We start from the raw sequence: 72,089 nt of genomic DNA on the forward strand, positions 1-72,089 counted from the left end.
TAGTTTCATGGAATATATATTTGGTATGGTAGATATTGATATTTTTTAATATATATTTGGTCAAACTTTGCAAAGTTTGACTTGACCCAAATTTAATATGCGGAGTAAAAAGGACCAGAAGGAGTACATTGTGTGCAATGAAATGAGGAGCCAATGGAAGAATGACCCGATGAAAAGTAGACTAACATTTTTTTTCCTCCATAGTGCTTCTATGCACCACTTCTTCCGGTTGTCATGTCTCATATCAAGATCTTTTCTTTTGTATAGCACACATGCACATGGGATAACTCATAATGCAATATCTCAATTACTTATGCAATTTGATTGAGCTTTCCGACAAGATTGCCAATGAAAAAAAAACAAGGTATAGAAAAAAAATTAATCATATTTTCAGTTGTTGGTCATGGAATCGGTCACAACGTTTAACCTAATGATTCTTCCGTCCTGTGTCGCACTACATATGTCTCGCATTAAATGCGGATAATTAATACACCTTTATGGGTGGATAACACCTACAATAGTGGAGGTCGGAATAAAACTTTGAAAATTGCAAACCAAATAATGTGTACATTTTGTAAAGATGGTCTGGCTGAAACTATAATTATTTTTCATGTTCTGAATAATTAACACGGGATGTAAATCAAATCATCGCACTTGTGTTTTAGGACATTCTTATTCGGTAGGGGCGTGCAATGATTTTTTTCTATACCAAACAAAAAAAACACAATAAAAATAATCTTTCCCTAATAATAAAGCACATGTTGAGTCTCTCGGGTTCAGCGTCACAATGCGCTTCTTCCCGTAAGTTTACGCTTTCACTTTGAATTTAAAACATATAGGCGATGTGGTACTAAAAAGCTGTTCATTGGTCGCGTACATCAATTCATATGAGTCGTTGTTTTTAGTCCCTCCGGCTCGCTCGACTAGGCCGTGTTGATCATTCCTGTCAACCGCGTGATGACTGAACTGGGCCTGGTCAAAAGGAAAAAAAACGATGCAAAAAATACTTCACATGAGTTTCCAACCCACGACCAAGGCCATCCGTCTGGAAGAACAACACCAACTCAGCTGGTCTGTTTTGTTTCAACTCAAAAAAAAAGTTTGTATGTTTTGTTCTGCAAAATTGTGTCCCTGTAGATATAATATTCCCACATCGCTTCTTTGCACCCTATCTTATCAATTTTCATACATCGGCGGACTTGTCTTAGCAAAAGTCAATAAACAGAAGATGGAAACCGAACGAAAAAATTAACCCCGGAAGTGGGAAGAGGGAGCAAGGAATAAAGAACGAACGCTGGAGGAATTTGGCCAGAAGAAAGAAGGTCGGCAAGGCAAGGGGGAGGCGTTTTGGCTCCCGGGTGCATTTGCACCCGGATGAATAGTATCCCAAAAAAACAAATTAAATGTTTTCAAAAAAATTTGAAAAAAATTGTAGATGATCGTGTTGGTGTCGCAAACATGCTTGACAAAATTCACGCGGAACGGAGCAGCGGTGTTTCGTCGGCGAAAAAAACAAATTTGGGGTGACATTTTAGATTGACATTTGGTATTTGATTTGTTTTTGCGCAAGCCAAAATGATTGACATTGTTGTCAAAATTTGCAGGTCGCATTTATATGTGACAAAGATGAGCAAAAAAATTTGTCTCAATTTTTTCAACATTTGAAAATATTAAAAGTGGGCCCGGATGCAAATGCACCCGGGAGCCGAATTGATTTTCCGGGCAAAGATGCAGATACCCCCAGTTAGTAAACAATGTTGTGGCAAACTCGACTAGCCCCTGTTGTGTGTAGGAATCAAAGTTGATTGTGTTGTTAAATTATCCCACCTCGCTCCCTTACATACAATATACCCAACTTATATACGTCTCTCAGTTCCCTCGGTATCAGGAAGAGGTATCGGGGATTATGACAGAGAAGAGACCTTGGAAGGAAGAGAGGCTAAGGAAGGAAATATGTATGTAGAGGCTAAGAAAGGAAAGAGGTGGCTAAGCTAAGGAAGGGAAAACAAGGAAGGAAAGAGATGATAAATATGGGCTGCTGGAAAGAGAGGATAATTAACTTTCTAAATACAATATGGACTGCTATTATGTGGGCTATTAAATGATTCATGAAGACGTGAATAATTTAAGGACGGCGGATATGCATGTTGATTCACGTTGCCTATTGTGATGCCCTGATCAATGGATGAAAAATAGCTGGAGGGAGTAAGAGAAGAGGATGTGAATAATTCAAACTCGCCAGGTTGAAAGGCTCAAGATAGAAAAACGTGAGTGGTGTTGATTTTTTTAGTTGACTTGGAAAATAACTCAACTCCATGCTTTAAAGTCTCAAGAAAAAAACATGAAGAGGTTTTGGTGCTGATCGTTGTTAACTGAAGTTGGATTTGGTATTTGTTTATGTTCTTCACAGAATGGTAGAGTGGTACTAACTATTACCCGACATAAAAAGCAGAAAGGAAACGAACACCATCCATAGTCCAAATTGGATACGGCATTTTTGGACTAACATATTTACATGTGTTAGCACACTCGCGGGAAGCATGATAATAACTACTACGACAAAAAGCTAGAAAAGAAATGAACACCATTCATAGTCCAAATAGGATTGCACATTGTTGGACTAACATTATGTACACAGGTTAGCACACACGCGGGAAGCATATATACCTAGATGGCCTGTGAAGTATACGGCGAAGATTTATACATGCAAGCAGAAAACAAGACAACTGTCTTTAGGTATATACAAAATAAATTATCTTCATAGAAGGTGCATGTCTTATATATCCCAAAAAAGTATGGAAGTGTTTTCCCGCTACTGATTGTTGTCAATCCTTATGAGGGACGATCCATGGACTAGGTGCGAGGAGTAGATTGCGCAGGGCGGCCCTTACGCCAACTTGATGTGATTATAGTTTTTAAAATTTTAAACATCCCCTTGCATTAGTACACTTCAATGACATGTGTGTCGTGCAGTGGCCGAGCTGATCGCCTCAGGATTGACAACTTTCGAATGTGTTATGATCAAGTGGACAATGCCGGAACTATCAACAAGGGCGGAAGAAGTATAAGAGGTGGCAGGGGTGTGGCGGCATGTTGAAATATATGACGTCGCCTGTGAAAGTCTTGAGATATGGTTATTGAGTTAATTAAGGGCATGCAATATTTTTTCTCCCGTTACAACGCACGGGCATATGTGCTAGTAATAATAAAGCACGGATTGAGTCTCCGGGTTCACCGTCACAATGCGCTTTCTTCTCATGTCATAATAAGCTTCTTCCTGTCCGCTTTTTCTTGATTTGATATTTTTCTTAATATCCAAGGTGGTACTATCTATATGCGTCCGTACGTGCACTAATCTATATATTTTCCGTCTGCGCTCTTGCTCGGGCCTTGCCTTGCGATCGTTCGTGGCTGATGCGTTGCCACTTGGGCCTTAGCCCGTCTGCGTGAGATGTTCCAGCGAGTGTTTCTGTAATAAAAAGTATAGAAGATTATAGTTAATAGATAGTCCCACATCGTTTACTTGTAGACTGTCCCACCAGTTTAAATGTGTTTGTGAGTTGACGACAACAAGTAGCAGCAAAGGAGTTGGTCAAAGATGGAATTAATCGAGCGGGAGATGCTACCTCAAGAATCAAAGGAAATAAACGAAGAAAAAGAATAGAAGGAACTCAGGTCATGTCATGGCTGGAGCAGAGGTAGCGGTCGACTGTGGGATGGCAAAAGAACGCCTGTTCGCTCCACGGACCCGCGATTTGTAGAGAGGGGCAGGGAGCCACGAGGCTGGTTCTCGGCGCGACCAAGTCCTACTTTGCCTCCTAGCTACCTTGCACACCGGCCCGACCCCCGTCCTTTGCCGGCCCCGGCGTCCTCGCCTGGCCCAGGCCAGAGCAGACGGCGGCTGGGGGGTGGCTGTCTTTGGCTGGAGCACCAGCGCGTAGGCGTTGGAAGGAACAGCGTTGTGGATAAGGGCCACGAAGGAGATAGCTCTGTCGGTGCTTTTTTGGATGTGAGAACGATGGAGCGAGATGGGAGATGGATGCAGATGCATCTCGGTGGAGATGAATGGATAAGCATAAGCTAGCTAGCGGTGGAGGTACACGTGATGGCCTCATGGGTGTTACGTGCCGGTGGGCTAGGCCCCAACATTGTTTTTTGTCAGCCGGTTATTAATATTTCTTGCGTTAGGGTCAACACTTAATAGTGTAAAAGATATTGGGAATGAAATATAATATTCCAAATCAAAAAAGCTACAAAATCAAAATCATTAGAATTCATTTCGCAAAAAATTATTAGAATTCATTTTTTTGATAATTTGATAAAATACTTTAAATGGATTATTAAACTCTTCAAGAGTATGTAAGGGCATCTCCAACGTCGACCCACAAAAAGCCTGCAATCATCCAGACCTCATGGTCTGGACGTGTTTTGTCATCAAATGACGGTCTGCGCCGGCCCGCCGACTGGTCCAAACTTAATTTCTCCCACAATCCAAAAACTATCTGGGGGCTTTACGGGCGTCCGGACATCTACCACCCTCGATTCTATCTGCCATGGCCCACCCAAACCCCAGCTCCCCTTTCCCACATCCTTCCCGTCCGAAGTGGTCAGCGCCGCTCCAGAGCACAACGCTGCATTTATGCCGGCTCAGAGCGACACGACCTCTCACTGGCACTCTCGCATTGAAAGTGGCGCCTCCCGAGAGCGCCGCTCGCGCTGTTTCCCGGTGCACGCGACAACTCCATGTTCAAATGACATGTCATCATTCCGCCTCCCTACATTAAACATGTGCGGTTGCCCAAGAACCTACTCCGACGCCACATGTTCGTTTGTCTATTGCCCACCATTAACCACCTCATCAGTTGCCCTGTCATCTGCCGACTATGTAAACTCCAGCCCCGGCCATAGCCGCATCCATCCTCCTCCTCGCTGCACAACGACTGTCATGGCCGTGGTGCGGCGATCAGAAGACTGAAATGCCACTATTGTTGTCGACCGGCAGGCAGACAAAGGCATCCGCTGCGGACATCCCAATGGAAGATGTTTGGAAAATTAAAAAATATTCATGTTTTATCAATAGTTCGTGTATTAAAAAGTTAATGAAATTGACCAAATTTTGCCAATTCAAATCATATGGAAAAATATCCTAAAAATTCAAAAAATGTTTTATTCATTCATAAAACATCCGCTGATTCAAAAAAGATCATGCATTACCAAAAATGTTTGTTAATTCGAAAAAAATGTTCGTGAACTTAAAAAAATTGTTCCACTAATTTCCAAACAATGTTCGTCCATTCTAGAAATGTTCTCCGATTCACGAAAATTGTTAAACAATGTTCAGAATTTTTAAATAACTTTACAAATAGTATAAAATGTTCACGAATTCAAAAAAGTTCTTGAGTTTAAAAAATGTTCAAAAATTTGTTAAAGTGTTCATGAATTTGAAATATGTTCACGAGTTTCAAAAAACGTTCATGATTTCACGAAATTGAGATTGATAAGGAATCTCGGTGATACAGCAAAATGTGATCATGCACATTGGAGATAATTTTTTTCTCCCGTTGCAACGCACGGGCCCTTTTGCTAGTAATAATAAAGCACGGGTTGACTTTGTCGGTTTCACCGTCACAATACGCTTCTTTCCGTAAATTTACGCTTTCAGTTTTTTCATCTATATTATTTTCTACATCCGAGGTGGTACTATCCGTTCTTTTCATGTTTCTGACGTTCGCTGGAGTTCCAAGCCTTTCTTCTATACGTCCTTTCTGCTAGATGGGCCTCAGTGCACCACATGGCCAACGAAACCGAGCTAGGCCTGGTGAAAAGTAAACGATAGTCTCCTCCCCACTCGATCGCTCCCCTGTTCTCAGGTGCACCAGCCGCCGGGGCCGACCTGGTCTCATAAACATCGCCGCAGGCATCTCTGACACGGACTCCATCGCCCGTTCTGAACTTATAAAAAGGCCTCGAGTCCCAAGTTTAGTGCGTCCAATCTCGCCGTTCCGCTCGACATTGCCGCACCCAAGCGTTCAATCTCATCCGCCGGCTGCTGGGTGCCCGTGCCGCTCCCAATATCTGGCGACCCACAGCTGCCCCTCCTAGACCGAGATCGGCTCCACACCGCCACTTGCGACCGCTGGCTTCGATGAATGACAACCCACGGTTGCTCCTTCCTGTCTCCGGCAACCCACTACTTCGGCCCTGCTTCGACGACCAACGAGCGTGACGACCACCCACAGATGCAACTCCCTTCTCTGTCGGTGCAGGAAGCGGCTCCTCCGTCCTTCAGATCCAGCAAGGTCCCAGCAATGCCAGGTCTAGAAACATTATAGCGATGAGAGCACCAGGGCCGCTGTCTCTGAATTCTGTTCGGAGTCAATACAAAGGAGAAGATGTTTCAGTTTTTCCTAATAAAGAGGCTTGCTGCTTGCCCCAATGTTTGGTCTAAACTGTCGATGCTACTTTATATTGAAGAGAGGTTTTGAGGCAGAAGGTCCCTTTGGAGTTTGGACAGTGGATTTTTTAGTCGCAGAGGATCTGATAGAGATTGGTTGTGGCCAATGGAGATGAGATTCTACGTGCATTAAGAACCTTTAAATTTCTTCAACCGTCACATATCCTTTTGTTTTTCTCTTGTAGCCCTGAAAAAGATTGTGAATTGTCAGCTTAATGTCCATGAAAGTTGCATATCACTTGTTCTCCTGTAAAACGCTCAGTAGTCACTATCTTAGTCCATCTGATTTTGAATTGTTAGCTTAGTGTCCATAAATGGTGCATATCACTTTGTCTTCACTAAAAGACTCTTAGTCAATATCTTAGTCCATTCATAATTACTGGATTCTTGCGTCTATGCATATGTCAGTTATGTCCATATATGCTAAACGTGGTTTTATTAACTGGCATGTAAAACCGTCTTTGGCTATGCCACCTGGTCCTGTCTTGGGGTGGAGGAGTTGCATTATTGCTGATCAAATTGGTTCTAGCAGGACATTGACATGTCTTCTCTCTATAGTTCAAAGAAAGAAGCTATGGGGATCCACAGGAACCCACGACTCATAAATTGACACCTACTGTGGAACTTCCATCTCAATTATTTCTTGTGATATTGTTAGTGGTTTATGATAATTTTTGTGACATTTAACTCGGGAATAACCTGTTGAGCTCATTTTTCTTAATACAGGTCCTTCAGAATTGCAACTCAAAATCAATGTTGGTTTTCAAAAGGGTTATAATATCTAAGAGGTAATTTGCTGAAATTTCCTTGCAGCTGCTCTCTACTTACATCTGTGAACAATGCATTTTTGTTTTTCATTTCCATGCAGATTATTGTACTAGCAAAATTTATCTATTAAGATTACACAATTTTTCTCGGTCAATATATTATTCGAGTTCTTCTGTCCGTGAATTATTGCATGCCAGATCGGTAAATGTATTTTTCTTGGTTGTTAGTATTGTCTCCTAGGTCCTAGCCCCTTTTAGAGGTCTACTAAACATTCTTTTGTGTAGTTTGAATCTTCCTGTTGCATCAATAAATATACGTTCATGCAACAGTAGTTTGCTTGACCTTGAAGTTTGAGCAGTTTATGCCGCATTAACCTGTGCGAACGGTTAAAATGGCTCAGCCATTAAAAGGAATAAACATAGAGTTTCAGAAAGAATGCTTATTGTTCTTGCATTTTCCATTAATAGGTATTTCAGCATACCATAATAGGAATAGAACTAATGTGTTTCCTTGTCCTTTGTTATCTTCACTTGAAGGATCTTCACAATGGTCCTTTTAGGGCCTAGCAAAACTTATAGCAAATTATACAACACTATGATAATTAGCTTTAGGTTGTCGCACCTATAATTTGTGCGTCATGTGGTTTTTATGTCATTGTAAATTTCAAATGTATACTCAGGTTTTAGTGGCTACGATAATGTAGTCAGTTTCTATCATAATTATTTGGGTTAATTATCCTTTTGCCCTCAGTGGTGTCCATGTGCTCAGTTTTGCCCTCAGATGCGAATTGTTCTCAGTTTTGCCCCTAGTCCGAGCACAACAACTATGACGAGGACAAACGGCCATATTTGAGTCCATTCCGTCCGCCGGCATTAGTGGTTGTGGGTCCGGAGCTTACACGTGGGACCGCGTGGACGTGGGTCCGGAGCTGACATGTAGGCACGTGCAACTAAATCCCCAAATCATTCTAGCTCACACCCATCCGCCCGATCGGCTGTCCTGCGCCGCCGCCGCCACCTGCGCCGCGGCCAGCACCTCCCCCGCCACTAGCTGCACGGCCTGCTCCGCCGCTACCTCCCTGCGCCTATGCTCCACGGCTACCTGTGACGCCCACCACCTTCCTGCGACGCCACGGGTGGGGCGCCCGCCACCTGCTCGATCCGCGGCGCGGCCTCCTTCCGTGCGCCCGGCCGGAGCGCTCAAAGGTGGGGGGGGTTGCTGGAGCTATTTAAACTAGGAGGAAGAACCCTAGGGCGAAATGGTGAGCAGCGGCGACCCCGGAGTATTTGGCGAGGCAGGCATCGGGCCGGAGATCCGCCGCGTCCACGACTGGGTTCCCGAGGGTAAGTCTCGCCTCATGTTTAGATTGAGCTTAGTTGTGCATTTGAACACTCGATTCGAGTAGGTTTGCCCAATTAGTGTGCTGATTGCGTCTCTGTTTTTTGCCGGTTAGGATGGAGTTGCGGTTTGCTTTCATGGTGCACATTAGAAGGGACCGATACATGTTCGATGCAAAGGATAAGAAGAAATACCAAGGAGGTTTTGATTATCGGTTGCCAATGGCTAGTAATTGGAGTTTCAGACAATTTGGGGAGGTAATTTGTAGCCAATATCCTTGGGGTTTGCTTGATGAAGCGGTATACAAATACTATGATGGGAAAAAGAATTGGGTGACAGTTAGTAATGATGAAGAGCTAGCTACCATGTTTGTTAGGCATAAAGAGAAAGATAATTTTCATGTGAGGCTGCAAGTTGATGTGCTTGAGCAGGCATTTGGACCTAGGATGGCGGGTGCAACATCTCGGGAAGAACCAAGTCGTCGTAATGGCATCTCTAGCCAGAACAGTTCAGTTGGTGCACGACGACGTGGTGGCTCGACAAGTGTGGGCAACAGCAGTAGGGTCCCCCTTGAAGTGGAGCCTGATGGCTACAATTCTGGGGTTGATAAAGAGAAGCTATATTCTGATGTTATTCGGAATTTACGACGGGCACCTCGGACTGAAAATCAAGATGAGGCTCACAATGCAGTCCGTGTGGATGATGACGCGATGGGTGAGGACGAAGACCTTGCAGCTGTTGAATGGGACCCTTTGAACCCTCATATGGAAGAAGGTACAATTTTTGCATCCATGAATGTGTGTAGAAATGCACTTGTGACATACTGCATCAAGGTAGAACGTACTTTCAAAGTTGACAAGAGTGATCAAGTACGTTACAGAGTGCACTGTCCGACTAAAGGTTGTCCATGGAGGTTGCTTGCATCTGAAATGCGGAATAGCACTAATGTTCAGGTCAAAGTGAACCCTTTTAAGCACACATGCCAGGAATCAACCCTTAGGAAGGATACAATCAGTAGAGCCAAGTCAAGATGGGTGGCAGAAGAAGTAAAGAAGTGGGTGAAAGAAAACCAGCAAGTGGGTCCAAAGGAATTGCAAAAGAACATCAAAGATAAGTTCAAGATAGATTTACCATACATGAGGTTGTTCAATGGTAAACAACATGCTATGGATTCTATTAAAGGTAACTGGCAGGAAAGTTTTCAATTGTTGTATTCATTCAAAGGTGAAGTGGAGAGGACAAGCCCAGGTAGTATTGTAGATATTGATCACCACACCATGGAGTACACATTCAGGGGAGTGACAAAGACCAAGGAATGCTTTAGGAGGGTTTTTGTCTGCTTTGAGGCTTGTCGCCGGGGTTTTTTGGCAGGCTGCAGGCCTTATTTGGCTATTGATGCCACTTTTCTCACAGGGAGGTTTAAAGGACAGTTAGTAGCAGCTTGTGCAGTTGATGCACATAGTTTTATATTTCCAGTTGCCTATAGTGTGCTGGAGACAGAGTCTGAGGAGAGCTGGACTTGGTTTTTGCATAATCTCCGCCGGGCTATTGCACATCCCAATGGGTTGGTCATTCATACAGATGCCTGCAAAGGTTTAGAAGTGGCCGTGGACAATGTGTTCCCTGGAGTAGAGCATAGGGAATGCATGCGTCACCTTGCTGCAAATTTCATGAAGAAATTCAAAGAAAAGGTGTATACCGATAATTTATGGCCAGCATCTTTGACATGCAGTGTGAAGAAGCACAACTACCACTTGAGGCAGTTATACATGAATCCCAAAGTGAAAGAATACTTGGAAACACACCACTCCATGTTATGGGCCAGAAGCCAATTCAGTGAAGTGAGCAAAGTTGACTATGTGCACAATAATCTAGCAGAGTCTTTCAACTCAATGATCTGGAAACTAAAGGGTCATTATATGGTGGATTTGCTTGACAGGATAAGGATAGAATACATGCAGAAATTTCATTATCGTGCAGGAATAGCCGAGGCAAAATTCATGGGCCACATTATCATCCCTGCCGTGATGAATGAACTGAAGCAGAAGACAACAGGCTTGGAAATGAACATGACTCTTTGCTCGGGTGCCACAGCAGAGATATCATATTTGGATAAAGAGAAGAGGGAATGGAGATATCCAGTGGATTTAAAAGCTAGAACTTGCAGTTGTAGGCAATGGCAGATAACTGGGATGCCATGCATTCATGCCTTGTTTTTCATTACTTCTCTCCCAGGTCCAGCAGGGAACATACAGCAGTATGTGCATGATTACTACTCTGTTGCAAGGTTCAAAGCCACATATGCTTATGCCTTGCCTGCTATGGAGGGAAAACAACAATGGGACATGGTGGACCCTGGATTCAAGCTTTGCGCTCCAATTCTGAAGAGAGCAGCAGGTAGACCAAGAAAGAGTCGAATCAGACCTCGCAGCGAAGGAGCTGGACTTGGAGTGAGGAAGCGTAAGTGCACAAGGTGTGGTGGGTCTGGTCATTTTGGTAAGTATTGTGATAACACAGTATATCCAGCGTTCGGAGAGAGTTTCGATGAAGGCTTCGATGAAAATATTGGTCAGCAGCCGGTTGCCTCAACAGATGATGAAAATGATGGTCAACAGCCGGTTGCATCAGATGAGGATTTTGACGAGGTTCCAAATGATGATGGTCAACAGCCGCATGATTTTGACGATGATCCAAAATATCCTCCAAATAATGATTCAAGTGAGGCTCCAAATGGTGATCCAAGTGAGGCTCTAAATGGTGATCATGGTGATCCAAGTGAGACTCCAAATGATGATCCAAGTGAGGCTTCAAATGGTGATCAACCTTCTGTTGTTGTGAGTTCTGCTAGGTATGTAAATCTTGCAAGGGTCAAATACTACTGTACATCTATCACTTGACATGATCTCATTACCGTTTATGTTTTGCACAGCTCTATGGTAGGTTTGAAGAAGACGCGCAAGGTACTGACAACCAAGAGAAGAAGAGAAGAAACAATGAGCACAAGGTGCACGAGGAGCAAAGTGATGGCAAGAAGCTCAAGGAACAGACAGAAGCCCCAACGCTATCTATGAATAATTATAAAACATTATGAACAAGGGATGATGTTGTATTATGAAACATTTATCACTTGACATGTTGTATTTCTGTTGGATGATGTTGGACCTATGTTAGAAGTATGTTTGACATGATGTTTAAATATCTGTTGGATGATGTTTGAATGAGCACATGGTTTTTCCTTTTTTTGATTTTTTTGAATTTTGTTTTGCTCATTTAAATTCTGATCAAACCTAACTTTGACCAAGATTTAAACAAGTCTAAAACATCAAAATGAAAAACTAAGCCTGGATACTTCTTAGTCAATCCAAAATGAAGTTGTGGTGAGCTTTTTGAAATTTTCATGAAAAATGTGCTAAAAAGAGGGGTCCAAAGGTAGGGTAAACGGCCTCATTTCTAAGCAAAGTTTTTTTCGATCTTGTCTAAATCAGCCAAATAACTTTCCTACACATATATTCTATATGTACAGACTATGTGCGCTGGTTTTTCCATTTTTTGATTTTTTTTAATTTGTTTTGCTCATTTGATTCTGGTCAAACTTAACTTTGACCAAGATTTAAACAAGTGTAAAACATCAAAATGAAAAACTAAGCCTGGATCCTTCTTAGTCATTCCAAAATGAAGCTGTGGTTAGTTTTTTGAAATTTTCATGTTCATTTCCCCAAAACACTTCTCTTCACTTCATACAAGAGAGTTTGAGATACTCGGGATATCATACAATACACATGAACTTATCATTTAAATGTATGTAAAGCTTGTTTATCAACTTAAATCGTTAGTATATGACATAAGAAGACTATGTGTGCAGGTTTTTTATTTTTCTAATTTTTATTTAATTTATTATGCTCATTTGAAATCTGGTCAAACATAGCTTTGACTGCTCCAAACCCCTCCCAAACCCTGCTAACCCTAGCGCTGAACAAGGACCGCTCATCTAACCCTAGCGGCGATCAAGGGCCGTCGATCTAACCCTTCTAGAAGGAATCTGCGGGGAGGAGGGGGGAGCGATCCGCGAGATGCAATCTGATTGGCTGGGAGATTGTTTTTTTAGCAAATACCGGGCGCGCTGGATGGACCGTTGGGCCGTCTCGTTGTCTGGGCCTGAGACCACAGTAAATAGCCCGTCTCAGCCTTTCCAGGCCTTGCATGCATGGAGGCGGCGACGTGGGTTTGCATGCGCGGAAGGCGGCGACGTGCATGCATGCGAGCGAGGTGAGCGAGGCGCGCTAGGCGAGCTAGGCTAGCGAGGCGAGCTAGGTGGTTCAGTGCAGTGGTTCAGGGCGGCGATTCACATGCACCGCCCGGTCAAAGAGCTATGCAGTGATTCAGATGCACGCACGCGCCCCATGCATCGTTTTCGTGCAAAAATTTAAGTGTGCAAAACGTAACGGATACACACACGCGTCCGGATTCACACACGCACCGTTCTCATCCTTTCTCTCTTCCTCTCCCACCCACAGGCCTATAAATGGGGTGTCTCTCTTCCTCTCCCACCCACAAGCCAGATCCGATCCTCTCCAACTTCAAACACCCAAGCGACCGAGCCCTCCCCAAGCGAGACCAAGTGAAGATGCAGTTCAACGGGCCGACCTTCAACCGTCCGCCTGTCGTGCCGGAGCTGCGCTACCCACCGGGCGTGCTTGTGGAGAGGGAGCTCCGTGTGTGGGCTATTTCAAGGTGGAGGGGTTCCGTTGAACTCACTCGCGCCTTCCTCAGAGCCGGCTATGCCCACCTCCCACGGGGCTCGCCGAGGATGTTCACCCTCAACGAGGTTCGTGACCGCGGCGGCATCCTCCTACTGCTCACGGTCACCTTCACCAACCCGTTTGACGCGCGCGAGCTCCTCGGCCAAGTCTTTTGGTGCGGCTGCGAGGCCATCTTCTTCACCGTCTACAACATCTACACCAACTACGAGCGCATCTTCCCCGCTCCAGGCCAGATGCACTCCCTTCCATAGGACGAGGAGGAGGAGGTGTGAAGATGAAGACGGTGTTGAAGGGGCGCGCGCGGCCAAGGTGGAAGAAGAAGGTCAAGATGAAGATGTTCAAGCCCGGAGTCAAGCTCGTCATGTTTCGTTTTTTATTTTGTTGCTTTTCTATGTCGTGTCGTGTCGTGTCATGTTTCGTCATGTGTCTGTGAACTGTCCGTGAACTTATCTAAGTTATTGCAATGGTACGGTGTGTTTCATCTTATCTAAGTTATTAGGGTTTATTATGTGTGTTAAAAAATGTCTGTGCCCAAACATATCATTTCTTCCCTAAACAAGTCATGAAGTTCGAGAACTTGTGGTTTTCATTAATGAAAATCGGAGGGGGTGAGAAGCCCTCTGTTTCATTCAAACAAAAAGTCATGAACTAACATGCAAATTTATTCCCTTTAAATCCTAAACCAAGTGCCACTCTAATCCTAAACCAAGTGCCACTCTGACCAAAATCATGTGGTAGTGCAACATACATTTTCAACCTTCCAACCCTCCAAAATTTAAGTGCAAAACAATGGAAAACCACTCTCACGCATGTGCAAACATTCACGGTCTCACTATTTTTTTAAAAAAAATTCACAGTCTCACTATGTATACCTTCCTTCCCTACCCATGTCAAAGTCTTGTCATCTGTCCTAGTGGTTACCAGCGCAGCCCTAAACACCACAAACCCATGCGGTCTTGGGTTCGAGTCCCCAGCCGCACCAATTTTTTGTGCATTTTCCACCCTTCATTTTTTTAGACAAATTATGTTTTTCTCAATGTAATGCCCTTAAAAAATGTTCATTTATTTTGGCACCTGGCGTAAACCTCTACCAGAGCTGAGGCACATTTTCCATGACATTTTGGTCTTTGATTTAAATCACGGTGTATTTGAATTGGATTAATTAACAGCTCCAAAAAATTTCTAACCTTAATTGTTTGGCTCCGGAATAATTCAATTAGCTCCCACAAAAAGTTTCAGCATTATGGTTTACTGCCTAAATTAAATCAGAATAGAAAATAGAAAAATACGCAAGAGAACCCCAGAATGGGCCTAATTGGATGCAGTTGGCACATTAGTCTAGCCTGCACTTGGCTCTACACTCTGAATTTGGCCCAAGAGCAACCTTTTTTTGGATAGAAAGGCAGAGCAGAGAGCTGCATTTCATTGATCAAAAGTTTCTGAATTCCTAATTTCTTCTCTTTTTTCCAACATATTTAAATGTTGGTCACTTCTTCTCTTTTTGTTTCAACATTTAAACAACTTTAACCGACATTTAAACTAGGTGAATTTCTCAAACAATTTCAAGATTACAAGTTCCTCCATAATTCATGTCTTTCCATACATTTTCAACATTACAACCAGTGCGATTACCATACCTACAAATGCCCAAAAGTATTTGCAAGTGGGTATTGGTAGTGCTTGATCTTCAAGCTTCCTAACCTTCTTCTTCAACATCCTAAGCTCAACAGCTAGCTCTTTGTCAGTGCGTGCTTTGCCCTCCATCTCTTCTTCCGGAGCTCGTGGTGCGGCCACTGCCGTTCGTGGCAGCATGCACAACCATACTTCATGCTCTTCTTGCAGTTCATTCATCGGAGTCTTGGCCAGAGCATCGACCCAAAGAAAGAAGCCTGTCACCTGCATGAACACCAAACAGATTAACCCATTGCTCAAAGATCCCGACCACTAAAATGGTGCAATTGCCCCGATTCTTACCCCATTCTCGTCGCACACGTAGAACGGACGATTCTGGTTCCTCGGTGTCTGAGAAACCCTCCGATCAACGCCCGCCCGGCACCGCGGATAGACGAAGACAGGCATGTCCACATGCGCCCGGCTCTGCATCCGCGAGGTGGCGCGGGAGCTTGAGGAAGACATGGAGCTCGGAGCCGAAGGGGATCTCAACGCCGCCGCGCCCTCCACTGCTAGCTTCCCACCGCCGCGCCCTCCACAGCTAGCTTCCCGCCGTCGTGCTCTCTCTCTCGCCGTGGTCATCGTCGTGCTCTCTGTCGCTGTGGTCACCGCCGCTGTCGCCCGCTTATATAGCACACCCGCCAACGGCTCTCTGCTGGGTCCCACAAGCCACGCGTGCAACGGTCTGAATAAAATTGGCCGTCTCTGTCGCCTGGTCCCACCTGTAAGGGCCGAGTCAAAAGGTTGACCTGACGGAAACGGCAGAGTTCACGGAACGAGTCGGTGCGCACGAACTAGGGGCAAAACTGAGCAGAATTCGCATCTGAGGGCAAAACTGAATACATGGACACCACTGAGGGCAAAAGGATAATTAACCCTAATTATTTTGGCAGGGAAGTTTCTATCATGATCATATTATATATTTCTTTGTGACCGAGTTCGCATGCATCCATAGTATAATTTTTTGTTGAGTCGGCCTTGCAATTAAGAAGGGTTTCTTTTTAGTCATGCACGTAGATACCTCAAGATTTTCTTTAAGATGTTGTGGCCGCCGTCGGCGTTGTCCAGGTTTGTAAGAAGGCTACCAAAACTAATCATAAATTATTCTATAGGTTTGTAAGAAAATATTTATTTATTTTATACCCATTGCAGCGCCCAATGTCTTATCTACATATTTAATCTACATGCAATTGATGTCATGTTTTATCACAAAATGAAATATTTGGATTAATGCTTATTCAATGCATTTTCATGTATTATTGAATATTGAACATTGTTTTAAATGAACTTATTGAGCTTGGTACATGAAAAAGATTGTTTTCTCTCAGTTGCAATCTCATGGGCACAATATCAAACCATATTGTATCCTAGCTGTCGGGCAACAAAGAATCACAGCACTCATGCATACAAGAGGAATCATACCACATACAGGTGTCATACGGGTGGGAAGGTGTAGTACAATCAAAGTCTCTCACATACACTCACTTCTACGAACGCACGCACACACACTACCCCTATGAGCACCTCCGAGAGACTGAACCAGCACATTATCTTGAGATTGATGAAGTCACCACAAACGCCTTCGTAGTTGACGGGAACATCTACTCTCACTACACGCACATCTTTGCAAGGCATGAAATAAATCCAGGAAAATGCAAGCACCAATGTCAAGTCTAGGACTTGAACTCTTGTGGGCTGGGGACCACTGGTTGGTTCGCACATGTGCGGGTCTTGAGCCATGCTTATTAGGCTATGGAGATGCTATTTTTATCTCCCGTTGCAACGCACGGGCATGTGTGCTAGTAGAAGAAAAAGAACCTCCGAGCCCTGCTAATGGGCCTGGACCAGACGGACCACGTTGAGGCAAGCGTTGGATATATAGCCTTCGGGGCTCGTTTTCTGCGGACACCTATTGCGTGGCGATAGCTTGCCGCGCCTCAAGTTCTCGTATGTTACCTGAAAGTACCTTTCTACACCTGGGCTCTAATGCTCTTGGTGTGAGCAGTAAATTGAAAAAAAAACAAGATTTTTTTAGAAAATTGTGAATTTTTGGCATACTTTAAGAAATATTTATTGTGCATGCAAAATTTGGTCAAGAAATTACTTGGGTGGAAGTCGTGGCGAAAAAATAAGAGCTCCAAAAGCATTAATTTTGTTTTTTTACCAAGCCATCCACCAGTGTGATTTCGTGATAAATTTTTGCATACACTCCAAACTCCTTAAATTTTCCACAATTTTCCTAATTTATTTTCTATTTTTTTCAAATTTACTGTTCACCCAGGAGCATTTTGAGCCCGGGTGTAGAAGCTCCATGTCCTATCTTACCTTTCTATTTTAGTTATATCTATTTGTTATTCATTTCATTCGTATTTTTCATTTTTTTCTACTTTTTTATATATTTGAAATATTTTAAATATATATGTTCCAACAATTAAGTTACATAAATTTTCAAAAGCGTTCATCGGGCATTTCAAAATGTTCAAGCAGTGTAAGAAAAAACTCGAACAACTTTCAGAAAATGTTCATATCATTAAAAAAATTGTTCTTGACATTTTTAAAAAATCTCCGTCCATTTCTAAACTATATGCATGACATTTTGTAAATGTTTATACAATACAAAAGAAATATTGGCACATTTTAGAAAGAAAATAAATTCATATCACTCAAGAAGCAGGCGGACTTCGCGACGAGAGGGAGCGCGCACATTCGACATGAACATGGTAAAATTAACTGAGATAGATCAAGCCCTATTGACCTTTGCCCCACTTGAAAAAGTTATCCCTGACATCGACAACGACGAGCAGGAACGGGATGAAGATGAGGCCGCCGGACCGTCAAACTGCCGTGCATAGACGACAAGTGGACTCGACACATATGCATATGCCCCGTACACTTTATTCACCATTGCCATGGTGGGGAGCAGCTAGTGCTTCTCCAAAGACGTAAAATGTCATCAGTGTATTAGTATGAAAATGTCATTGATCGATTTTTTCACCCCTATGTATGAACTTTGTAATGCAATATTATCTTGAATTAGTGTTCTGATCATTCAAATTGAGTGTGTGGATTTTTGAGTTGATGCAACAAAGAACAGAACAGAAAATAAAAGACATGAAAAACGCATTATGGTGACTCTGTGTTTGCGCACACTCACTGCAGTCTCCATATACATATGAAGCATGCTCCATACGATGGATGGCGATCGCAAAGACTCTACTATAGTTGTTCTAACTCTAGAGTTTGTCGAAGGATCGATGTCAGCGAGGGGTGGCACTGCCATGTTCATGCTGTCTGTGGTGGTGCAAGAGTAGGAGTAGACGATGCGTCTTTCTTGCTCTTTTAGTGGTAGAAAGCTAAATCTATATATCTTTGAAAAGTCCAGTTGTACGTTTTTTAAAAGCACAAGCGCAGACACTTACATATGCTCATGTATACTCACCTCACGAACTCATGCACGCACGCACCACCCAATTAGTACGATAATATACTCTCTTTTTTTGAGAGCACGCCAAAAACATGCCTTAATTTTATAAAAGAGAGCAGAAAAATAATGTACAAGAAACCTGGGGATAAATGCTAACAAACATCCCAGGCACACACCCACACATCCCCTAAATTCAGCCTAAACCTACTCTCTCATAGAAACCACAGAAACCTCCTCCCCCTAAGCCTGCCGCCTTCCACTCCTTCAACTCACCAATAATGGCGTTAGCCAGATCTGTCGCGTTCAACTGCTGGTTGGTTCCGTGGAAGACTCTCGCATTGCGTTGCTTCCATAACGCCCAAATGACCGCAATGACAACCGTATCAAAACCCCTCTTGGAACCCCTACTCCGGCTAGCTCTCTGTGTCAACCACCAACCCAAGAGATGATCCTGCGCGTCTGGGATGTTTGCCTGCAGGCTCAAAGCATCAAATATGGTATGCCACACTTCCCTAGTGTACACGCACTGGATCAAGATGTGCTCCGCATTATCCTCCTCTTGGAGGCACGTATAGCATGCTGAAGGCCGGTCCTGCAACCCATGCCTCGCTCGCCTATCCGAGGTCCAAATACGATGTTTGCAATACATCATGATGTAACCGAGATCCAATGAAGCAGTACCAAAGTTTTGCTTAGGGATTTCCAATCAAGTACTTCATTCCAAATTCTCAGTAGAACTTTTTAAGATAATATATCAACCAAGCAACCTCCTTTGGCTAAGTTCCAGCATACAAAAGCAACAACGACTGTGTCTAATTGAACTCCCATGAAAGAAACAGAATACACTAAGAAGTTACAGAAGGGGAGACCATATTTTACTTGCCAGCAAACAAATATTGTTTTCTAGCTTCTCATTTATACCAAAGGGAAAACTTTTAGAAAACATAACTGATAAATTTGAAGATGCTCCAGAGTTAATACGAGCCAATAATTAATTAATTATCCATGACCCAATTACCCATACCTAATATTACCACTTCATTGGTAAAGGCCCATAAATGACTATATCATTATGCAAATGAGAAAGTAAATGCCAATAATACTAAAGCATAGTGGTACGTAAGGAAAAAATATATAGCATGCCTATTTTCTTAGAAAAGCACCATATCAGTACTTATCCAATGAATTTCTCAAATTTGTTGTTTCTGATTTGAAACTGATCGAGCAAATTGTCCCAGTCTTCGCGTCATCATAGCACGGGAGGCCAACTTTGCTTTCATCAAGGCACTGCAAAGACATAGGTTGGGATAAATGTTATTCTTATTGGAATTGAATATGTACAATCTTGCGACATCCCTAAATATCAAATGGATGCAACTTGGCAGCATCTATTTCTTTTTCAATCAGTTTTGGGTGCTTTTTTAGACAACTAGTAAATCTCTAGGCGACAGAAATATTTTGTGTACTATTGGCTTATGCATACCTTTTCGACAGAGAAATTGCAACAGTGTAGTGTGATTTTTGGGTCAACAAATATATTTCCCTTTACACATCTGAGATAAACCATGGCTCTTGCCATGAAATTTCTTACCCCGTCAACTATTAAAAATCATGAAATGGAGAACCTGCGACTGCATGACTGGGAAGACAGAAGCGATATATAAAAACTTAAGCTCAATGAATGTGAAGTTTGGAACTCCAAGACACATACGAGAACTCTTCAACCAATTATTCAGAAGCTTCATATCATGCTATGTGAGATACCCAACAGAAGGAAACTACATATCAGAATTATGATATTATTCGATAAATCTACACATACAAAAAGATTTCACATTATATAGATCATTAGAAGTGTTTTTTATTCAGTACTTTGTGTCACCAACTTATCTTTATTGTTCTCTGTCAGGAAACAAGATTCACCTTGTACCACAGATGCATATTAGATAGATATGTAGCCTGCTATTTCAATACAATGTTTAGTTGATCTATAGTACAAATACTTATTGTCCCAGCATCAGGTTTATTCTTATTTCATCTCACCACCATCAGCCAACACAAAGGGGTCAGCAATCAAATACATCAATCGGCTAACCTGCAGGACAGTAAGAGAAACTTCACAAACATCCAATCCTATAACTGAAAAAATCTACACACAAACGAATTCACATCAGCCTCTCAATTTCATCTCTTGCAATATATGAAACACGAATCCTGCCACTACAGAGCGTAGCAATCTAGAACAACCTCCTAAATGTTCGAGATCCAAAATCCAAACAGATGCCAGATCGACGCAGGCAGAGTGGAACCGTCGAACCAGGCAACCAAAATAGAGCCTTGATCGGACCCAACGGCAAGCAAGCAACGAAACGAACCTGAGATAGCAATGGAGGTGATGGAACTCATCGAAGCTAATGCTGCTGTCGCGGCCGTCCACCTCCTTCTGCTGCAGCTCCGACTCCACCTCCACGGCGCCCGCGTCGGAGCGGCAGCCGCAACCACCCTTTGTGTGTGCACCGGCTTGCCCACCTCATCGAGGCACAGAAGAATAAGAGAGGGAAGTAGGAGAAGACAATGGGTTGGATGCCGCCAGAGGAAGAGGCGGAGCCGCAGAGGAGAGCCGAAAGGAGAGGTTGCGTGCGGGGATGAGGCGGCGATCGCGCTAACCCTTGGCATAGCCCTTCGTGCGCCCTTGTAGCGACTGTTAATAGGTTTTATTCCAAGGGGTACCACAATGGATTCGATGCAAAGAAAATGGTCTGGGTCTGACCAGGTAGGTGAGCACATTAAATGCGTAGTGATGTGTTATCGTCTTCTATCTTTTGGGAACGAACCCCAGTCTTTCAACACCGACTATGGTGACACCTGCGGAGGCATGACATGTCTCAGCATAGGTGTGTACCATGCGGCGGCATGGGTGAGTAATTCACCCATTGCGTCTTGTCCATATTGTCTGGTGTGTCTGCCCACCGGCCGCGTGGCGCAAGGGTTCTGCGAGCGCAGAACGGCCACGCCACGCGTAGGTGAGGCGATAGCTTGTTGTCGAAGGCTGGCTGAGTGCGCGCCAGCTAAGGACAGCCGTTGTCGGGCGATGTCGTTAACGGATCTTGGCCGGAGTTAGTCGTTACTAGACGGCTTGATCTGGGTTCATAGCTTATGACAAGTGGGGTCCAAATATATATAAAAAGCAATTGAGTCCTTGTAATTTAAAAAAAGAGCAATCAGGTCCTGTAATTTTCTAAAAAAAGTGATCGGGTTCCTTGTAAAGAAAAGAAAAAGCAATCGGGTCCCTAGACTGATCCCGCTCGACCTTTCTGCCACAACCGACTGCCGACCTCTCCCTAGAATCGCTGCCCACTCCCCTCTATCTCCTGCCGGTGACCCGAGGAGGCTGAGCTCCAGGACATTGACTAGGGGTGCGCGGGCGGTGGCTCCCCATGGCACAGCAAGCAGCGGGGCCTCAGGCCACTCGTGTCCAGCAGCACGTGATGGCTCCCCATTGGCGCGGCCACTAGCACGCGGCCTCGGGCGGTTCACGACAAGCAACGCGCGGCGGCTCCCTGCAAAGCTTCATATTCGCATGGCAGGGGCGGCGAGCGGCCACACCAGGGGTGGCAAGGAGCCGAGGGCAGCAGAGGTGGCAGCGTACGAGCACCGGCATGCGCAGCCCTGTGTGCACTTTTCCCCTGGCCCTGTTCGTCTATAGCAGCCAGCGAAGGTCACCTAACTCAGACAAGATGCTTCCCCAGATAGGGTCAGTTTGCGGGGAAGGGGGAAGGCGGCTTCCTCCCGTCGGCCGACCATGGTGGCAAGCGTGCACGTCGAGCACGAGATCCTCCATGGCTGCATCAGGGGTGCGGTTATACCTCACTTATAGCGAACCTTCCGACTCGCTGAAGTCACACGAGCGTATGGGCCGGCACAGGCCACTGCCTCTTTTATTTCTTTTTTCATGTTTTTCATTTTTTTAAATTCATTTATACTTACAAGTATTCTAAATAAATATATTACAAAATATTTTACATAAAAATTTAAAAAATGCTAACGGGTGTGAAAAAAGTTGATCATATGCTTAAAAAATGTTAATCCAAGCATTTGATTTTTTTAAACAAGTATTTTAAAAAAGTTAATCAAGCATTTAGAAATTGTTAAATATGTATAGAAAAATGTTTTTTAACACTAGAAAAATGTTGACCATGTATTTAAAAAATGTTAATTCAAGCATTTGTATTTGCAAAATGTTAATCAAGCATTTGAAAATTGTTAAATATGTACATAACTTTTTTTACCATATATTCAAAAATTATTAATCAAGCATTTGAAAAAATATTAAAAGTTTATAGAAAACAAGTCTTGAAAAAATGTGTTAAACTTATATTTCAAAATTATAATCAAGGATTTAAAAAATGTAAAATGTGTACAGAAAAAATGTTGACCCTCTAGTAAAAAATATTAATCGGGTATTTGAAAAATGTTAACTGTATATTGAAAAAATGTTGACCATGTATACTTGAAAAATATTAAACATGTATATTATAAAATGTATTAGATATATACCAAAAAATGTGTACAGAAAAACAATAAGAACCCGAGAGAAAACAAAAGAAACCAATGACAAATGAGAAAAAGAAACAAAGTGAAGAAGAGAAAGAAGCTAGTGAAAAACCAAAAAGGGAACAAAGAAAACCAAAGAAAATAAAAAAACCAGTAAATTAGAGAAAATAAATGGAGAAAAATGGTGAAAAAAAGAAAAAGAAAAAGAAAAAACCCAAAAAACCAGTGAAAACCCAACGCTTTTTCTTTAACAATGTCGTGACCTTCTAATTAAACACGAACCTGATGGTGGACAAGTGGCTAGCAGTGCAACGCTACAACCAGGACGTCGTGGGATTGATTCTGCGTGACCCTTTTTCTCTAGTGTATTTATTTTAGCGTGAATGGGCCGACCCTTAACTAAACTATAGACGCTTCAGGCGAGACCGAATGAAGGCTTGAGAGCGTAGGAAGAGAAGGAAAGCAAGCGCTTGCTCGCCTGGGTGGTTGGGCTGCAAGCCCATGAGGATGGAAGGGAAGCAGGAAAAAAATAGAAATAGAAAGTGGTTGGGCTGCGGCCTGGGAAAGAAAATAAATAATTAAGAAAGAAAATCGCAAAAACCGAACTCTTCACAGCCCCAAAAAAATTGCAAAAATTGAACGCGCCAATGCCCATGGCTCTATTGCGGCCGTGGCCACGATGCTCGCCACACCCTATCGCTGCTTTCGCCACGACGCTCGCCGCACTTAATCCCACGCGGACTACGACCCTTCCAACTCCCAACATCTTGGGAACCCCTCGCTGACACAGCAAATGACCACCGCGATGACTGCAATTGCGACGCCGTGTTAGACAAACCAAAATTGTTTGTCGTCGCCATGTCAACTGCTCAACAGCCATCGGACCTCACGGTGGAATGTACCCTATAGAAAACAAAAGAGAGGGGTGGCAGAGCAGTGTACGCCTTACCCAATGCTAGAGCCGATGAAGAACTTAGACTCCCAGCGGTCGAAGACGCTCGAATCACCAACGAAGGCAAAGAAACCATGAACCACATGCGGAGTGGAGCGCGAGACGGTGTAGGAAAAGGTGGGGGAGTGGCGTTAGTGGAGCGAGGAAGGGGGATATAGGTAGCGTTCGCTCCACCAACAGTTAGCACAAACAATTTCTACGCCTCACATGGCGATCGTTGCGCCAAGATCCATGCGATGCATCCGAGGGCGCAGAGCGCGTTCACGCAACATCAATATAGAACTGACACAAGTTGAGCGCGTTTTGCCTAGCTAGCAGCGCCCAGTTACTTGGGACAAACAACCTGGAACGTTTTTACTTGACAAATACATCCACACTGACAAGATTTAAAACCAGTAAGATTAATTTAGGAGACGAGACAAATCCAAACAGATAGCACTGCAGCAACATCTAGTGCGCAAAGGCTGTCGGTGTCCCTAAGCAAAATGAACAAGGGCATACTGCATTTTATTTTCTAGGGAAGCCATACACCACCCAGAACAATCGAACATTCGCTTTCCTTTGGTATTATCGTAAGTAAACACTACTGATCTCATACAGCTTGAGAAAGGAATCAGGAAGTTCCTGGCATTTCAAAGCTTGAATCACATGCTATCACATTATGTAACCACAAAGAAGGTAATGTAAACTGCGTGTAATGCAAACAATACAAAGAAGGTAATTGCAGCTCCCTCCACATTTTCACATCCGGGCTTGAGACCGGCAAAGGCAGTGTTACACCACAAACACCAATCATTCAGCAAAGCATACAAGACACGCAAAGCATACAAGACACACAAAGCATACAAGACACACCATCAAGCAAATGCAATATTCACACACACATAGTCACAGTCACACAAAGAGTCAGCCAACACAGAGTCACAGTCACACACAGAGTCAGCCAACACATAGAGTGACAGTCACACGCAGAGTCAGCCAACACACATAGTCACAGTCACACACACAGTCAGTCAGTCACACACACACAAGACACAAGAACAGTCAGTCACACACACAAGACATAGAACACACACACAGTCAGTCACACACACAAAACATACACAGCCACAGACACACACAGTCAGTCAGTCACACACACAGAGTTAGATGATTATGCCACCTAAGATGTTTTGTATGAATTCAAAAATCAGCTTCATATTAAGAACTGCATCACCTGGATCAAATGTGTCTCCCCCAATAGCGGTCATAACTTGATTGAAGAATAGAGCAACCGTCTGCAGAAAGAAGAACAAAATAGTTAGCATGGATTGCGAATAGAGAAAGAGACTCCAAGAAATAACAAGTTACTCAAGGTAATTACCTGTTCATTAGCGATTGGAGGAAGTCCACCGAGGTAAACACGCCGAGCATGCCGAGTAGCCTAAGAAAAGAGTGGTCAGACATATGCATTACAGAACAAGAAAAATCTCAAGCACAAAGAAAAAGATCAAGCATACCTGCTGTGTCATGGCAGTGGCTGCATAGCAAGTGGATCGATGCAAAGAGAAGAAAGAATTAGGAAGTAATAACAAAACATTTTGAATAATAAAGAAGTGTGATAGATCAGGTGGGTTCATGCTGCCATCACCAAATAAACTGCAAATCTGGTTGCTTTGTGATGACAGAATGGACTATACACGATTTGACTACTAGCTACACTGAATCATAAAAGGAGCACAGTAGTCACCTGTCCTAGGGCGGATAAATTGAACATGTTTGGGAGCATGTTCAGAAACATCCCAGGATCAGCTGCAAGAAGTTCTGGTAGCTGACCTATAATGCATCAACAGAGGGACAAAATGCATTTCAGCAAACCATATAAAAATAAAACAATCAAAAGTATACCTCTCCCGACATTGCTTGCCTACCTTGCAATGAGATCATTCTGGTGGTCCATAGTTGTTTACAAGGTCAATAATTTTGTCATCTTCCTGTAGAAAAATATCATCAATATAACTATAAAATGTGCAAAAGCTTTTTTTTCTCGAGCAAAGTCAGAGTGCAATTAAAAACCTCTTGAGTCCAAGGACGTTTGATGCACTGTTAAAGAACCTTCTGCCATGGATGTAAACACTGCATCTCTGTCCTACCCGGAAATAATTCAGCTGCGAAGGTAGATACTGACACAATATGTGAGCTCACCACATTTGCATATACAGAACAACGTCCAAAGAAGTATGGCATTACTATATAACTAGCTAAAATGTTCATAAGGTATTACCAGTGTGAGATAAATATTGTGTACAAAATTGGAAGGAGTTAAATTCGAGAGGGATTACCATACACTGTTAAATAACCTTGTGCCATGGATGTAAACACTGCACCTCTGTCCTATCCGGAAATAATTCAGCTGCGAAGGTAGATACTGACACAATATATGAGCTCACCACACTTGCATATACAGAACAATGTCCAAAGAAGTATGGTGTTACTATATAACTAGCTAAAATGCATTCATAATGTATTACCAGCCATGAGATAAATATTGTTACAAAACTAGAAGGGGTTAAATTCGAGAGGGATTACCATACAAACACAGACCAAGTTGATAGGAAATCTACGGCTTCAGTTCAAACACCAGAAGCACACCATCAGAACAACCATACAACAAAACAAATTAGCCATCATGAAAACCTCCATCCACCCCTGGATTCTACACATTCTAAGCACAATCATCATACTTGATGCAGGAAAATATAGAGCAATGCATTGAAGAATGTCCAAAGGGCAATGGTACTACCAACTACAAGGTATGTAGGTCAAAAAATGACATGCCCATGACCTTATTATACAGAAATATCCATGCATTATGAGGTGCCAATAGGTAATTATGGAGCGCTTGCACAATGACACAGTCACAGTCACAGTCACAGTCAACACACAAACACACACACACAGTCAGTCATAAAATGACACACAGTCACAGTCAACACAGACACACACACACACAGACACAATGGAGCGCTTGCACACAAGAAACAGACAAAGAAATACATACACATACAGTCAGTCACACACACAAACAGTCAGTCACACACGCAGAGTCATGGTCACACACAGTCAGACACAATGGAGTGCTTGCACACAAGAAACAGACAAAGATAGGATGAAACTAATCGAAGACATGAGAAAAAGTAAACTGATTGTTCAAGCTTCCCGTTCAAAACCTTCAACTCTGCATTATTTTAGTTTATATAGCTTCAATTCCAAATCTCTCTCTGCATTACCCAACTACAAGCCAGGAGGTCACTACTGTTATATAAACAAAGACAAGTGTAAGAGAGACAGAGCAAATTAGGAGGTACCTTTTCTTTATCACCAAATTTCAGAGTCTGCACGTACCAATATTGTATTTTGTGTCACAAGATGAACCTAAAGAGCCCGCTAGGAAAATAATAAAATCAACAAATCAAATGAATCATGGAGAACATCATGTAGAATAGTAGTAGTCCAACAAATCCAAAGAAATTCAAGTATATATGTAGATAATCAGAGTTCATGTACATGCAAACCTTTCCCTCCCATAAGGTTATAAATTTGCAAGCTGAAGATCAAATTTGATTACCTCGGTTGGTAAAACAGAAAGCGAAAGGAACCCTGAGCAGTCCTCGGCATGCCAGTTTGTATGACTGTAGAGGTGAGCTAAAATTAGAATAATGAGCTGTTCAGATCAAGATGGCCCTCAGAATCAGCTGTCTTCTATTTATGCTTGAAGTCATCATGACCAATTAGTCTTGGAATTGCCAAAATATTGCTGGTGCCATAGACATCTAACTTCTTTCTCAAAGAAATATTCCAATAGAATTATCTGTCCTGGAAAGACATACTATCAACATGAATACTTGTGAAGTGAACAAGGAAAACATGGCTAAATAAGCGTTTTGAGACTACAGACATCAGCATCGCAAAATGTAAAAAACATATTCCAATGATTCTTTGTAGAATTATCAGTCCTGGAAAGAGTACCATACTATCAACATGAATACATAATCTTGTGAAGTGAACAAGGAAAACATGGCTAAATAAGCATTTTGGGACTACAGACATCAGCATCAGAAAATGTAAAAAACATAAATATACCCGCGCTGTAAGCAAACCCAACCCATCAGTGTCCTTAGCAACACAAGGAAGAGCAAATGTGACATTTGTCTATATCCTACCTGAAATACTTAGAAAAAGCATTATTCCAATGACTGGACATCAATAATACAAAAAAAGAATATGATATCCACATAAGACATAACGAAACATAGATATCACAAAAACTGTATTGTCAAACACCACGGTAAACATGATTATTATGATAAGAAAAATAAGGAACAAAAACAGGGAAACGGGTGTTGTGATGAGTGAGTGAGATAAATAAGATAGGCATGGGATGCATTGGATGCCAAATCGGCCACACAAAGGAGTGGAAGCCAAGCAAGTGAGTGTTACAAGAGTCAAACTTTCCTGCTTAGCCTATCATCATCTATCAACAGGAGAGAAGCCTGACCAGTGCACGTCTCTGGATCCCTGCCTGCTCGAAACGGCCTACATGGTTTGCATCCCATATAATGGGGAGACGACATTGGAACACAAGCAAAGCATGAAGAAGAAACCAATTGGACAGACCATATAAGCAGTAACACAATCAGAATCACCCCATCTAAGCACAACAGTCAACCACACAGTCACACACAGCCAATGGAGCGCTTGCACATATGAAGAGGACAAAGAAACATACATATATAGGGGCACATCACACATACACAAACAAACATAGATAGGGGTACAAACAGAAAGCTACATGCAAGACCGAAGTATAAATTCAGAAAGCTATAAAGAAGTTCCAGAAAGTGAAACCGATTTGAACTAGCACGACAAACTGACATTGGTCCCTCCAATTTCGAAACTAGACCCGATCGTTCTTACAACCCTCACGCCGACGCGAACACAGAACACATGATCTGGAATGTCTCAGATAACAGAAACAGACGTAGAAATTTCTCAAAGAGAAATTTTAGTTCACAAACCAGACAGATCCCGAGACGAGACGACCCAAGAACATGCGAGCGCATCAGGGCAACAGCGAGGACGATAAAAATCTAATCAAAAGCGACTCTATCCAAACGGACAACAGCAAGGAAAAGCAGAATCAAAGGGCAAAGATACTGCCAACCACAAAGGTATGTAGGTCACAACATGACATGCCAATGACCTTATATAGAAAGATCCATGCAAATATCAGAATAGGCAGTTATGGCTACAACACATCTAAAAACAAAGTTCTCAGAAGTAGCAAAATTTGGCTAAATAAATGTTTACTTGCGTTGAACATAAATTAAATTAAAAAATTAGCAGATTTACAGTATATTAGATCACAACCAGGTTATAAACAAACATAGCATAAAATCTATATGCAATCCAAATCCTAATCACGCCCAGGCTTCACAAGTGCATGGCTTACATAGCGACAAATACAGAAGTCAGCATTCTCGATATTTTAACCAGTGAGTAAAAAAATTTGCTCCAAGTTGATGCCATAAAATTTAACAGGACAAACAAAAGGGACATGACAAAAGTGAGCAGCATTGATAAAAAACATGTGATGAACGTGCTTTCACAGATAAATAAATTCCGCTCACAACAGAATTATATGCCCAGGTGTCAATGAAATAATTCTGGAGTTATGCTATGCAATCTAGAACGAAGTGTAGGGGGGACTAACTAGCAGCACCTCATCTAGTACTCGTATGAAAATGGAAATAGCAACAGGAGGAAACCTTGTCCAACAGTAGCAGCAGCAGGTGTTCAATTAGTCAGGCAGCAGGCCACATGGTTTGCACTCTGCTCTGCCTGCCTGCAAGAAATGGCACCCACGGCCTACATGATTTGCACCCTTGAACACACATCACCATATATGGGAACATAAGCAAAGCATGATTGGAAGTAATAACGGATTGAAAAGAGCAGAAGCAGTAACACCCATCAGAAGAACCGTAAGGAATCACCCCTGCATCTGGGATGAGAGCACACACGCCTGCCCAAAGTGAAACAAGCTAGCCGGCACAATCACAGAATCGACAGAGGAACCAGATTATCAAAGGGCACATCTCTGACGGACGAACACGAACAAGCATAGTCGTTTGAGATCTGAAAAAACTGATGAACAAGGCAAAAGGTGACATGGACTAGGAACCGAGCTGAACTAGCACGACAAAATAATAATTGCTCCCTGTCTCCCCATCTCCGCCCATAATCCAATTTCAAAACCAAGACCCGACCGTTCCTGTAACACTCGCGCTGACACGAACACGAAACGCATGACCCAAAGGCAAAGTGTCTCTCAGATAACAGAAGCGCACACAGAAACTTTTCAGTCGCAAACCAGACGGAGACCCTCGACGAGACGGACCAAGAACACGCGAGCGCATCGGGGCGACGATGAGGACGGGCAGAATCAAATCAGACGCGACTCTAAACTGACGACGGCGAGGACGAACGGAATCATATCAGAAGCGATTCTAAACTGACGAATCGAGCACGAGCAAAGTGAAATCAGACGCGACTCTACACGGACGAACGGCGGCGAGAACGAGCAAAATCAAATCAGGTGGGATTCTCTATCTAATCTGGCGACGGCGAGGACGAGCAAAACCAAATCCAGCGATTCTAAACGGTCGAATCGATCGAGCGAGGACGAGCAAGATAAAATGCGACTCGAGGAGGACGAGGCAGGCAAACCCGGACGAAGAGAGGAGGAGGAGGAGGAGCAAACCGGGCAGAGGGCAGAGCGTGGCGAGGAGGAGAACGGCACGACCCGGACGAAGAGTGGAGGAGCAGCAGACCGGCCCGAGCGCGGCGAGGAGGAGAAAGGCTCGGCCCGGACGAAGAGTGGAGGAGGCGCAGTCGCGCAGACCGGTCAGAGCGCGGCGAGGAGGGCGAAGGCGTGGCCCGGTCGAAGAGAGGAGGAGGAGCGGACCAGGCATAGCGCGGCGAGGAGGCGAGAGGCGCGGCGCGCACGAAGAGAGGAGGAGGAGCGGGCCGGCCAAAGGGCGCGCCTTTATAGCCGGGGCAGAGGCGGTGCCGGACACGGCTTCGACGAGCAGGCCTCGCATGGAGGCGGAAGTAAAGAAGGAAAGTGGAGCGTGAAGGGCGTGGGTTCGGGCCGGATTTGGATCGGGTGGGCAGCCGAGGGCGGCGGCGGTGCTTCCCGTTGGGATTTGGGGGTGGACAGGGGAATTTCCTTTTTCTAGGATGGACACTTATCTTTTTCATTTTAGGCGCCTCCTGAGGCACGCCTATGCACACTTATCTTGTCCGTACACTTAGCTGTTATATTTAGTCCTTGATTTCACTCATGTACATTAATATGGGTGTATGTTATAACATTAGGGTCTCTTGCTCTCTTGGATGTAGCCATTTAGTATATTCACTACAATCATTCCTTGATGCATCAATAAGAAAGAGAAAAAAATGTAGATAAGCTTTCAACAGAATCAATTTCATTCTGTGTATTGTGTGTATGATAGGTTGCTCTCAATTTCATTGTGTATGTATGATAGGTTGCTCTACCATCTACAAAACAGAGAAATGGAAAACGGAGAGAGCTTCCATTAGATGGAAACAAATTTGCACTTTACACCAAGACTGTTTTTTGAAACATGTTCATAACATTCTAGTCAAAAAAAACATGTTCATAACATACATGGCATGGATCAATAAGACGACAAATGTCAAACTACTTTCTTTGCAGTCTTTGTTGATTGGTCACATCTACAGATCTAAATTCACTCAACAAGTTCGTTATTTCCAGAGCCATTAATCCATAAACCATGAAGGACCTACAATCAATCAAACATACCAAGACCGATAGCATAATTAATCCATCCAGATTGTCAAACACGCCAGGATGCAAAACCATAACTAAAACGCACCGAGGACAATAAAAAACAGGCACTAAGTGACCTAAGTATTTGATGCACTTCAGATTTGAGCACTTGCTTTCCACTATAGATGCATACTTTGTGATTTACTTGCTGAATGCATTACGTAAATATAACACAATATAAAATAGGCCAGCACATACGAAAATCTGGTGTTGTTCAGTGAAGAAATACGTCAAAGCATATGTTCAGCTTACACAAAAGTAGAATGGCTACGAGAGTGGAGACTGGAGAGGGAACAGACGAGCTCGCATGCTCCCGTTAGCTAGACCAATGGTACAGTGACACAGTGCATGAGCAGTTATGGATGACAGAAAAATACTGAAGCCCACATGCAAGGAGAACAGAGAAAATACAGAGATGGGCCCGTATGACGGGTGGATGGAGAACGGCACTTCCGTGACGGGAGTTCCGTGTAACCGTCTTTAACGAACAGCCTATGAGGTAAAAAGAAAAAAAAATAAATACTCCCTCCGTTTCAAATTACTTGTCGTAGAAATAGATGTATCTAGAACTAAAATACATCTAGATACATCCATACCTGCGACAAGTAATTCGGAATGGTGGGAGTAACTGTCAGACCGGCTCGACCGTGAGCTGCTTCTCTGGTCTCGGACTCTCGATGCGCGAGCGGAGGCAGTAGGCGATGGATTCAAAGTTCTTAGCAGATCCAGTCGATAGATACGCTTGTTTTCCTAGCGTAAATTACATTTTTGCTGCCTCCATGATCCTGTCCATTATGTCCTCCATCTAGTTAGTACATAGAGATCTTTGATGGTTCTCCGTCAAGGCAATACAAATCATCACCCCGCGCAAATCAGCCACAAAACAAAATAGGAAAAACTGGATGGAACAGCTAGGCAACTGAAAGTAGTTCATTTCAGACAAAAACACACAAGCGTTCAAATTAGTCATACCAAAGCCATGTATTTTGAACACACAACAGGTTCATTACTGACCAGACAAAGTCTTTTGCCAATGGAATGACACACACTCATACAGTCATACGTACGTACATAGGACCAGGAAGTGATCCGAGAGGAACCTTTTCAGCTTTTTTCATCCTTTCAGCTTTGCAAACCAAAAGGACCCCTTTCTCCTGTCCTGACCGACTTCTAAGCACTTTTCCAAACCAATGGAAGACCCACGAATTTTTTCATCCAATTCCAAACTGATATCCACTCAGAATTCCCTCGTACATGTGGTTCAGCAATTTTCCATGGTTGGCCCTCAGGCCTCAGGACAACTACTCTACTCCATACGACATTTGCCCCCGGATGTGCGAAATCGAACCCTGCAGGCAGTACACGGGTCACACTCGACACGAGGAGGAGCAGTCAATTGGTTCTTTGCTTAATTTGTATACGACATGCAGATGTTAGAGTAGTCCTGAGCGTCACACCATCAAACTCTTGCATGTAGTGGATCACAACATCACATAGAACCCGCTTTCAGCACTGCATTTTTCATGGTATGCGTCATTCATCAAAGTCAGAACCAGCACCATAGTGACCAACAATATGAACATGAGCATACCTGCTGCAGTTTTTATGCATCTCAGAGTTGTACTTATAGGTCCATGGGTAAGTAGCAGAATGCCAGTACCGGAAGAATTCTAGGTTGTGCAGAAGCAGAATAAACTTGCTGATCCGTGTGTGCTTCTTCATTATATACCTTATCGACGACAATGCCTCCATTGGGTCGATGACATAAAGAGTTCTCGCAGCAATATCGATCTCACAGAGGCACCAACCCTCACCACTATCAGTGGGACCACAAACTGCAGAAGAAACAAGAAGCACAAAATAAGGAAAATGGGCACAACCTTAACCGTTGACCACATGCAACACACCAGTGTATGCCGGATACACACTGTCATGTGCCTAGGGTTCTTCGCTCGATTGGGGAAATCTTTTACCAGAACTGCCTAGAAAAACGAATGAGCCTGTTGACCAGCTTAACCCTCCCCGCTTAGTGTCCATGTCGCGTGATGTTGGTATATGACCTCACGGAACGTGCACTGTCGACGTGGGTCAGCCCCTCGACCATACGGGCCCGATACTTTTCTTCTGGACAGAGTACATGCCCGACAATATGTTCAACAACCCGTATCCCAGCGCCCCAACGGTTCGTACTACGCCGAGACCCGGTCCGGCGACGTCCGGCTCGGCCTCGGCACGTTCCGGACTGCGCACGAGGCCGCCCGCGCGTACGACGCAGGGGCGTGGCGCCTAGACAGGCCGCGCGCGTAGATGAATTTTCAGGACGTCCACACGCGACAGCAGGGGCAGGACGTCGCCCCTCCGCCTCGTCTTATCACGGATCAGGACCGTGCGGAGCATGCTCGGCTACAGCGCCACCTCCTCATCGCCGAGGAGGACGAGCGGGCCATGGCGGAGTGGCACCGGCGCCACCCGGAGGACGTCGCCGACGAGCAAGCCTACTGGGCGAAGCAGACGGCAAAGCGCCACGAGGAACGGTTGGACAGGCGCCGGCGGAAGGCCCTGGCGTTATCGCAGTGCGTTATCGTTGAAAATGGTGGGCAGTAAATCTTTAAGGATAATGATCCTCGTTGGGACGACATGTGGCTCGATACCTCGGACTAGACCAGCGAGGATGACGATGATGACGACTGGGAGTAGGTTGTAGTTTTTATCTAGTTGCACTATCTAGTATTTTTTTTATGTCGTTGCACCGTAGTTATCTATCTATGCTTTGGAACTATGTAAAATATCTATGTATCATTTTATCTATCAATGTAAAATATCTATTGAAAAAGGCACGGGGATTTTTTCTATGTGCGTGCGATAGCGCGCGCTGCATTTTAGCGCGACTGCTGGAGCCAGCGCTGTCGGCCGCGCAAAACCAGACGAAAGGCGCGCGGTAAAGTAGTTTTTAGCGCGCAGCGCGTAGCATGGCTGTTGGAGATGCTCTTATGTCATGCCCAATCTCCGCTCGGTTATTTTTCTCCCATATTTTTTTACTCTGACTAGCACATTAAAAAGTGATAAGGTGAATGCAGCGAGGGAGCGCCCTTTGCGCCACCGCTAATGGGTTTAATTAATTAATTCACCTTCACAGGAATAAAATCTTGGCGCACGGACTTTTGCTCCACATCTTCTTCCACACTTTTGCTCTTGCCACAGCGTGACGAATGCAATGTCGCCTTTGAAGAGCTTGCCGTTGGAAGAAACTGAAGGAGCAAAGGGCCCACCAAAATACTTGTGTCCTCGAGTTTATAATTGATATGTTTACAACTTATTAATATTATTATTCTATACCTATTATTAAAGGGATAGATATTCTTGATTTGATTCCGCTTTGTTTTGTCCCGTTTTGAGTATTTTTACATGCACTATTTTTTAAATTTTCTCTGTTTGACAAACATACATGCAAACAAATAAAACCGGAACAATACAAACGAAACCAGGACGTACCTATAAAGAAAACTTAATTGAAACAAAAGCAAAATGGCTGGCCACACGTTGTAACCTCTGACCCAAAAAAATATACATGGAAGTCCGAACTAGCTACGAGCTGCCAGGTGCCGGCTAGCTTGATTCTTTCCCAGCCAAACACATGAGTACATGTTTAAGCAGGCTGGTGGATCCCGCGGCGACTACATGGATTAATTAATTGCTTCATGAGAACTTGCACATGATTCAACTAGCAGGTGCACAACCGTAGCTTTAATGAGTCAAGTTAGTCTTTTATTAATAGATGCTTCTTTTTTTCTTTTCTTCTCTTCCTAGCCGAGCATCCATGTATCAGGTCTTTATAGCTAAACTGACTACACAATAAGTAACTGTTCTACAAAGAAGAGAAAATAAGGTATTTTCATATTCCAACAATTCTGTTTTTTCGCTGGCTCATCTATTTCTATCTGACATGATATGGATTTTGCATAACTCGAAACATGCTAGACAAATATTTTGCAAGGATTGGGATCCTCTGAATGCAATGCAGATTAGCATGCATGTTACCTTTCTTTGTTCATCTTCAAGGAGAATTGGTTTTTTTGTTCATCTTCAAGGCCAAAATCATATTATTATTTTCATCGTGCTTTCAGGAAATACTTACTTATGCTAATTTGCATATCTTGGTATATACAAAGGAGTAACTGAACAACTACCTGTGCAAGCTCATATTGATCAATCAAGGTTAGCTTTTCTATAGCATTGATTGTTGAATAGTCATGCAGAGTAGCCTTTTGCAAAGATGATGAAAGCACCAAATTTTTATTCATCTAGGAATAATCGATGTGTATCATAAATCAAATCACCGCTTATGGTTTAGGTTGTGTTTAGGCTCAAATCATCACTTGCTTACTGGGATAGGAGAGTGAGGTAAATTTTTTTCTCTCGTTGCAACGCGCAGGTGGCACTTTTGGATGTTATTATGCCATGATGATGGTCGTTTCGATGGACAGTGGGCATAATAATTTCTCTCCTGTTGCAACGCACGGGCATATGTACTAGTCTTATATAAAAGTGTATAACTTTTCAGCCCTCTAAACTTGGTATTCGTTCGTCTCTTATTTCCTAGGCATACATGATGAGGTAATCAATCTGGTCCACATTTGAAAACTCACGATCGAAGACACTCCGAGATGACAACGTTGCACTCTACTCAGTCCTGTGACTCTAGTGCTGCTTCTCGTGGGCTTCCCTCCTTTGCTGGGCGATGAACTCGAACAAGCTACCATCGAAGCAGCGGCGAACAGCTTCTCTGGAGACGAAGCCCTCCTCGTCCTTGGCAAGCACGTACAGCAGTATCCACTCTCCCTTGCTCACCAACCTGAACACTCATCAGTTCAGGCCAAACATGAGTGAAACAACGTCTTCAGTAGAGGAATCTTTTGCCTCCGTTTTATTTAAATAATAATAATTCGATGATGAAGCAGAAATGAGAGTTCCTAAGTGCTCACCACCCAAAGAAGTCATACTGCAGCCTGTTGCCTTCGGTCATCCTCCAGATGTCGCCAAAGCTGAGCTTGTCCGGCGCCGTGCGGGCGTACTTACTGAAGATGCTCTCGAAATTTACCGGCATGAACCTATATTTTGTTTCACAGTTGTAGTTAACCGTTAACGTACCTCCTTTAGAACTGAGAGATGGTGTAGATAGTAGTAGTAAGCGAGTTTGGAGTGTGGATTTTAGTTACCTTCCCTCCGTGTCGTACGTCGAGGAGTCGCTGCCATGCTTATCCTTGTGGATGTTCTTGATGTGTATGGGGAACAAGGGAGATGGTATCCAGCTCTGTATATACCCATCATGAAAAGCAAAGGTGAATAAGAGCTAGCTTTGGTGAAGCTTTTAAACAACAAAAATGTCGAGTATAGAATAATATTTTTTTTTGCGGGGGATAGAATAATAATATATTTTTTTAACAAGTTTCGGCTCCTTTTGTACTTACAGGTAGAGTTGGGAAGCTTAGACCAATATTTATGGCAATTGCCGCTATAAAACACAAGATCACGTTGAAGCCCAGCGACCGCATTCCTAGAATTCGTGCAACATAAGTTACATAACCAATCAAACCATCAACGGATAAGTGCACAGGGTACGCATTCCCAGAACCCTACGGATCACCATGCGTTACCTCGGTAAGTCTCCCAGGGATAGACGATGCCGTCGCCGTCCAGGTCGAAGAAGGACACATGCTGCTGCAGCACGCTCTTCTGGCCGTGCTCGTGCCCCTCCCCGCTCTCTCCTTCAGGATGGTACACATCGGGCACGGCCAGAGCTCGAGCCAAGTCTGCATGATACGGATGCATGTGTGTTGGTTATGTTTGCTTTGCTGATGAAAGTTGAAACCAACGCCCTCTGTGTGGCCGAAAGCACGTACAGTAAGAATTATCCGAAGGAACGGGGCAGGCACTCACATGGCTTGGGAAGGCGCGGCTCCAGGTCTGCCCGGACCGGCCGCTCGGCCGTCACCGGCGCCGCCTCCGCCACCGTCGACGTTGCGTCGCTGGGCGCCTTATCTTCCTCCGCCATAACCCGAGCTCTCTCTCTCTCTCTCTCTCTCTCTCTCTGCGCGCGCACCGGAATCGAAAGCAATAATCTCCGACCGGCGGTGACAAAGTCTACCGCGCGTCCTGCTCTTCTTATACTGTACACGCGAGGAAGGAAAAGGGTGCACGATTGTTTTTACTGCACGCGAGGAAGTGAGCAGTGAGGTGTCACGTCGTGATTTGGCGCCGACAACCTTCTCCGTGGCGGCTTGTGCGGCGAGGTCGCTCGCTGGATCCGTTTGTCCGTCCATGTCAGTATGTCACGCCCATTGTCCATTAAACCGCACGCTCCCGTCTACGTCGCGCTGCGCTGTGCCACGTATATTTTGCGGATAATCTGCTTGATCGGAACGTTAAGGGCCTCTGGTTTTCGCCGCGTGCGCATTGTGATTTTTTCTAAAAAAAATAAAAATCGGAATGTTTTTCTGGTTCTTTGTTGATGTCTATCTATGTACACGTACGTAGATGATGATAAAACCACAAAGATGGTCGGTTTGTCAACTAGCCAATACAAAAAGGGCCACGGCACGTGTCGGCAAGGTGAAAATTGAAAAGAAAACCGGCCGGTCGTCTCTTGAGCCGTACAATCCACAGGGGTCGAATGGCTCAGATCATTATTCACCTGGAGTGCTAAAGCACATCAGGTTTTTCATATGTCACGTGGGAGTCCGGTTCCATAGGACGAAATCACTATTCTGACCTTTTAAACGAACTTTGTCACAAAATGAACTCGATGTTTAAGTATTTCACGATCTGACCCTTTTAGCAACGCCACAGCCAGCGGCGTTTCTGTCCAACATAAAAACGCCGAGGTAGCTAGCGTTTCTGACCAAAGAAGAAACATCGAGGTAGCTAGCGTTGCGGACCAGATAAGAAACGCCAATGACCATGGCGTTGCTGCCCTTTTTCATGTGCATGTAGAACGTGGATGAACAACCTAATTAATAAGGCTAATTAATTATGACCAAAGAGGGCAGCAACGCCGTAGTTCCTTGGCGTTTCTATGATGGCCAGAAACACCAGCACCTTCGGCGTTTCTTACCTGGCCCGCAACGCTAGCTACCTCGGCGTTTCTTCTTTGATCAGAAATGCTAGCTACCTCGGCGTTTTTTTAGCAGAAACGCCGCGGGCTATGGCGTTGCTAAAAGGGTCAAATCGTGAAATATTTTCACGTCGAGTTCATTTTGTAACAAAGTTCGTTCAAAGGGTCAGAATAGTGATTTCGTCCGGTTCCATATGGCTAAGTTAGGATCATGGTTAACAAAGCTGCCAGTTGCTAACTATAGACATATGCCATCTCATTTCAAGTCTTCATGAAAAAACACATATAATAGACTGGTTGTTAGATTAACTATTAGGTTAGCTCTAAGAATGTAATGCTTGCATGCCTGAGGTATATGATCGGGAGGAAGCTACACGCAGGCTATATTCTCTCGGTCGATGTGTTGCATCTGGGCTGTGCATTGACGGGTTGTAAATTGATCATCTTCGTCGTGGTTTGCCACATATAATTGCGGTTGATGTGATTGATAAGAAAATGTTTAGTACCTCTCGTTTTTAGCCCCCGCGTGCAAACATGAATTGCGTTTGGCACCGAGAACCTTCCATTTGGCGGCTTGTACAGTGAGTCGCTCTTCGGATTCATTGTCCGTCCATGTCACATCATTGCCCATTGAACCGTACGGTCCCATCTCCCTTGTGCTGTGCCACATACATTTGGTGGATAATTTGCTTGATACGGAAACGTTAGGCGCCTCTGGTTTTGGCCCGCGTGCGCATTGTGAGACTTTGTGTTTTTTTTAAGAATTGCATGCGCTATTTTAAATGAAAGTTTTTCTGGTTCTCTGTTACTCTCTATCCATCTACTGATACAACCATAAGGGTGTCAGCCAATAGGAAAAGGGCCATGCTATGTACCGGTCATCTCATTTTACATAAATATTCACCCCACATTGAAAAAAAAAATCTCATCGCATTTTTGTTTAGTGTTCCTCGTAAATATTTCATCACGCATTTCATAAAAGATTCACCACATATTGAAAAAAGGTTCATCGCGTATCTAGTACACCCATTTCGAATATTGGTTTGTTGCGTATTTAAAAAATGTTTATCATATTGAAAGAACGCGGGTCACATATTCAAGAAGTATTTTTGTATTAAAACATTCATGCATTATTTATAAAATTAAAAATTATAAAAAGATTGACAAAGGGGGAAAGTATACATCTTAAGTAGTAAACTTGGAATGAAAATGATAGCGGTAAAAGAAAAAGGGGAAACCAAAGAACAAATCAACTCCCTAGAAAATACAAAACCAAAGAAGAAAAACAAATTCTTAAGAAACCCACACACTTAAATACAAAATCGGCTCGCCCCGTACAAAACCATGGGAGCTCCTTGTCGGCGCCGCCAGAAGGCTAGATGGTGCCCACATAGAATGCTCGCTGGCTGTGGCCCATTAGCATGCTCATGTGCAGCTCGCCCAAGGTTGACCAGTTGACTGGTCAACCATTGAATTTTGGAAAAAAAAGAAAAATACAAAAATACCTGGGAATTTATAAAGTGCATGGATTAAAAAATCATGATTTTGAAAAATAGCCACGGATTTGAAAAAAATAATAATTAACTTTTCAAAACAGATCACGAATTTGATATATTTTTTATTAATTTTGAAAAGTCACAAATTTGGAAAACAAATCATGATTTTTGAAAAAAGATGAATTAAAATATAACGAATTTGAAAAAAGTCATACATTAGAAAAAAGTGAAAAAAGAAAAGGAAAGCAAAAAAGGGCAACAACATGAAAACCAGAAAGTGAAAACACATAAAAAACCGGTAGAAGCCGCTCCCTGCGGCAGGTTGTCGCCCGCACGCACAGTGAGGATAAGACTGGGCCAGCTCATGAAGGTAGCGGCAGGCTGCGATAGCGAACTATAGCTACTAAAAAATGCTAATAAGAAAAGCGTGCTAGCAGGGGATGGAACCCAACATCTTTTTTTTTAATATCAGTACAGACACAAGTGCTCATATAAACGTGCATACCCTCACCTCTATAAACGCACACATGCATACCTTACCCCTATGAGCATCTCCGAGAGCCTGAGCCAGCATATAATCTTGAGATTTTATTAAGTCACTGTAGGCGTCACGTAGTTGACGGAACGTCTCCTCCCACTAAAAGCGCATCACCGAAAAATCTGAAATAAATCCAGGATAAATACGAGCACCAGGACTTGAACCCTGATAGGCTGGGATACAAATGTCCACCTAACCATCCAATCACAAGTTGGTTCGCATGGAACTCAGCATCTCATCCTATTGACGATGCCCAACAACCGGAAGAATTAGCAAGCTGTAATGGTTCTAAGACAGCGAAAATCATCGAGAACCAAAAGCCCAATGAAGTTCCCAATATTTTTGAAAAAAAATGAACATAATTTAAGAAAAAAATGAATGTTTTACTGACTGAAATACTTTTCAAAATTGTGATGAATTGTTAAAAAATATTTTTTTTCCAAAATCACGAACAATTTTGTGAAATTCCAGAACAAAATTCGAAACATTAACATTTTTCAAAAATTCTGAACAAAATTTGAAAACAAGAACATTTATTTAAATTTCGACCAATCTTTAATCTCCCAAAAAGTGGAAATGTGTTAAAAAATGTGAACATTTTTAGAAAAATTGGGAGCATTTTTCGAATTTCCAAAAAATTTCTGAAAAGTTGTGAATAATTTGAACAAAAACTTTTGTATTTTTTGTAAAAACAGGAATAAACTTTTAAAAACACGAACAATTTTGTGAAATTCGAAAACAAAATTTGGAAACGGAAACATTTTATTAAACTCCCGAACAAAATTTGGAAAAAAAATATATTTTCTGAAATATTTGAACAATTTTAGAAACTGCTGAAAAAGTGAAAACATGAACATTGTTTTAAAAATGGAAATATTTTGGAAATTCCGAACATTTTCTGGAAACTTGTGAAAAAATTGAGCAAAAACAATCCGAATAATTTTTGAAAAACAGGAACAAAATTTTAAAACATGAACAGTTTTAAAATTTGAACAATTTTTGAAAACGAATACTTTTTGAAATTCTGAACATTTTTTTTGAAAATTTTGAACCCAAACATCGCAAACAATTTTTGGAAAACACTTTTTTTTCCAAATCCCAAATATTTTTGAAAATTGGAATATTTTCTGAATTTCCAATGATTTTACTAATACGTGAATATTTTGTTTTCAAAAAGAAGCCTGAACAGAAAAATAAATAAGAAAAAGAACAGAAAAGCAAAAAAATAAAATTTAAAACGGATAAACAAAAATAAAAAAGGAAAACCGGTATAAGAAACAAAAACCCGGATGCCTAACATTGGATTATTGAATCTAAGATAGTTAAATAGAAGGGATGAGCAAAAGGATTCATTCTGCCTATTCATTGCGTTGTTCTTATTTTTGCCACAACCGACATCATCATCAGATGCTACAACCCGCACGGGGATTTGCTGCGACCAGTCGCGGCATCGTGTCGTGCGGCCATGGCGGCGATGTGTTTTTGGTTGGGACCGACATATAAGGCTGGTAACAATGGGCAAGAACATAGTCTAGTAACTTACACACTTCCTAGACTATGTTACTACCTCCACAATAGGTAGGAACATCTATGTAGTGTCATGCAACAATGTATTTATTAGGTTATAGACTCATTGTTTTTTGGAGTGTGTAATGTTCCGGTAACTTAGCTAGTTACCACAAGCACCTCTCTTTTCATTAAATATGTGACACATAAGCAAAGTTGTATTAAAGTGTGTGATGTTACTTCTAAGTTCTTCCTCATTGTGACCAGCCTAAGAGTGCTACAGTCGGCACGTGCCAGTGCTGGAACCAGGACTTTGCGCAGGTTACGACTTTCTACGACAATGGCCGTGGTGACAACTGTTGCTACAACGGGCCAGTCCATTTGCTGGAACCGGCCATGGCAGCTACTTTTTTTTGGGTGAAACGAGTATATATATTAATCAGTGATACTAGCTACACTCGTTTTCACAAATCTTGCAAAGATCATCAGGCCATGGCAGCTACTACAACCGGACATGGCCGTGTTGCCACGGCATGGACATTTACCGGGTTGCTACAACATATCGAAGAAAAAAGGATAGCGGCTCTGTTTAAAAATTCGTTCGATTAACCAGTTAATTTACAGATTAATCCCTACTTGTACAGTAATCGAATAGCCGATAAACTGATAAATCAGACAATTAACTGATTAACTTGCAATTTAGCCTATTAATCTCTTACTCGCTAGCTAACCGAGCAACTACCAATTAGCGATTTCCTCAACAATGAATAGCGGAGAGCGAAGAACAGGGGGAGAATGATGATGCGGTTTTCTGCTATTTTGAGGGACCAGATCCAACAAACCAAAACTGCTGAATCGGACGGTTGGGGAGGCGATCGTCCGAAATTTCGACCGTCTGTCTGATGATCTGTTTTTTTTTTTGAACCAACTCGATCACCGGTCACTCGGATAAGAGGTCGAAGAATAAACCCAGCCCAATAACCAACTCGTCAATACCATGTTCATGTCATATTGAAGGAACACAACTCCTTTGAACTGACCCTCAGAAACAATCCTTTGAACTGTTTTATTTTATACCCTAAAAGTTTAACAATTGAACCAACGAACCGGTGGCGTGGCCATTAAAAACCTGAATCGACAATCTTGTTCGGTTTTTTAAACTATGGTTTTAATCCTTTTCATCAATATGTCTATGGAAAGATTAGTTGTGGGTTCTCGTTCACCGTCTATGAAAAGTGCTTGATACTCCCTTCGTCTCAAAATAAGTGTTTCAAACTTAGTACAACTTTATATTAAAGTTAGTACAAAGTTAAGACATTTATTTTGAGACGGAGGAAGTAAGTTGGAGTGGCCGCCGTATGCTAATTAAGTAATCTATTCACACGATTTGATTCAAAAAAGAAAGAAAAGCACACGACTACAAAACCAATCTCAGTAAATTAGGATGCTTTGTTGGACTCGAAAACGTGTTCAAAGGCTCGTCTCCAAGACGGAGTCGATTTAGCGTCGAACAGCCGGCCTAGCTAGCTATATAATGATGCATACGAACGTACCATGCATACGTGTGTAACTCTCATAGGCATCAGCCGAAGCCGCCTAACGAACAGCGCGCCGGCCGGCCGGTTCCAAGCAGCGACGTTCCGTGTTTGCTCCTCGCCTGGCAACGCCGGCCATGGCGCTGCTGAAACGCAGCTTCAACGCAGCGCTGCTAGACAAGGACGACGACTCGTACCCGTCCAAGATGCCGGGCAGCCTCGCGCGGACCACCGCGCCGGTGGCCAAGATGATGCGGCTGCGGAACTACAAGGAAGGCGCGGGTCTTGGCGCGCACGGCCAAGGCATCGTCGTCCCTGTAAAGACCGAAAAGCGTTCTTCAAACGCCGGCGTCGGCCACTCCGAGAAGCCCTACGACAACGGCCTGCCGGGCGCGCCGGCGCCGCCGCCAGCGGAAGACAGGAGGGGCGAGTGGGCGGCTGCCTCACGAGCCCTCGGCCTTGAACGGGACTGCTACGAGAAGATCCTCGCGCTGCTGCGCGACGTGAAGCTTGAAGGCGACGACAGCGCGGAGACGGCGGACGCGCTGGCGGCGATCGTCAAGTCCGAGGAGGTGCTCCAGGGGAAGCGCGCTCTGGGGGCGTGGAGGACCGCGCTGCCTCCCTCCGCCGTGCAGCACATCGTCGAGCAGGTTCTCGCGCCCAGGATGGCCATGAAAGCGCGAGAGTGGGAGCCGGTGTGGAACCCGGGCTGCGACCATTGGCTACGCCCGTGGATTCCCTTGATCGGACACCTGCCGGAGAGCCTCTACGGCATCGTGGAGAGCAAGATCAGCGGCGGCAGCCACGACACCATCTCCCATGGAAGTGATAAGAAAATAGACAGTTTTTCGATTAAATTAATTCATGAATAAATCATGAGCATGACAATGACGGCATTGACAACACACTGGTTGCGATCTAACAGAGCATGTACTATGCATATAGTAGAAATATCTACGCATATCGCTAGTACTGCTACAACAGAAAGAAACATGAGAGGAATAAACGATGTATACCCTCCAATCGGCCATGCGGCGGCGGTGGCGGTGGCAGTAGCCACGGCATTCTCGGCGGCCTTCTTGTCGGCTTCGGCCTTCTCAGCGGTGGCACGGTCGGCGTCGGTCGACATGGTGATGACGAAGATGATGTGGACGTAGATGAACAGAAGCGAGCAGTCGCGTAGTCGCTACCCAAAAGCCTAATCGCCCCTCTCCCGTATAGGATCCGGAGAGGCGGGGTTTCGGAGGCCTGCTCTCCCGTCAACCGTGTACGCGGTGAACGGGACGGAGTCGCCGGCGGCAACAGCAGCAGAGGAACGACGTGGGCGTGGAGGCGAAGATGCGTTCTGTTTCGTGGCGGCTAGGGTTGGCAGCGCCCCACATATATATGTGCGGTTGCGCGTGGAGAGACGTGGGCTGAACCCACGTCCAAGTCGGTAGCCCACGATCCGACGTATCAGATCGTGGCCCCCACCTGTCAAAGACTCTCCGTTCCTGACCGGCAAAAAGAAGCACATAGGAGCTCGGCTCGGCTCGGCTCAATCCCGCAACCCGCGGCGCGTCGTGACGAGGCGTGGCGTGGCGAGCGGAGGAGGAGGAGTGCGCGAGGGCTTCATCTCTTCTCAAGCTCCAATGGCATGAGGAAGCACATTACTAGAAAAAACCTTATACACATAAGTTTATCAGCAGCGCGGTTAGCAGTAGCGAGGGATATAAAAACCACGCTACTACTAAGTTGATAGTAGTAGCGAGGGGTATAAACCCGCGCTGCTACTAAATAGTCTCCAACAATGCCCCGAGATAGGCCATAGTAGTAGCGAGGGTATAAAACCAGTAGCGCAGGTAAGACACCCACGCTACTACTAAGCGTGTCCACCCCGGCCCGATCCACACTCCCACCCCACCAATCGTCCCACACCACCCACTCCTGTCTGTATAAAAAAAAAGCAGCCCGATCCAGATCCCCAACCCACTCGCCGCCGGCCTCCCTTCCACCTCCTCTCCTCCCTCCGTCCGCCCCCACGCCCCTCGTCGCGTGCGCCACGCCGGCGGCCGCTCGCCCCCCCCCCCCCCCCCCCCCCCCCCCCCCCCCCCCCCCCCCCCCCCCCCGCCGCCCCCCCCCCCCGTCTCGCGCCGCTGCGCGCCCCCGCCCCCCTCCGCCACGCACGTGCCCGCCCGCCGCGGCGCCAGCTCCTCCTCCGCTACGGCATGCCGCTGCACCGCGGCCTCCTCCCCCGCGGCATCGGCGTCGGCGTGGGACTGGATCCGCTGGAGCCGGCACTTCGCCGAGGTGGACCAGGCCGAGAGCTACGCGTCCGTGCTGCGCTTCCAGCTGGAGGAGGCCGAGGACTTCGCCGAGGCCGCCGCCCTCAAGCGCGCCCTCCTCGATGCCACCGCCGCCGACGCCGTCTCCCGTGTCATGGCCGAGCTCAAGGTCCGCTCACTCGCCGCCTCCTCACCGATTCCAGCCCTGATTGTTAGTACCTAGGTTATGTATCAGTTTTTCAATCTAATTTTTCAATTGAATCACTTCTCGTGCATGACTGCATGACCGCAGGTTGATAGACCACTTCTATCTTATTACTCTTTTCAATCTAATTTTTCACATGTCCATGAATTCCTAGTTGGATATAAACTGCAGCCATCCATTGATTTAGTATCAGTTTTTCAGAAATCATGGTCATCTAATTTGATAAGAAACTGTAATCTAAGTCCATCGATTCCGAGTTTCTTGCCATATTATTTTCTTATAGTAAGTACACTTCACCGGTTTCTTTTGCACACCATGACAGTCTAATTTGAGTGTTGTTGAAACGTACTGATTTTACTCTACGCAAGTCAACCTGTATCACTAGATAATTTTTTTTGTACACAATTGAAAGGAATGAAGTATGTACAGTAGTAGTATCAGCATATTCAGAAGTATCACTAACTGAAGGACATCTGCACGTATATGTAAATCGGTAGCAATCCTTTTGCATAATCAAACTGAATTCAGTTCGGTTCAGTTAGTCGAGTCAAACACTGACGAATTCATCCAACCCGACCATGGTCACTCACATCTTACTCCTCTCAGAACCTTGGAACTAATGTGCTCAATGTGTAAAGAGAAGACCAGGCTTTTGATTGTAAATTATGCATGACAGACATATTAAATGATGGTCTGCATGTTTCCATTATGGCTTTCCCTCTGAATTTTTAGAACACATCATTACAAGGATATCAGATTTCTTTTTTGCCTAATTCTACACCTAACTACCTATTTCAATTCATGACCATTACTTGGTCAACCATGCTTTTAGCACTTCACCATACTGTTTGCATCTGTCCCAGTGAAGTTTTTTCATAGGCGATTGATGCGTTGACATAATGTGCAAACAGCAAGACGTTGATTTGTGAACTATATATTTACATGCAGTATAGGTTAATATTGATCTGTGATTTTCCTTACTTGGTCAACCTGTTTTTAGCACTTAATCATATTCTTTGCATCTTTGTTCCAGTGACATATATGAGTATATCATGTGCGATTGAGGCTATCCTGCTGAAGGGAAGGAAGATGGAGGAGCAGATTCTAACAGCAAGCGTTAATTTCTTTACTTTGCTGTTAAGTAATTGTTGTCTTACTTCCTCTTATTTGTTTCAGGCGAATGTATACCCATCCACCTGATGGTTTTCTTAGTTTATCAAGCAGTCCACGAACGCCAACATTCCAGCCAATGCACTATCCATCTCATGTCCCCCCTCCTAGACAACAGCAACAGGAGAATCTCCATTTTGTCGGTGTCCCCTCACATGTTGCATTCTCAACACCACCACCACCACCAGTTCATACTAAAAGGAAAAAAAAACACCATCCAAGTCTGGTTCTGGTAGAGGTTCTTTACAAAAAAAAGCCCATGTTGTAGAACAGGCCGGTGATGTCTTTGGTTGTCATGAGGCTGGCCGGTGAGAATGCCACGTTGCCGGAGCCAAATGAGCCCGGCGTAAACCTGCGGAGGAACATGACAGATACAGGATTTTCTGAAAATGAAAGCGAGTTCACCATGACTACGACAGATACTAGGTAGTTTAGCTTGGGATAGAATACAATGCACGGGTTGCAACAGAAGTTATTTCTTGTCTCAGAATTACTGATTGCTCTTTGTTCTCATTTTCCTTGTTAGCTGAAACTATTCCTTGTCTACAGATAAGCGGAAGCCGTGTTCGGAGCCACCAACAGTGTCTTCCTTGGATTCGTTCGTGCAATAAGGAGGGTACCCAGCCTTCTTCACGTGTCGAGCAACAAGTAAGGACCAGCCTTCGGCTGTTACTATTGATTCATGTGCATGCGCAAAAACGAAAGAAAATACAATACTAGATTTGGACACAGCACGTGAACCAACAAGTTTTCACTTTCCTGACATGGGTGCAGGGGTGATCGAGGAGGATTTTCGTGGCCCGGTGGGTGTCGTGCTCTTCAACCACTTGGAGGCGGACTTCACCGTGAAGCCCAGTGACTACTGCACACAGATGATCATCCAGGTGATTGCGATGTCGGAGGTCGCCAAGGTGGAGGTCCTCGACGCCACCGTCCGGGGGGAGGTCCACCGGTGTCTGAACTCCAAGCCTTAGTAGATACATCTAGAGAAGTGGTCTGTTTAGGTTGGTGGTGGAATGCTAGGGAAGGTACCCACCTTTAGATGATGGTTGTGTTCGTCTGATGTTAAATGGGATTTCATGATTTCTTTCAGTTGAGATGTTGTTCCTTCACACGAGTCTGATGTTAAATGGGATGTTGTGATTTCTTTCAGTTGAGATGTTGTTCCTTGACATGAGTTTATTTTGCACTGGGTATGTCTATTTTCTATCCAGGAATAATGCAGCTAAATTTTATTTTTTTAATTTGTAATTAGCTACTAGTAGCGTGGGAGGAGAAGTGCATGCTACTACTACCTAGGATAGTAGTAGCGTTAGCTGTAGCACCTTATTGGTAGCGCGGGTGCCCGCGCTGCTGATAGGCCTAAAACCCGCGCTGCTGCTAGGCTTTTCCCTAGTAGTGAAGAGAATCCCTTATAAACCACTCCAACTCTCCTTCCACTTCTAAGGTGGGACTAAACTTCTCACCACCTTGTCATGCCACCTACATGGGCCCTTAGAGATCAAATCTGAAATTGTCATATGGGCTCTAGGCTCATCTCATAGTTCAACAATCCCCCATCAGATCTCAGGGGCCCAGTTTGTCCTTTGTTCCAAACGCTGTTTTGATATACCAGCATCTCAGTGGAGACCGAGTAAGATTGAGCTCCACCTAGACCAAGTAGTTACACTCCTTCACAACTGAACAATGGACTATGCCTTGAATTGTCAGTTTGGCGTCAAGAAGTTTCACCACAAGTCTCACTGATATGAGGCTGCCGAAGGCCGACCCCTCAGGTGGAGCATATTAGTCACACTCCTGGCCTGTTCATGAGCTTGCTAGAGATCACCCCAATCTCATAGACTGTGTGACCAGCAGTCGGGCTCATATAGGTGTGTTCCTCCAAAGATCGCTCTGTAGGATAGCATCTTGCTTATGCATATAAGCCTTGGAACACATTAAGACAGTAGTCATCCTTCCATACAGTTTCCGAGAGTATTGCATCTCCAACGGAGTGGGTTAGTAAAGTTACTCTCCTCAGTTCACCACTGGCTTGTTTTCCCAGGTCCTACTTCACGGGATCTTCGATCACATAGGTTGGGTTACTACCATGGCAACTCATGTGGGTCTCATACCCATCTCCCTTGATGCGTTATCTATCACACACGTGATAGCCCTTTAGTAAAGGGATCTGCCAGATTCTTAGCCGTTTGAATATAATCCAACGCTATCACTCCGGAGTTCCTCAATTTTCTGACAGCTTTCAATCTCATTCTTATGTGTTTGTTGGACTTCATGTTGTCCTTTGAACTCTTCACCTTGACAATAATTGTTTGATTGTCACAGTTCATAAGGATGGCCGGAATCGACTTCTCAACCACTCGCAAGTCCATCAACAGATCTCGAAGCCATTCTGCTTCGCCACCCGATGTGTCTAATGCTGTTAATTCTGCTTCCATTATCGATCTTGTTAAGATCGTTTGCTTGCAAGACTTCCAGGAAACAGCACCACCTCCAAGAGTAAATATATACCCAGTTGTGGCCTTCATCTCATCAGCATCAGAGATCCAATTCGCATCACTATACCCTTCAAGTACCGACGGGTATCCGGTATAGTGAAGTCCATAGTTCATAGTACCTTTCAGATAGCGCATAACTCTCTCAAGAGCATGCCAATGTACATCACCCGGTTTGGAAACAAATCGGCTCAGTTTGCTAATAGCAAATGCGATGTCAGGCCTCGTTGCGCTCGCTAGATACTGTAGTGAACCAACAATCTGAGAGTATCTCAATTGATCTATAGCTGTGCCTTTAGACTTTCGAATCAGCACACTAGAATCATATGGTGTTTGAGATGGTTTGCAGTCCGAATATCCAAAACGACTCAACACCTTCTCAACATAATGGGATTGCAAAAGTGTAATCCCACCCTCATCATCTCTCAATAGCTTGATGTTCAAGATAACATCAGCCACTCCAAGGTCCTTCATCTCAAAGTTCTGAGATAGGAAAGACTTAACCTCCTCGATTAACTTGAGATTAGTCCCAAATATCAGTATGTCATCAACATACAAACACAGTATAACTCCTTCTCCCCCACCATAGCGATAGTATACACATTTGTCAGCCTCATTAACAACAAAGCCAACAGATGTCAACGTTTCATTAAACTTGTCATGCCATTGCTTAGGCGCTTGTCTCAGGCCATACAAAGATTTCACCAACTTACACACCTTTCCTTCCTGACCATCCATCACAAAGCCATCAGGCTGTTGCATATAGATTTCCTCCTTTAGCTCTCTGTTCAGGAAAGCCGTCTTAACATCCATCTGATGAATGAGAAGACCATGCGAGGCCGCCAACGAGAGTAATACTCGAATGGTGGTTAGTCTGGCCACAGTTGAATAAGTGTCGAAGAAATCTTCTTCTTCTTTCTGGGCGTAGCCCTTGGCCACAAGCCTAGCCTTGTACTTTTCTATCGTACCATCGGGCCTAAGCTTCTTCTTGAACACCCACTTGCATCCCAATGGTTTGCAACCATAAGGACGTTCAGTAAGCTCCCAAGTATCGTTAGCCATGATGAAATCCATCTCGCTACGGACCACATCCTTCCAGTAGTCAGCTTATGGAGATGCATACGCTTCTGAAATAGAAGTGGGATTATCCTCCATGAGGTATATGAAGAAATCATCACCAAAGGTCTTTACAGTCCTTTGTCTCTTGCCTCTACCAAGGGATTCCTCATTATCCTCCTCAGGATTTTCATCATGTGTTTGATTATAATATTCCATCGGAATGGTAGGTTCAGGAGTCTCCTCAGATTCCTATCTAGAAGTGCTTTGTACATCTCTCATGGGAAAAATGTCCTCAAAGAATGTAGCATCTTTAGACTCCATAATTGTACCGACTTTCATGTCAGGTACCTCAGATTTCACTACTAGAAATCTATAGCCAACACTATTCATAGCGTAGCCCAAATTAACACAGTCCACAGTCTTTGGTCCAAGCTTACGCTTTTTGGGGATCGGCACATTAACTTTCGCCAAGCAGCCCCAGGTACGTAAGTACGAGAGTGTTGTCCTTCTCTTGGTCCACTTCTCGTAAGGAGTGATCTCGTTATCCTTTGTCGGAACTTTATTCAGGACATGACAGGATGTCATTATAGCCTCCCCCCACCATGCCTTGGATAAACCCGACGTATCTAACATGGCGTTAACCAAATCAGTTAGAGTACGGTTTTTTTGCTCGGCAACCCCGTTTGACTGGGGTGAGTAGGGAGGCGCCCTCTCGTGAATAATGCCGTGTTCCGCACAAAAGGCATCAAACTCTTTCAAGAAGTACTCTCCACCATGATCTGATCGGACTCGTTTAATTTTCTTTTCAAGTTGATTCTCAACTTCTGCCTTATAGATTTTGAAGTAGTGTAGAGCCTCATCTTTAGTATTTAACAGATACACATAGCAATATCTAGTGGAATCATCTATCAAAGTCATGAAATATTTCTTTCCACCTTTAGTCAACACACCATTCATCTCACAAAGATCAGAATGTATGAGTTCCAGTGGCGCCAAGTGTCTCTCCTCTGCTGCCTTGTGAGGCTTGCGAGGTTGCTTAGATTGCACACACAAATGGCACTTAGAACCTTTGGCTAAAGTGAAACTCGAGATTAAATTCAATTTTGCTAGCCGCGTCATAACACCGAAACTAATGTGACAAAGACGTGAATGCCATACTTCAGATTCATTAACACTCAAATGAATATTGTTCACGACTTTATTACATAGATCTGCAAGAGAAAGGCGGAACATGCCTCCGCATTCATAACCCTTTCCAACAAATAGTCCATATTTCGTAACAACTAATTTATTAGACTCAAATACCAACTTAAACCCTTCTCTACATAGAAGGGAGCCACTAACGAGGTTCTTCTTGATGGCGGGGACATGCTGCACGTTCTTCAGCTGCACGATCCTTCCCGAAGTAAACTTCAGATCGACCGTGCCAACACCAAGAACGGAAGCACTCGCGCCATTCCCCATTAGTACGGACCCGTGACCTGTGGCCTGGTAAGAAGAAAACAATGAAATGTCAGCACACACATGAACACCTGCACCTGTGTCGACCCACCAATCGGTGGACGGTCAAACTGAAAATACAGCAAATAAATTACCGTACCCAGATGCACCACTCTCATTGTTGCTCACAATCATATTGACAGACTTGGAGTCCTGCCCTTGCTTCTTATACTTGTTTGGGCACTTGTTGGCCCAATGTTCAAGCGAACCACAAGTAAAGCAGCCCTCATCCTTCTTGTTCTTCTTGAAGGTCTTCTTACCCTTCTTCTTAAAGTCGGCACTCTGTTGGACACCGTTCTTTCCCTTGGGCTTGTGGGAATTGGAGTTCTTCTGATGCACCATGTTGGCCACATAAGTTCCTTCGACCCCTTTTCCGTGCGAGTTCTTTGCCCTTGAATTCTGCTCAACACCCAGATGGCCAATGACATCCTCCACAGAGAATTCACGCCTCTGATATTTCAGAGTGGTGGCAAAGTTCCTCCAGGAATTGGGAAGCTTAGCGATTATGCAGCCCGCGACAAACTTGCCCGGTAACTCGCACTTAAGAAGCTCAAGCTCCTTAACAATGCATATTATCTCACGAGCCTGCTCCAATACAGGACAGTTTTCAACCATCTTGTAATCATGGAACTGCTCTATAATATACATCTCGCTCCCTGCATCGGCAGCCCCGAACTTAGATTCGAGCGCCTCCCACAAGTCCTTGGCAGACCGCACATGCAAATATGCGTCAACCAGCTTATCTCCAATCACACTCAGAACTGCCCCGAGGAACACGACAGTGGCCTCCTTGAACGCCTTCTCCTGATCAGGAGCGATCATTCCTGTGGGAGTCACACCGACGACCCAGAACACGTTCATGGCAGTGAGCCATAAGGTGGTTTTAGTCTGCCAACGCTTAAAGTACGTCCCCGTAAACGGCGACGGTTTCAGTGCAGCAGCAAAACCAGAATTCGAAAAACTCCTACACATATTAGGTTTTTGGATTGATAAGAAAATAGGCAGTTTTCCGATTAAATTAATCCATGAATAAATCATGAGCATGACAATGACAACATTGATAACACACTGGTTACGATCTAACAGAGCATGTACTATGCATATAGTAGAAACATCTACGCATATCGCTAGTACTGCTACAACAGAAAGAAACATGAGAGGGATAAACGATGTATACCCTCCAATCGGCCATGCGGCGGTGGTGGCGGTGGCAGTAGCCGCGGCATCCTCGGCGGCCTTCTTGTCGGCTTCGGCCTTCTCAGCGGCGGCATGGTCGGCGTCGGTCGACATGGTGATGACGAATGTGATGTGGACGTAGATGAACAGAAGCGAGTAGTCGTGAGAGGCGGGGTTTCGGAGGCCTGCTCTCCCGTCAACCGTGTACGCGGTGAACGGGACGGAGTCGCCGGCGGCAGCAGCAGCAGAGGAACGACGTGGGCGTGGAGGCGGAGATGCGTTCTGTTTCGTGGCGGCTAGGGTTGGCAGCGCCCCACATATATATGTGCGGCTGCGCGTGGAGAGACGTGGGCTGAACCCACGTCCAAGTCGGTAGCCCACGATCCGACGTCTCAGATCGTGGCCCCACCTGTCAAAGACTCTCCGTTCCTGACCGGCAGAAAGAAGCGCATAGGAGCTCGGCTCGGCTCAATCCCGCGGCGCCGCGCGTCGTGACGAGGTGTGGCGAGGCAAGCAGAGGAGGAGGAGTGCGCGAGGGCCTCATCTCTTCTCAAGCTCCAATGGCATGAGGAAGAGAATCCCTTATAAACCACTCCAACTCTCCTTCCACTTCCAAGGTGGGACTAAACTTCCCACCACCTTGTCATGCCACCTATATGGGTCCTTAGAGATCAAATCTGAAATTGTCATATGGGCTCTGGGCCCATCTCATAGTTCAACAGGAAGGACTACTTCGACCCGGCGCATTGGGAGATTTCTCCCGGCGCCACGTCTTGCCTAGGCTGACAAGGTGGCTGCAACAGCTGAGGATCACGCCCCCGAAGCAGATCGACATCAAGTTCCGCACGGTGATGGAGTGGGCGCCTCTCGTGCGCACTGAAGACGCGGTGTCGATCCTAGAACAAGAGTTTTTCGGCAAATGGGAGAGCGCGCTGCGCCATTGGTTGCAGTCCGCGAAGACATCGCCGGGGGAGGCCGACGCGTGGTGCACCAGCTGGAAGAACCTGTTCACTCCAGAACTGCTCGACGACGAACGCGTGCTCGCGCGTCTGGAGGTCGGCGCTGCCATAGCGGATCGACAAACGGAAGACCTCAACCGTCTTGTTCGTCATAGTTGATAGTGATACTCCTGCGTCAACAGCTTGTATATATGGTTGTAGTCACTCATGATTAGCAATGTAATGGTGATCTTGTATGCTATGATATGTAAAAGGGATCATCTAGACATGAGATGCCTGAAATTGCTTTCTGTTCAGTCACTTTTTCCCCCTTCATCTATACATGCTCCTACCGATCACAGTTCAAAACAAACTTTCCTAGATGAAATCCTATCGCGGAATGGTCAGAGTCTGAACTAAGCCATTAACCTGCTGAAATGGTGCATCAATGCAGAGGTTAATTTAATTGGGTTGCCTCCTGGAAGAACCTTCAGTACTAGCATACTGGCCCAGACCAAACGACTTGTGAAAGAGAATAAAGATCTACCCTACCTACGATGGGGAAGCTTCGCAAAGATCGTAATATCATCCTGTTAGCAGCAATACAGTACCTTATGTAAGTGATCTTTTGTAGGGCTGCCTGTAGGAGGATGTGTCAAACCCGGTCAAAGTGGTCAAAATCTGGTTTTGAACTAAACTTAACCGGTTTTGAGACTTGAAGGACCAAATGTGTACCAAAAAATCTTGAGGGACTGAGCCTATAATTTTGGGAAACTTGAGGGATCAAAAACATAATTTTTTTCTCTTCTTTTAACTACAGATTTAGAGAAACTTTTTGTTCTACTCACATCTATTGCTAAGAATACTTTGCTTCCGTGATGCCATCAAAGAAGCATTGATGTAGACAAAATCATGTTGGATGTCAATTGGTGGAGTATTTGACAAAAAAAAACTACAGCTTTTCAGGCATCTATCCCATAGAACAATCACTTTACACCCCCCGGCAGAACTACCAAGTTGGTTCTATTTTTTTTCTTAAAACCCACCACTTTCAGTAAGGTACCATTTCAGGCCGTTTAACCCAGATTATGACAGGCCGGGCTCGCAGGTGGCCCACCTGTCAGGTGCCACGTCGGCGGGCTGGAAGACGGCGTGCACCTGACGGCCGTTAGCGTCATTCAGCAATGCCTTCGTGGAACGACGGGGAGGAGAGCACGGACAATGACATGTCCATGGTTGGCATGGACATGGAGCTTTCCGTAAGCCACTTCTTGCTCCTAGGATTAGCTCTTTTTGATTTGGGGATTTGTTTGATTTGTGCTCGGATTTGTTTGATTAGTATTAGGGATCTTGTTGCAATGTTTGCAGGATACCCCTAACACCGTAGTGGATCCATCTTTCTGTGGTGCGGTGCTGGAATCCGAGGCAAAGTGCATGCTACACCACAGAGGCCCAAGAAGATGGTGGCTTTTGATGGGATTGACACTGAGAGGATATTTCTAGGTTGTGTTGTGCAAGTTAGTGATGAACTTGTTATCTCTAGCTTACCAATAGTCAGATCCAATAGCCAGTCCGTTCTGTGCTTTGTAGGGATGTGAGTGGTCTAGGGATGTAGCGGTCAATGATGAAGTTGTTGATTACTGTTGAAATTATAGTGTATGGGTTTAACTGAGTGTCACTAAGCATGTGCCTGTAACTAAATGTGGCACTGAATTTAATCAAATTATGCTTTCCAGTGCATTATTGCTCTATTTGTGCATTACTGGTCAATGATGAATTTGTACATTAAGATTTGTTTAACACAAAATGTACATTGGGGCTCATGAGAGAGAGGTGACCAAGCTAAGAAGGAGAATGAGCAGTTGGTCAATCTCTACAGCCAGCTAGTGGGTGATGTTTCCAAGCTATTTGACTACCAAGATGGCGTGAAGTCCCATGACATGGACTACACTAGCTAGGCAATAATGGTGTTTAAGAAGAAGGAAAAACTCATCTAGTTAGTATTTATAGATCATCCAAAAAATACTACACAAATAAAAAAATTATGTTTGGGAGCTCGAATTTGAGTCTCACAAATTCTTTTGCGCTATATCGGTGTTGCATATGGATAAAACAAGCAATCCAATCCAATTCATCCACCTCCCCCTACTTGACCTGGAACTCGCAAACTCTTGGCAGTTCGGTTGGTCATTGATGATTTTGTTTTACTGGAACTCTTCGAATGTAAGAATAGAAACAAAAAAAACACATGGTAGAGATGTCACACACTTGTGAAGTATGGTTTAAAACCAATAATGCTACACCACAAAGAACTATAACCGTTTACTTAACCTTCCAAACTAATTCTATCTCCCCCTCTGAATGTAAGTGGGGCTGGGCCCCCTCATCTCGCTATTACCAATCACAATCCTCCGCATCTGTTTGTATGTAAAATCTTTAAATAAACCTTTGTAGATGTAGCATCACTCGTTTAAAACATAGGAATATTGTAAGAGTAGCCTTTGGATAGTATAGTACATGAAAAATATACTCAGGAGTTTTAGAGTATTTAGGAGAGACAATAGATACTGCATGTACCAAAATATCGAACGTTTTGCAATTTAATTAAACTGCAAAATCATCGCAAGGGTAAGAGATAGAGTTGCATTTAACCTATGAAACTAGAAGGAAAGTAAAAAAATAGCTTGAACGTCGTGTTTGGTTGGGGGTAATTAGAGTCAGGGAATGGAAATAAAAGGGATACAAGACTTCAAATCTATTGTTTGGTTGGGGGATTGGGAACTGATAAAGAAATAGGCATAGGACTTCAACTTCAACTCTCACCATTTTATTAACAGGGGAGGGGATGTGAGTTGGGTAGGAATTGTTTTAGTCAGTCAATCTTAATCCTTCATCGTAACTTATATTCACTTCCCTGGTCTAGTCCCTCATCAACTCTCATGAACCAAATAAGAGAATACAAATTCTTACACATAATTCATACCAAAAAAGGCTTTCGCCCCGCTTTATAAATAAAGCAACCACCATGCAAAGAGTAACAAGGTAACGACGGAACACGACACACACCGACACAATGCCGCCGCAGGTAGGGTCCAACACAGACAGACACAAACACACACAGACCCAAGTTCAGCTGTGGGCACAACATAACAAGCCTAGCACAAACGCACTACGAAGCTCCCCAAGGAAACGGCGGCGGAGCACAAAGACGGCGATCTAATCTGGTTCCGGAGGTGGCTGGGGAAGCGGTGGAGCCAACCGGAGAGCCATCGCGCGAAGCTGAGTGATGATGGAGGTGATGGCGTCTCTCTCCCTAGGACGGCTAAGCGGTCGCCAAAGCTGCAAGTAACCAGACCATTCGGACAAAGCGTCAGTAGCATGACGAAGAGGAATATGCTGAATCACAAGTTTATTCCTAACAGTCCACAGCGTCCAGGCAAGGACCCCAATGGTCAGCCACCTAATGTGGCGTAACACGGGTGGGATCGCCTGGAGTTTGGCAAAGAGAGCGGGGAAGTTGTTGCGGTCCCAGCTTCCACCCACAATCTCGCGGAAATAGCTCCATAGGAACTGCGCGGACACACAGGTGAAGAAGATATGGTTCGAGTCTTCTTCGGTCCCATAGAGCGGGCAGAGCCCATCTCCAGGACCATTGCGTTTCGAACCTCCACGCCAGAGGGGAGGTGGACGCGAATCCATTGCCACAAGAAGATCCTACTTTTGAGGGGGAGGCGAATCTCCCAAATGGAGGAGAGCGCCTCATGGCCAGGGGAAGGGGCGATGGCCAGGTATAGAGATTTGGTGGAGAATCGACCGGAAGGCTCAAGCCGCCAATTTGCATGGTCGTCGTCTATCGTGAGATCAGGCTCGTGGAGTGCAATACAGTCGAGTAGCTCCTGCCAGTCCGCGTTCTCATCCGGGCCAAATGGTCTCCGGAACACAAGTTGCCCTAAGTCAGCAAGGGCGGTCGCCACCGAAATCCGAGGGGCAACCGCAATGAAGAACAAGTCTGGGAAGCGGGCTGCAAGGGGCGTGTCTCCAGCCCATCTATCGAACCAGAACAACATGGCGGAGCCGGACCCAATCTTTATCGAAGTCCCGATCCGGAGGACAGGGAGGAGCTGAATGATGGATTGCCAGAACTAAGAGCCCCCAGACCGCTGGCAAAAGGAGAGACGCTGGCCACGGAGGTATTTCTGCTGAATAATGTGGAGCCATAGGCCACCATCTCCATTGGCAATCCGCCAAAGCCACTGAGTCAGGAGGGCAATATTCATGCGCTTGGACATAATCCCGAGTCCGCCCTGGTCACGAGGTTTGCAGATCTTGGACCACCTAACCATGTGGTACTTCTGATTATCACCCTCGCTGGCCCAGAAAAAGCGCCCCTGAACGGTGGCAATCTCGTGGTGAAGGGTCTCCGGAAGGCTGTAGAAGCTCATGATGAATAGAAGAAGGCTAAAGAGGGATGAGTTAATGAGCACCGTACGGGCCGCTTTCGAAAGCCACCGACCCTGCTAGGGCTTGATATGGTGCTGAAGCTTCCCCACGGTGGGGCGCAGCTCAGCTGCCGTAAGCCTGGAGTCACTAATGGGGATCCCCAAATAAGTCGTGGGGAAGGACCCGAGCTGGCAATTAAGCCTATCCGCAATGCTCTGCCGCTCGTCTTGGGCGTAGCCCAAGACCATCACCTCGCTTTTGGCGAAGTTGATCCTAAGGACAGACATCTGCTGGAAGCAGAGAAGGAGGAATTTGAGGTTTGAAATATCACTCTCCGACTCCTCCACCATAATGATGGTGTCATCCGCATATTGGAGAAGGGAAAGCCCGTTTCCCCCAACTAGATGCGGCACTATCCCCTTAATGTGTGATGACCCACAAGTATAGGGGATCTATCATAGTCCTTTCGATAAGTAAGAGTGTCGAGCCCAACGAGGAGTAGAAGGAAATGATAAGCGGTTTTCAGCAAGGTATTCTCTGCAAGCACTGAAATTATAAGTAACAGATAGTTTTGTGATAAGATAATTTGTAACGACAACAAGTAATAAAAGTAAATAAAGTGCAGCAAGGTGGCCCAATCCTTTTTGTAGCAAAGGACAAGCCTGGACAAACTCTTATATAGAAGAAAGCGCTCCCGAGGACACATGGGAATTATCGTCAAGCTAGTTTTCATCACGTTCATATGATTCACGTTCGGTACTTTGATAATTTGATATGTGGGTGGACCGGTGCTTGGGTGCTGTCCTTACTTGGACAAGCATCCCACTTATGATTAACCCCCATTGCAAGCATCCGCAACTACACCAGAAGTATTAAGGTAAACCTAACCATAGCATGAAACATATGGATCCAAATCAGCCCCTTACAAAGCAACACATAAACTAGGGTTTAAGCTTCTGTCACTCTAGCAACCCATCATCTACTTATTACTTCCCAATGCCTTCCTCTAGGCCCAAATAATGGTGAAGTGTCATATAGTCGACATTCACATAACACCACTAGAGGAGAGACAACATACATCTCATCAAAATATCGAACGAATACCAAATTCACATGACTACTAATAGCAAGACTTCTCCCATGTCCTCAGGAACAAACATAACTACTCACAAAGCATATTCATGTTCATAATCAGAGGGGTATTAATATGCATATAGGATCTGAACATATGATCTTCCACCAAATAAACCGACTAGCATCAACTACAAGGAGTAATCAACACTACTAGCAACCTACAGGTACCAATCCCAAACTTAGAGACAAGAATTGGATACAAGAGATGAACTAGGGTTTGAGAGGAGATGGTGCCGGTGAAGATGTTGATGGAGATTGGCCCCCTCCCGATGAGAGGAGCGTTGGTGATGACGATGGTGATGATTTCCCCCTCCCGGAGGGAAGTTTCCCCGGCAGAACAGCTCCGCCAGAGCCCTATATTGGTTCCGCCAAGGTTTCGCCTCGTGGCGATGAAGTCTTGTCCCGAAAGCTTGCTTATTATTTTTTCTCAACGAAAGACTCCATATAGCAGAAGATGGGCATCGGAGGGCCACCAGGGGGCCCACGAGGCAGGGGGCGCGCTCCCCACCCTCGTGGCCAGGGTGTGGGCCCCCTCTGGAACTTCTTGCGCTCAGTATTTTTTATATATTCTGAAAATAGCTTCCGTGAAGTTTTAGGACTTTTGGAGCTGTGCAGAATAGGTCTCTAATATTTGCTCCTTTTCCAGCCTAGAATCCCAGCTGCCGGCATTCTCCCTCTTTATGTAAACCTTGTAAAATAAGATAGAATAGGCATAAGTACTGTGACATAATGTGTAATAACAGCCCATAATGCAATAAATATGGATATAAAAGCATGATGCAAAATGGACGTATCAACTCCCCCAAGCTTAGACCTCGCTTGTCCTCAAGCGAAAGCCGAAATCGAAAAATATGTCCACATGTTTAGAGATAGATGTGTCAATAAAAATAAAATACGGACATGAAGGCATCATGATCATTCTTAGAACAACAACTTATATAATTATTGCCATATGATCTCTTATGCTAGAGTAACAATTCAATCACAATTTCAAGTATGAATCATAAACTTCATTGAAAACCAACAAACTATAATCTCAGTCATTGAAGCAATTGCAATTTATCATAACATAGGAAAGAGTCAATATAAGAGCTTTTCAGCAAGTCCACATACTCAACCATCATGTAGTCTTTCACAATTGCTAACACTCACGCAATACTTATGAGTATGGAGTTTTAATTGGACACAGAGAAAGATAGGGGCTTATAGTTTTGCCTCCCAATGTTTTACCTCAAGGGTAATGTCAACAATTATAGTTCATGAAAACTCACATCCAATTAGCCATATATACTAGGATCTTTCCAACATATTGTGCTTCCCAAAAGATAAAATGTAAAAAGGAAAGGTGAAGATCACCATGACTCTTATGTAAGGTAGGAGATAAAAGTAAAAGACAGGCCCTTCGCAGAGGGAAGCAGAGGTTGTCATGCGCTTTTATGGTTGGATGCATAAAATTTTAATGCGAAAGAACGTCACTTTATATTGCCACTTGTGATATAGACCTTTATTATGCAGTCCGTCGCTTTTATTTCTTCCACATCACAAGATCATATAAAGCTTATTTCCTCCACACCAATCAATCATACATATTTAGAGAGCAATTTTTATTGCTTGCACTGATGACAACTTACTTGAAGGATCTTACTCAATCCATAGGTAGATATGGTAGACTCTCATGGCAAAACTGGGTTTAAGGGTATTTGGAAGAACAAGTAGTATCTCTAATTGGTGCAAAGAATTTGGCTAGCATGAGGGGAAAGGCAAGCTCAATCATGTTGGATGATCCATGACAATATAATTTATCTCAGATGTAAGAAAACATAACCCATTACGTTGTCTTCCTTGTCCAACGTCAACTCTTTAGCATGTCATATTTTAATGAGTGCTCACAATCATAAAAGATGTCCACGATAGTGTATTTATATGTGAAGACCTCTCTTTCTTTATTACTTCCTATTAATTGCAATGATGACCAAAACTATGTTTGTCAACTCTCAACAACTTTTAATCATCATACTCTTTATATGTGAGCTCATTACTCCCCATAAGATTGTTGGGGAACGTAGTAATTTCAAAAAATTTCCTACGCACACGCAAGATCATGGTGATGCATAGCAACGAGAGGGGAGAGTGTGATCTACGTACCCTTGTAGACCGACAGCGGAAGCGTTAGCACAACGCGGTTGATGTAGTCGTACGTCTTCACGGCCTGACCGATCAAGCACCGAAACTACGGCACCTCCGAGTTTTAGCACACGTTTAGCTCGATGATGATCCCCGGACTCCGATCCAGCAAAGTGTCGGGGAAGATTTCCGTCAGCACGACGGCGTGGTGACGATCTTGATATACTACCGTCACAGGGCTTCGCCTAAGCACCGCTACAATATTATCGAGGACTATGGTGGAAGGGGGCACCACACACGGTTAAGAATATGATCACGTGGATCAACTTGTGTCTCTAGAGGTGCCCCCTGCCCCCGTATATAAAGGAGCAAGGGAGGAGGAGGCCGGCCCTAGGAGGGGGCGCGCCAAGTGTGGAGTCCTACTAGGACTCCCTAGTCCTAGTAGGATTCCACCTCCCATATGGAATAGGAAAAGAGGAAGGGAAAAGGAGAAGGAAGGAAGGGGGCGCCCCCCTTCCCTAGTCCAATTCGGACCAGACCAAGGGGAGGGGTGCGGCCACCCTTGAGGCCCTTTTTCTTCTTTCCCGTATGGCCCAATAAGGCCCAATACGTATTCCCGTAACTCTCCGGTACTCCGAAAAATACCCGAATCACTCGGAACCTTTCCGATGTCCGAATATAGTCGTCCAATATATCGATCTTTACGTCTCGACCATTTCGAGACTCCTCGTCATGTCCCCGATCTCATCCGGGACTCCGAACTCCTTCGGTACATCAAAACTCATAAACTCATAATATAACTGTCATCGAAACCTTAAGCGTGCGGACCCTACGGGTTCGAGAACAATGTAGACATGACCGAGACACGTCTCTAGTCAATAACCAATAGCGGAACCTGGATGCTCATATTGGCTCCTACATATTCTACGAAGATCTTTATCGGTCAGACCGCATAACAACATACGCTGTTCCCTTTGTCATCGGTATGTTACTTGCCCGAGATTCGATCGTCGGTATCTCAATACCTAGTTCAATCTCGTTACCAGCAAGTCTCTTTACTCGTTCTGTAATACATCATCTCGCAACTAACTCATTAGTTGCAATGCTTGCAAGGCTTATGTGATGTGCATTACCGAGAGGGCCCAGAGATACCTCTCCAACAAACGGAGTGACAAATCCTAATCTCGAAATACGCCAACCCAACATGTACCTTTGGAGACACCTGTAGAGCTCCTTTATAATCGCCCAGTTACGTTGTGACGTTTGGTAGCACACAAAGTGTTCCTCCGGCAAACGGGAGTTGCATAATCTCATAGTCATAGGAACATGTATAAGTCATGAAGAAAGCAATAGCAACATACTAAACGACCGGGTGCTAAGCTAATGGAATGGGTCATGTCAATCACATCATTCTTCTAATGATGTGATCCCGTTAATCAAATAACAACTCTTTTGTTCATGGTTAGGAAACATAACCATCTTCGATTAACGAGCTAGTCAAGTAGAGGCATACTAGTGACACTCTGTTTGTCTATGTATTCACACATGTATTATGTTTCCGGTTAATACAATTCTAGCATGAATAATAAAAATTTATCATGATATAAGGAAATAAATAATAACTTTATTATTGCCTCTAGGGCATATTTCCTTCAAAGATCCATATGATCTCTTTTATTTCTTTTATTCTTTCTCTTTTCTATTGTTCACTCAAGATCATGGCAAAATAATCAAACCCTTGACTCAACACTAAACTTTATTATATATAGCTCACGGACTCGATTACATAGAGGGATCATAAAGCAAAAATCAAAACTTAGATCATAACAAAAACCTTATTCTACTAGATCAAGATATTACTAAAAGGATCGAACTAAGAAAAATGGTAAAGATAGAGATGTGATGGTGATACGATACCAGGGGCACCTCCCCCAAGCTTGGCAGTTGCCAAGGGGAGTGCCCATACCCATGTGATTATATCTCTTTTGCCGGTGAAGGAGTTGGAGTTGTTGATGATGTAGGCTTGTCATCCCTCTTCCAAGGCATAGGCTCACCATCATAGAAGGATGATCGAGTCTCCTGAGTCCTCAAATCTGCAGCCAAACTCATCCTTTTGAATCTATATTCATACTCACAGTTTTGATTTTGCAGGTCATAGATCTGGGCTTGGAGGTGCTCAATTTTCACATGAAGCTTGAAGATGGCCTCCCCAATGTCCTTGACGTCCAGCTTGTGGTTGTTGGTGAACTCCGTGATCATAATGTGATTGGAGTCGAGTCCACACTCCACCATCTCCTGACACTTGAAAACTTGTTGCTCCAATGCCTCGAGCCTTGCCTCCGTGCTTCCAGTCTTCCTTGGTCCCTCAGCATTGCGGATGTGCAACAACCCCTCACGCATCTCAATGGTTTGAGGGTGTTGCAGCACCTCCGCGAGGTAGGGGTTGATGACCTTCTCGAAGAACTTGTCCTTGGGGGCACTTGAAGACGACATGTCGACCTAGATCTGTCAGAAAAACAGCTCGAAACAAAGACGAGAGATATTTGCGTGATACATGAGTCAAAACCTCTGGGAGATTATATAATGATTTTTTACCGACCAAAATACGTAATGTGCAAGAAAACAGAGTCCGAAGAGCGCACGAGGTGCCCACGAGGTTGGGGGGTGCGCCCAGGGGGTAGGGCGCACCCTCCACCCTCGTGGAGCCCTCGTGTCCTTCCCGGACTGCTTCTTATTTTTCTATTTTTCTAAATATTCCAAAACGGAGAAAAATTCCATTAAAACTGTTTTGGAGTCGGTTTACTTACCGTACCACATACCTATTCCTTTCCGGAGTATGAAACATTCCGGAAAGTGTCCGTTATGTATTCCTATGGGGTTACGGTTTCAATAACATTGGTTTCAACATTTATAGGATTACCTGAGATATAATGTTTTATTCTTTGACCGTTCACCACCTTCGGATTTGTGCCTTCGAAGTTGTTGATTTTTATGGCACCGGAACGATAGACCTCCTCGATAACGTAAGGACCTTCCCATTTAGAGAGAAGTTCTCCTGCAAAAAATCTTAAACGAGATTTGTATAGCAATACATAGTCACCTACATTAAACTCACGCTTTTGTATCATCTTGGCATGCCATCTTTTAACCTTTTCTTTAAACAATTTGGCATTCTCATAGGCTTGGGTTCTCCATTCATCAAGTGAGCTAATGTCAAATAACCTCTTCTCACCGGCAAGTTTGAAATCATAATTGAGCTCTTTAGTAGCCAATATGCCTTATGTTCTAGTTCGAGAGGTAAGTGACATGCTTTTCCATAAACCATTTATACGGAGACATGCCCATAGGATTTTTATATGCAGTTCTATAGGCCCATAATGCATCATCAAGTTTCTTGGACCAATTCTTTCTAGATCTATTAACAGTCTTTTGCAAAATTAATTTGAGTTCTCTATTACTCAATTCTACTTGAACACTAGACTGTGGGTGATAAGGAGATGCAATTCTATGATTAACATCATACTTAGCAAGCATTTTACGGAAAGCACCATGAATAAAATGTGAACCACCATTAGTCATTAAATATCTAGGGACTCCAAACCTTGGAAAAATAACTTCTTTAAGCATCTTAATAGAGGTGTTATGATCAGCACTACTAGTTGGAATAGCTTCTACCCACTTAGTAACGTAATCAACAACAACTAAAATATGTGTATATCCATCAAAGGCAGGAAAAGGTCCCATATAATCAAAGCCCTAAACATCAAATGGTTCAATAACAAGTGAATAATTCATAGGCATTTCTTGACGTCTACTAATATTACCAATTCTTTGACATTCATCACAAGATAAGACAAATTTACGAGCATCCTTGAAGAGAGTAGGCCAATAAAAACCGGATTGCAATACCTTATGTGTAGTTCTATCTCCAGCATGGTGTCCTCCATAAGCTTTGGAGTGACACTTGCGTAGGATATGTTCCTGTTCATGCTCAGGTGCACAACGTCTAATAACACCATCTACTCCTTTATAGAGATGTGGGTCATCCCAAAAGTAATTTCTTAAATCATAGGAAAACTTTTTCTTTTGCGGGTATGTGAAACTAGGTGGTATAAATTTAGCAACAATGTAATTAGCATAATCAGCATACCATGGAGCAGTATGAGAAGCATTTATGACATTTAATTGTTCATCAGGAAAGCTATCATCAATAGGTAGTGGGTCATCAAGAACATTTTCTAACCTAGACAAGTTATCTGCAACGGGGTCCTCAGCTCCCTTTCTATCAATAATATGCAAATCAAATTCTTGTAGCAAGAGAACCCATCTAATAAGTCTAGGTTTAGCATCTTTATTTTCCATAAGATATTTAATAGCAGCATGATCAGTGTGAATAGTTACTTTAGAATCAACAATATAAGGTCTGAACTTATCACAAGCAAATACAACTGCTAAGAATTCTTTTTCGGTAGTAGCATAATTTCTCTGGGCATTGTCTAGAGTTTTACTAGCATATTGAATAACATTTAATTTCTTATCAACTCTTTGCCCTAGAACAACACCTACAGCATAATCACTAGCATCACACATAATTTCAAAAGGTAAATTCCAATCAGGTGGCTGAACGATAGGTGTAGAGATTAATGCTTTCTTAAGTATTTCAAATGCTTCTACACAATCATCATCAAAGACGAATGGTATATCTTTTTGTAATAAATTAGTCAGAGGCCGAGAAATTTTTGAAAAGTCCTTAATGAACCTCCTATAAAAGCTGGCATGACCAAGGAAACTTCTTATACCTTTGATGTCCTTGGGACACGACATCTTTTTAATAGCATCAACTTTAGCTTTGTCAACTTCAATACCTCTTTCAGAAATTTTATGCCCCAAGACAATACCTTCAGAATAGGTCCCTGTTTAAGGAACACCTCATCTATTTCCCTTCTTTCATTCATAAACATATCATTTTCATGGTCTAGCAAATATTGTTCTAAAGGATCACTAGGAGATACGGTAATAGAAGGAAGACCAATAATTTCATCTTTACTAGGCAATTCCTCTTCACGGTGTTGTCTACGAAATTTAGAAAAGTTGAACTCATGAGACATATCACCTAAACCAATAGTAACAACATCCTTTTCGCAGTCTATCCTAGCATTAACAGTGTTTAAGAAGGGTCTACCAAATATAATGGGACAAAAGCTATCTTGTGGGGAACCAAGAACAAGAAAATCAGCAAGATATTTAGTTTTCCCACACAAGACTTCAACATCTCTAACAATCCCAATTGGTGAAATAGTATCTCTATTGGCAAGTTTAATTGTGACATCAATATCTTCTAACTCAGCAGGTGCAATATCATGCATAATTTCTTTGTATAAGTCAATAGGTATTGCACTAGCACTGGCACCCATATCACACAAGCCATGATAACAATGATCTCCTATTTTAACAGAAATAATAGGCATGCCTACCACATGTCTATGTTTATCTTTAGCACAAGGTTTAGCAATTCTAGCAGTTTCATCACAGAAGTAAATAACATGCCCATCAATATTATCAACCAAGAGATCCTTAACAATAGCAACATTAGGTTCAACTTTAACTTGCTCAGGAACCACAGTTGAAGCTTTAGCATGATCTTTTATCCTAACAGGAAAAGGTGGTTTCTCAACATAGGCAGTAGGAATAGTAGGATCATTATAAGTGATAGTCTTTTCTTCAACTTTAATAGGTGTAGCTACTTTTACTTCTATGGTAGGATGATATTTAAACCACTTCTCCTTAGGGAGATCAACATGAGTAGCAAAAGATTCACAGAAAGAAGCTACTATCTCAGAGTCAAGTCCATATTTAGTGCTAAATTTACGGAAAGCATCGGTATCCATAAAAGATTTAACACAATCAAACTTAGGTGTCATACCTGACTCCTTACCTTCATCGAGATCCCAATCTTTAGAGTTGCGTTTAATTATTTCCAATAAATCCCATTTGAATTCAGTAGTCTTCATCATAAAAGATCCAGCATAAGAAGTATTGAGCATGGTGCGATTGTTATCAGAAAGCCGAGCATAAAATTTTTGGATAATCATTTCTCTTGAGAGCTCATGATTGGGGTAGGAATATAACATTGATTTAAGCCTCCCCAAGCTTGAGCGATGCTTTCGCCTTCACGAGGCCAAAAATTATATATATAATTACGATAACGATGAACAATATGCATAGGATAAAACTTCTGATGAAACTCCAGTTTCAATCATTTGTAGTTCCATGATCCCATATCATCACATAGCCTATACCATGTCAATGCATCTCCCTTCAAATATAAAGGGAAGACCTTCTTCTTGATAACATCATCGGTCATACCTGCAAGCTTAAATAATCCACAAACTTCATCCACATATATTAGGTGCTCATCAGGATGTAATGTTCCATCTCCTACAAAAGGATTAGCTAGCAGTTTTTCTATCATACCCGAAAAAATTTCAAAGTAGACATTTTCATTTTCAGTAGGTTCAGTAGGTTGAGGAGCAACTCTTTGCTCTACTGGTCGAGGTGAAGATACCCCGAACAAGCCCCTCAAAGGATTACTTTCCATAGTAACAAGTGACAGTAAATTTCAGCACACTATATAAATTTTTTCCTTACCAAATTCCACCTACCAAAGGCGCTTCACTCCCCGGCAACGGCACCAGAAAAGAGTCTTGATGACCCACAAGTATAGGGGATCTATCATAGTCCTTTCGATAAGTAAGAGTGTCGAACCCAACGAGGAGCAGAAGGAAATGATAAGCGGTTTTCAGCAAGGTATTCTCTGCAAGCACTGAAATTATAGGTAACAGATAGTTTTGTGATAAGATAATTTGTAACGAGCAACAAGTAATAAAAGTAAATAAAGTGCAGCAAGGTGGCCCAATCCTTTTTGTAGCAAAGGACAAGCCTGGACAAACTCTTATATAGAGAAAGCGCTCCCGAGGACACATGGGAATTATCGTCAAGCTAGTTTTCATCACGTTCATATGATTCGCGTTCGGTACTTTGATAATTTGATATGTGGGTGGACCGGTGCTTGGATGCTATCCTTACTTGGACAAGCATCCCACTTATGATTAACCCCCATTGCAAGCATACGCAACTACAATAGAAGTATTAAGGTAAACCTAACCATAGCATGAAACATATGGATCCAAATCAGCCCCTTACGAAGCAACACATAAACTAGGGTTTAAGCTTCTGTCACTCTAGCAACCCATCATCTACTTATTACTTCCCAATGCCTTCCTCTAGGCCCAAATAATGGTGAAGTGTCATGTACTTGACGTTCACATAACACCACTAGAGGAGAGACAACATACATCTCATCAAAATATCGAACAAATACCAAATTCACATGACTGCTAATAGCAAGACTTCTCCCATGTCCTCAGGAACAAACGTAACTACTCACAAAGCATATTCATGTTCATAATCAAAGGGGTATTAATATGCATGTAGGATCTTAACATATGATCTTCCACCAAATAAACCGGCTAGCATCAACTACAAGGAGTAATCAACACTACTAGCAACCTACAGGTACCAATCCCAGAGTTAGAGACAAGAATTGGATACAAGAGATGAACTAGGGTTTGAGAGGAGATGGTGCTGGTGAAGATGTTGATGGAGATTGGACCCCTCCCGATGAGAGGAGCGTTGGTGATGACGATGGTGATGATTTCCCCCTCCCGGAGGGAAGTTTCCCCGACAGAACAGCTCCGCCAGAGCCCTAGATTGGTTCCGCCAAGGTTCCGCCTTGTGGCGGCGGAGTCTCGTCCCGAAAGCTTGCTTATTATTTTTTCTCAATGAAAGACTCCATATAGCAGAAGATGGGTATCGGAGGGCCACCAGGGGGCCCACGAGGCAGGGGGCGCGCCCCCACCCTCGTGGCCAGGTGTGGGCCCCTTTTGGAACTTCTTGCGCTCAGTATTTTTTATATATTCTGAAAATAGCTTCCGTGAAGTTTCAGGACTTTTGGAGCTGTGCAGAATAGGTCTCTAATATTTGCTCCTTTTCCAGCCCAAAATCCCAGCTGCCGACATTCTCCCTCTTTATGTAAACCTTGTAAAATAAGAGAGAATATGCATAAGTATTGTGACATAATGTGTAATAACAGCCCATAATGCAATAAATATCGATATAAAAGCATGATGCAAAATGGACGTATCAATGTGACCTGCCGCCTTGGCCTTATCCAGGATGGCCGCCAGAGCATCGACAACCATGTTAAACAGGAATGGAGAGAAGGGATCACCCTAGCGAACCCCATAGAATGTGTGGAAGAAAGGGCCAATCTCCCCATTGATGTTCACCGCGGTGCGGCCCGAGGATACCAACTGCATCACTCGGGTTATCCACATGTTGTCAAAGCCCTTACGGAGCAGGCATTCCCGAAGGAAGGGCCAACTAACCGTGTCGTATGCCTTGTGGAAGTCCAGTTTCAAGAAGACTGCCTTGAGGTGTTTGGAGTGCACCTAATGGAGAGCTTCGTGGAACACCAAGACCCCATCAAGGATATATCGGCCCTGAATGAAGGTCGACTGGTCTAGATGGGTAATCCGGTCGGCAATAGGGGCCACCCTGATGGCGTACACCTTTGCGAGGATGCGGAAGATGACATTAATCACCGTAATCGTCCAGAACAGTCAGATGTCCGAGGCCCCAGTCACTTTGGGGATGAGGGTGATTACCCCATAGTTCAGCCGAGCAAGGTCAATGGACCCAACAAAGAACTCGTCAAATAGGGCCATCACCTCGGGCTTGATTACCTCCCAGAAAGTCTGAATTTTAGTGGGAGGCCATCTGGGCCAGGAGCCGAGGCGGGGTTCATGCCCTTAATTGCCGCCCAAACCTCCGCCTCCGTGAACGGGGCTATGAGGGACGCGTTATCCTCAGGCGAGACGCAGAAGTGGGCCGGCCAGATATCATGCGCCAGGGCAAGACCTCCCCGAGGGGGGGGGGCAGAGAATAGGTCTCTGTAGAAGCTGTCTACATGAGCCGGATGTCCTCCGGCCGCTGCAGGAGGGACTCTCCGTCCCACAAGAGGGGATGGAGTTACGGCGTCTACGGCCGTTAGCAATGGCCTGGAAGTAGGCAGTATTGGCGTCCCCCTTGAGGACCCAATTCTGCGTACCTCGTAAGCCCCAGTATGCCTCCTCGTCAGTGTAGATGACTGTGAGCTGGTCTTCCAAGTCGTACCTAAGCATCCATTCGTCTGCTGAGAGGCCCGCGGTGTCAGCACGTAGGTCGAGGGCCTGGATGCCCTCCATAAGGGCTTTCTTCCTCTCACGGATGTTCCGGCCCATGTTGGCACCCCACCCTTTCATAAATTGACGTGACCGCATGGCACAGAAATGCCAGGAGTCAACGACGGACAGAGCACGGTGGGGCACCTCCCGCGCCCCGCGCCACCTGGCGGCCACCGCGGCGGTGAAGCCCGGTTGACGCACCTAGAAGGTTTCGAAGCGGAAACGGGGGGTAGGGGAGGACGCTCGTTCTCCGAAGAGAGGAGTAGGGGACGTGGTCG

General features: G+C 44.1%; 2 protein-coding genes, 2 long non-coding RNA genes and 1 pseudogene across 25 annotated transcripts; 1 reads left to right on the plus strand and 4 right to left on the minus strand.

The window, feature by feature from the left end:
* Positions 1–3,129: 3,129 nt before the first annotated feature.
* Positions 3,130–4,159, minus strand: LOC125533725. The gene is made up of 2 exons (XR_007294344.1): positions 3,627–4,159; positions 3,130–3,469 (listed from the first exon to the last, which is right to left on the minus strand). It is a non-coding gene; the product is annotated as an uncharacterized LOC125533725 (long non-coding RNA).
* A 10,729-nt stretch (positions 4,160–14,888) lies between these two features.
* On the minus strand, positions 14,889–15,744 carry LOC125539019. The gene is made up of 2 exons (XM_048702375.1): positions 15,295–15,744; positions 14,889–15,216 (listed from the first exon to the last, which is right to left on the minus strand). Exons 1-2 carry the CDS (start codon positions 15,571–15,573, stop codon positions 14,908–14,910), a joined length of 588 nt encoding a protein of 195 aa, XP_048558332.1. The 5' UTR covers positions 15,574–15,744; the 3' UTR covers positions 14,889–14,907.
* Positions 15,745–24,709: 8,965 nt separating this feature from the next.
* LOC125539020 lies at positions 24,710–31,103 on the minus strand. Of its 22 annotated transcripts, none has more exons than XR_007296639.1 (11): positions 28,044–31,065; positions 27,529–27,776; positions 27,269–27,335; positions 26,490–26,526; positions 26,243–26,313; positions 25,977–26,068; positions 25,832–25,894; positions 25,651–25,736; positions 25,421–25,440; positions 25,285–25,344; positions 24,735–25,198 (listed from the first exon to the last, which is right to left on the minus strand). It is a non-coding gene; the product is annotated as an uncharacterized LOC125539020 (long non-coding RNA). The 22 variants fall into 22 exon arrangements; XR_007296637.1 differs by having other exon boundaries at positions 27,269–27,347; XR_007296638.1 differs by having other exon boundaries at positions 24,715–25,198; positions 26,490–27,335; positions 28,044–31,096.
* A 5,256-nt stretch (positions 31,104–36,359) lies between these two features.
* On the minus strand, positions 36,360–38,019 carry LOC125539021 (peroxygenase-like). The gene is made up of 6 exons (XM_048702377.1): positions 37,774–38,019; positions 37,491–37,646; positions 37,305–37,390; positions 37,053–37,147; positions 36,819–36,944; positions 36,360–36,688 (listed from the first exon to the last, which is right to left on the minus strand). Exons 1-6 carry the CDS (start codon positions 37,886–37,888, stop codon positions 36,535–36,537), a joined length of 732 nt encoding a protein of 243 aa, XP_048558334.1. The 5' UTR covers positions 37,889–38,019; the 3' UTR covers positions 36,360–36,534.
* Positions 38,020–44,159: 6,140 nt separating this feature from the next.
* Positions 44,160–55,009, plus strand: LOC125539023 (annotated as a pseudogene).
* Positions 55,010–72,089: the final 17,080 nt, after the last annotated feature.

Source organism: Triticum urartu, chromosome 2 (assembly GCF_003073215.2).
Source record: "Triticum urartu cultivar G1812 chromosome 2, Tu2.1, whole genome shotgun sequence".
In the NCBI taxonomy this organism is placed as follows: domain Eukaryota; kingdom Viridiplantae; phylum Streptophyta; class Magnoliopsida; order Poales; family Poaceae; genus Triticum; species Triticum urartu.

Bases quoted from the DNA above. Each gene is read 5' to 3' on its own strand.
- LOC125539019 (XM_048702375.1), bottom strand. From the start codon at position 15,573: ATGACCACGGCGAGAGAGAGAGCACGACGGCGGGAAGCTAGCTGTGGA. The intron at 15,217-15,294 runs GTAAGAATCGGG...GTGTTCATGCAG, and splicing joins ACGTGTGCGACGAGAATGGG to GTGACAGGCTTCTTTCTTTG.
- LOC125539021 (XM_048702377.1), bottom strand. From the start codon at position 37,888: ATGGCGGAGGAAGATAAGGCGCCCAGCGACGCAACGTCGACGGTGGCG. The intron at 37,391-37,490 runs GTAACGCATGGT...CACGAATTCTAG, and splicing joins TCCCTGGGAGACTTACCGAG to GAATGCGGTCGCTGGGCTTC. The intron at 36,945-37,052 runs GTAACTAAAATC...AACAAAATATAG, and splicing joins ACGTACGACACGGAGGGAAG to GTTCATGCCGGTAAATTTCG.